The sequence below is a fragment of the Tachypleus tridentatus genome, chromosome 1, assembly GCF_004210375.1.
Source record: "Tachypleus tridentatus isolate NWPU-2018 chromosome 1, ASM421037v1, whole genome shotgun sequence".
NCBI classification, from domain to species: Eukaryota; Metazoa; Arthropoda; class Merostomata; order Xiphosura; family Limulidae; genus Tachypleus; species Tachypleus tridentatus.
Genome location: NC_134825.1, coordinates 123,909,996 through 123,982,084, shown reverse-complemented (window position 1 = coordinate 123,982,084; position 72,089 = coordinate 123,909,996). Strand labels below are relative to the sequence as shown.

Genomic DNA, 72,089 nt, shown 5'->3' with positions numbered 1-72,089 from the left:
TACGATCTTATAGGCATTTCTTTATGATTCTTTCTGACCTTTCAACATTGTATATCTTTATGTTTCTACGTGACTCTAATGTTCACAGTTTTTAGTAAGACTAATAATAATTTTACTGTTTCACATAAATGTTTATTTTAGATATTGGTACTTTATTGGTAGCCATATTTTAGCTTCGTAATACATTTTATTTCGAGTGAATTTATTTTTCACAAAAATGTTATAATACTATTTAAAACTACATTTTGAAGCATTTGAGCATTGCTATAGGTAAAGTGTGAGAACGCTGCGGATTCATAGGTTCGAATTCTCGTCTCACCAAACATGCTATTCCTCTCAGCCGTGAGAGATTTATTACGTCACGAATAATCCTACTATTTGTTGGTAAAAGAGCAGTCCAAGAGGACTAAATTAGGAACTGCTAGCATATATAACCTTCGTGAAACTTCGCATGAAATTCAAAACAAGCTTAACCAAACTTATGTACAATAACAGAGAAGATTAGAAATGTTTCATAACAACTGTTGCCGTCTTAAATTTCCAAGTACATGTTACTTCTCTAATTCTATGTGTTTAGGAATTGTGGTTTTATATCAGGTCATCCCTTAACTAATGCCCGATTTTAGGTTCAGAAAAAGAGAAAGTATTTCAAACGCTTTTAATGTTAGTTAATCAGTAATGCATGTTCCATTATTATTAATTATTTCCTACCAACGATTCTAAGCTTCTCAATGCCACTTCTATAAAATTCTTGGTGTTTGGAGAAAAAAAAATGTAGAGAGGGTAGTTTTGACATCTTTATGTATTCCAAGCTCTTTTCCATCAAGATAGTTCTGCAAACTTAAGAATAAATGATAATCAGATGAGGCAAGATCTGGAGTATATGGAGGATGTGGAAGACTTTACCAGTCTAGCTCTTCAATCTTTGCAGATGTGATCCTTGCTGTATGGGCCATGCATTGTCGTGGTGTAACACAACACCTTTACGATTGATCAAAGAAGGCCTCTTTTCTTTCAGTGCAACATTCAAGCTCTCTAGCTGTTGACAATAAAAGTCTTATGTAATCGTTACTCTGAATGGCAGCAACTCAAAGTGGATTACACCATCAATATCCCACCAAGTACTTAACAAGACTTTCCTAGGGTGGAGGCTCATTTTGGGCTGTGCTTTAGCCAGTTTACCTGCACTAAGCCATTGTCTGCGGCGTTTAACATTTTTATAATATATACATTTTTCATCTCCCGTCACTGACCTGTCCAAAAATGGTGAGTTACGTTTACGAGAGTGCAGAGAAGTGCAAATGTCCACTCTTGCTCTAAAGTTGGCTTCTGTCAAATATTTTTCCAAGTTTTGACGCCTTTCCAAGCTGCTGCAGATGATGATGAACTGTTGAATAGGTTGAATTAAGCAACTGTGCTAGTTCTTCAACTGTTACAACACAATCTTCATCAAGTGCAGTCAGCAGCAAGTCATCATTAAACTCAATACAACGACCTAAATGTGACGCATTATTTAAGCTGTAGTCACCTGATCTGAACTTTGTCATTTTCGTTCATTTAGTGACTCCCCACCACAAACACATTGAATGTTTCGTGTAGTTTCTGCTGCACTATTGCCTTTTCTAAACTTGTAAAGCATTATGTGTCTAATGCGCTCCTCAGACACATCAATCTTTTTGAGAGTTTATTTGATTAATAATCTGAAAAGGTGGAGTTGGATCAGTTTCTTTTACTTGGCTGAACATTTTTATACACGTCCTACTATATACTTTAGTCATTAAAGCCTTCTACAAAGACAGAAATGATGATACACTTTCTGTATTAAATTTTCCAACATTACTTATAGGATGACGTGATATAATATGTACACATAAAGCTCATATAGAACAGCATAATCTATTTAGCAATCATTTTGTTGATTCCATTGAATTACGTTAATAGGTAGATTTTCACATGCATACGATATCCAGCCAATCACAATACAAGATTAATAGACATAGACTAACTTCAGCTGTAGATTACATGTCTTAATTTAAATGCTTCTTCAGTATATCTGTTTCTAAAAGATGAAATGTTGATAATACAAATAGCGACACAAACACGCTAGTGTTCTATAGGAGTTATTAAAATCCAACTTATTAAATGTTGTAAGCAAGTCTGGAAGACGTTTTTTTATCCCAGAAATATGAATAAATAAGAATGTTAAATACTTCTTGGCAAAGATAACACCTAATAAAACATTAGCGTATAAATGAAAACATAAAACTTGTATCACAATGACCCTTCATTTGAGAAATCATTTGAGGAGGTCGTTACTACTGCCAATCAACTGTTTCTAAAGTGAGGAGGGATTAGTTTTAAGTTGTTAAACATTTTAGTGTGTTATTTTGGTCATACATGACCATTGCGAAGTATAAAGCACTTGGTACTATAAACCATCTTGCCGACAAAGTATCGGTTAGTGACCTTATTGTGACGAAAAATTACGAAATATTTCTCTTTCGACCATAAGTAGAATTCACCACTACATTCTATATAAGGTAAACAAACTGCTGTGTTACTTATGACATATGTTGTATACAACTGCATTTAAGAATGTGTTTGTTTGCTTTATAACAAAGCAACATCTGGCCATCTGCTGAGTTTGCGGCGTATAATCCAGCCATGGATGTTGTTCGCGTTACAAATCCCCAGAAGTACTTTTTCCTACTTGGGGGGTTCATGTGTAAAACGTATTGTACTTCTGCCTCAAACAACAGCTAAAACTTTGCGGTAACTTACCTTCAGATTTTGCACTCGTAGGACAGCGGGAGTTTTAAGAACTTACAACGCTAAAATCCATAGTTCAATTCCCTGTGCGCCCTAGTGACACAGTGATATGTCTTCGGACTTACAACACGAAGAAACAGGTTTCGATACCCATGTTGTTTAGAGCATAGGCAACAGCTTGTATAGCTCTGTGCTTGATTACAAACAAACAAGCAAACAAATCATCTAAAATTTCTTACAATTAGAATAAAGTTTGATACAAATAGTGTTTGTCGAGACCCAGCATTTTTACTTCTATATTGTTGAAATAATTATTGATTGCGAAACTGTTACTTAGTGATATTATCTTTAAATTATCGTGAGTCATCTATTTTTAATCTCTACAAAAAAGTACACATGGGAAATATGATTGAATAAGTAAAGATACAAAGAGCTAATAACTAAACATTGTGTAGTGTGACGTGTAACGTTGTGATGTTACAAAGTGAAATTAATCATTTTCACACTCCTTAGTTCAAACTAAATCACTCGGTTTTCTGTTTTTTATTTGTTTAATAACCATAATATTTTGTAGGCGATATAATAGTACCGTGGAGAAAAATACAATTTTAAAATTTTACTTCCTTACTCAAAACTACATCTAAAACCTCTTTTTGGGATAAAAATATCTCAGACAGCAGTTTTTGGGTTTTGTTCCGTTTTCAGATTTCTCAAAAGTTGTTATTTATGAACCTTAAATTAGTAGTATATGAAAAAACATATCTTGCATCCAAATTCTGTCTGTCACAAGTCATTGTTCCAAGAGTCACTTTGTTCAATGTTAAAACTGGTGATGATGAGGAAAGCCGAAATCTATTTGAAACATTATTTGTAAATGTTGTCTGAAATTTTAAAGAAAAATACGAAACATTGGTGTATCAATAATTTGCTATTTTTTGCTTTTCAACACTGTGACAATAAAGTATAATAGACTGTCAAAATTAAATTTCTGATCATGAAGCATTTAAAATTTTCTTAGTAAGTTTGTCCGCTAAACTACTATTGTGACGAAATTTCACATCTGAAACAACGAAGACCTGTTGAAACAAATAAGTGATTTTCTGTTGAGCAATATTTGAATGATTAGTTATTTATTACAAATTTCTGTATTTTTCTTATTCTTTAACAAAACTTAATACTGTCTAGTTCTGAGGTCGACCTGTTGGATAATTTGTAATAGGTTCGAATGTTTACACAAGGGTGGCTGGCTCTTACAACAGTTCTAATGAACGAGCATTTTCTTTTAGGGGGATTCGAACCTGGGATTCGCATATTGTAAATGGAAAAACCTGACTATCAGATAACGCCAAGATAAATAATTTCTTCTTATATTACAAGAAGTTAAAAACCAAAAACTTACGTTGTAATATTTCATATTAAGTGATAAGGTTAAATCATTTATTCGTTGTTAAGTACAAAGCTACATGATAGGCCATATGTGATCTTTCCACCACGGTTATCGAAACCGAATTTTAAGATTATAATTCCTCAGATTTACAGCTGAGGCACTGGATTAAATCAAGTTGATGTGTATGTTTTGAGAGATTAGGACTAAAATTAAATTAACCTTCTTTTTTGAGGGTGTGGGGGTATATTAACCTTATCTTAATAAGGTGAGCCATACGTTCTCATTTAATGATTTTTAATTTGATGTTTGAGAAATACACTCATATAATACGTACAAAGTCGATAACTAAAAAATTAACATTTAATGATTGTTAATCAAATTAAATTAGTCAAGTGTGGAGTCAAACTCGAAAGTTGTCTTTTTTTTACTCAAATGTAAGAGATAATAAAGCAGTCTTACGTATTTCATTGATTATTAAAAGCAATTTCTTCAGAGTGAGAGTAGTACGTTATTTACAGTCTCTTTTTCCATATTATTTCATTCTGTGTTACTGACGCGTGCGATATATCGTCATATCTGATGTGAAATGCAATCACTTGAATGATGAGAACCACAGAAGCGTGTGTAAAGCAATGATGTGTGACATTTTTTGTTTGTTATAAGCAGTTTACGTTCAATAATAATGACCAAAAAGTTTAATAAAACACTGGAATATTTGCTTGTGGATGACAAATAATAAATAAAGCTATATTACTTGAAGGTATGAGAGGTTTTCATCTTCAAATGGAGTAGAAATCAGTAATTGGTTCAAACTTAGAGTGCCTCACGGTAGTGTTTGGCTCAATACTGAAATGCACTATACATTATATCGCACAATCTTATGCTACTTTCAGTTGTTCCTTATTCAACATTGTTAAGTTAAACAACATAAGAAAATCAATTAGAGAATTTTGAGTAAAAAAGTCACTTTTTCACAAATACAAAACCTATGATATATATTATTTCAAGTATTTCTAATCGACAGGCCTAGCATCACGATCTCTTGTAGGTACATCAAAATGTTTGGTACAAAATACCTTTAGCTATACAAAATATAAACGACATAGTAATTTATGGATTTTTGTACAATAATTTTTAATTACAGTATTACAAACGTCTTCTCAAAGACACTAGTGTAAATTATTCTTTGCAAAGTTTTCAACATTGCTGTGCATCTAATTTAGGTGTGTATAATCATGATTCAAATACCTGCTGTTGTTTTTTACGTGTGGTTTACAACCACAGTTGAAAACGATTAGTCTCTACTTCTATTTTCTCTGACTCATGATACTTTCTTTATAAATCCATAGTCGTTGTCTTATATACTTTTTCATCGACTTTTCATTAGATTTACTACCATCTTAGACCTAATCAGTATTTAATTGAAGAAAATCTTCTATGCAGACTGTGTTTTAATATTATTATGACGTTTCAATCTTTGCAAGTGTCTAAAATATACGATCACCAATGCGTTTCTAGGGAGCATGAACTATTGTTGCAGTTTATTCAATGTACACTTAATGCTGTAAATTTCTCTTTCTTATTTGTATAAATAAAACAGAGATACAATTCTATACAGATCTAAAGAAATGAATAATTTCCAGTAGTGTGAAAGTACTACTCGATTACTTTCCAACCTGGATAATAATAATTCTATTAACAAAGTTTCATAATAGAAAAGGACCCCATTATTCTGTACATTCAAAAAACAAAAAAACAATTTCTTCCAAACCTTTGTCAATTCCTGTAAATCCGCTGTGTTTTACTAAACATATTTTCAATAAGTAAACGGCAACGTTTTCATTGTAATTGGATTCTGGGAAACAGTGGCTTCATTTTGGACATGGTTCAATTTTGGATTAAACGAACTGTTCCTATGTTTAAATTATTTTAGTAATACTTGTAACACGAATGCAGTTGAACAGATAAGCTAAATATATTTTATATGTTCAACATGACCTAACGTATAATTAATTTTGAAAATAATATAGCATTTTTGTTTAAGTTGTATTCTTATGTACACAATCTTATGTTTACAAATGAATGTGTAAAGAAAAAAAACACTCATACAAAAATTTAATTATATCGTGTGATAGCCAAACAAGTTATTGTATGAGAAGTGTTTTTTTTAGTACAAGCTCTTATGCGCACTTTTACCGTTTCGTGACGAAAATAACGCATGCTAATAAAGATTCATTCACCAATAATTATATGTGAAATTCAGAACAAAACGCATCTGCAAAGCATTTAAAAACTAATAACAAATACCTGTTTTCTTGAATTTCAATTAAAATTAGATAGATATGTTATTGATATGTTTCTTTATTAGCAATATATGGACAACACGAAAAATAGTGGGAAGCAATTACACCACGAATACGATATCAAAGTATCAAAACAACGTTTCTAGATTGGTTTTGTCTTCAAACCTACAGGTAATTTGTTACCAATACAGTGCAAGTGCTTTTTATTTCGCTATTTAATTTTAGGAAACCAAGACAAGATTTGGACACGAAAGATCAAAACACTGTTTTAGTATCTCTAATGGCTTTTAATTCACGAATAGAAACGAAAAATGGAACTTATAAAGCCGATAAAGTAAAATAAGTTAACTTTGTCTTATTTACTTTGTACTTGTTGGAAATTCTGGCGTACATTAATGAAATTGATAATTTCAAGATTATTGACAATGTGGTTTATCTGTAGAGGCACAACACCTCACTTCTATTAGTTAGATCTTGCTGTGTCAGTGTTTGTATATTAAGACTGAAACTGCTGAAATAACGGGATATTTTTGACATTTATTCAGTTTCATTCTGTACATAAAACGTATGTGGCAAATGTAAAAGAAACTTCCCTTTATTCTTAAATTCTTCACTGACATTCTTATACTTTCAACTATTTGTCTCATATTCAACAGTAAACAAAAATAACACTGAAATGTAAAATAACTTCGTCATCCATACCTCAAATATGTTTGATAGAAAAAAAAATAATTACACAATATTAATAAGGAATGCAAAGATATATTTTATTGTTTTTCAGAATTCGTAATTCGTTCTAGAAGATCTGGAACTTTTAACAATAAAGTTAAATAGATAAAACAAACCTTACCTTCCAGATAATAACAAAATAACTTTTTACCAACAATTAAGAACTGTTTGATATCAGAAACAAAGAAATCAAACAATTATGGCATTACTGGTTCTTATAAAGCCTCAAGGACAAAATGTTCGCTGAAATAAAAATATTATTTATTATTATCTAGAGGAGAAAGATCGTATTGTTTCTTCTAAATCTGTTCACAAAAATGCAAGTATTAAAAGGTGTTATCTAAAATAATACTTTGTTTTTGCATTATCAGAACAGTGACGTAATTCATACAAAGCCCAACTTGTACCAGAAAGTAATGAGAAATCACGAGATGTGTAGAAAGGTAATAAAAATGGTTGTTTGTGCTTGATATCGTTTATATCATAACTAAAACAAAAATAGCCGAAAGGCTCAGTAAAGAAATAGAGCTAAACACTTCACGATCTTTGACTACCTATTTTATTATTTATATATATATATATATACTTTTGTATGCAAAATTTATAAAGTTTAGAAAACACTCTATAACCTAGTAGTCCACGTAAACAAACAAGTATAAGAGGAAAATTATCACTAAATAATGAAAATTTGAAAAGAAAAGAGTCAATCGAAATAGGGACGGAAGTTGACATATCACTGGTTCCAGTTAATGATTACATAGCAGACTGGAGTCTCTCAACCTTACATGGAAAACAAAATTCCCACATTAATGAGAAAACAAATAGAACCAGAATTTTTAATAAATGTTACATTATCGTAAAATAGTCATAAAAGTAGTATTCTAATGTTAACTAAAGGAAAGGTGTAATGATGAAAGTTGAGATTCTAGTCAAACACCAAACTTTCAGTAGGCAGAGTGTGGAAGCCAGTAATTTAGGAATTTTATTATCTATATAAAGCTGAGATAGTTTTGCGTGCTATGTCATCGTTAGTCAGATGATATGTCCATTTCTATCTATACCTTGTTTGGTTCCTTTTTTTTTAAGTTCAGTAACTAGCCCTACATAGTTTTGTTATTTAGCGAAATATTTTCCTAATACTTTTCTAAAATCAGTTGATGAACATGAAATCTTGAAAATTATAGGTACTGTAAAGAAATGAAAAAGCTGCAGGAAAAAATAAACTTGAAGTTTAAATTAATTTTTAAAATTATATTGATAAATTAGGCCTAATAATAATGTGTTTATATAATATGTCATTAATAAAATGCTACCATTTTCCTAAATTTAAAGAATGTTATTAATGTGATATAACCCACATCAATGGCACAGCGGTATGTCTGCGGATTATAATGATAGAAATCAGATTTTAATACCCGTGGTAAGCAAAGCACTTACATACCATTGCATAGCTTTGTACTTAATTTCAAAACAAACTTAGAAACTAATGTGATATAAATAATTACAGACCAATTTCTTTATTATCAATTATATTAAAAAATAGTGAAAAGGTAGACAGAAAAGATTTATATAACGTTTAGGTTCAATATATTTTTCCCCTTTGGGTATAGGAACATTGTAAATACACAGAGTGAGCTACATAAGAAAAGCATTAATAATTCTTTTTATTAACGACAATTTAAAATATACTCTTTTTAAATAAACAACTATATAAATTGCAAAATACGTATTGCTTTAAATTGGTTAAATTCATACAAATTACATATAAAACAAGTAGTTAAAATTAAAGCAATCATAAAATATCACATGGTAATAACTTTTAAAGTATCTAGAACAACTTTAGGCCAATTTATATTTTCATTTTGGAACACCAGAAGCATTGTATATGACCCCAGAAATGCATAAAAACGTTTTTATCGTAATCCATGAGACCGTTCTTCTGGAAACACCCAGTGACACAGTGGAATATTTGCAACCTTTTAACACTAGAAACCCGGTTTCAATACCCTTTCTGGGCAGAGCAGAAATATTCCGTTGTGTAGACTTCTGTTTAACTTCTACACAAAGAAACAATTCTTTTGGTTACAAAAATGTTAGGAGAAAATTCAGCAACAAGCTGGGTAAAACTGCTATATTTTGACTTCGCTTTAGACCATTAGGCGCCAGTTTGCAAAGAGGCACGACACAAAATTACTCCGTTAATTTGCTCAATACGTTTCTGTTAACAAATATTATTCATACTAATTCCTACAGAACCTATCGCTTTGATGTGGATTCCTGTACGTGGTAAGAAGACCTTCCAGAGAAGGTTCTGTTATTTCAGTTTACTATTTCTGCGATCTAAATATCCACCCACGTGTTTGTCGTGCTTAGCGACCCGTGAAGGGGAGGAGAGAAGTGGCTGAATGGTCCATCCTAACACACTACTTTGGCCTTGAATTTCTACAGTGAGACGGTCTTGGAGTAGCCTTCCAGGGTCAATTGGATGGTCAACTTGAGCTAGGATCAGCCAAGTACCAGTTTTGGATGTTCTCAACGGGTGTTGTGGATATTGTGTCTGAGGTTGGTATTTGGGTATAGTGCTCACGAAACCCTGGCGTTGCTGCAATGTCATTGTTTGACATTGGAGTGCATCCCCTCGTACGGCTCCATGGTAGGTGGGGACAGTGAGCACTCAAATGTATTCTATTTATTATGGATACTCCATCCATGAAAAAAATAAGCATAAAAATGCAAAAAAATTGAGAAAAACAGATTTTTGGAAAAGGACCACGCATGGACAACTGCGGCAAATGTCTCCCTTTTTTATTCAAAAGGATTAGAGAGGATTGCTGGGTCCCTCTCCCAAGTCAGCAAGGAAATTATGATTTGGAGACATTTTGGTGGAAACAACTTCACCACAACATAATTAACTCCTCCTGAATTTAAAAAGCATTGGAGACAAACCCATTGAAGTTACACCCCATGCAACATTGATTTTCCCAGAGGAGTTGTAGTTAAGAGGGATTTAAAGAACATTCCTGAGTCGAAGATCCTCAGTGGTTTCTCCAGCCAAGGCGTTTCTGCGGTGCGCCGAATCTCTACTCGCAAAGACAGAATAATGATATCTAAAAATGTCATTATTTTAACGTTCACATCGCCACGTCCACCTGGCACTATCAAAGCAGGATACTTAAATTGTAAGGTTAGGCTAATTATTCCAAATCGTCTCCGATGTTTTCAATGCCAGAGATTCGGACATTTAAATACCTCTTGTCGTGAACCGTGTAGATCATGTGCTCGTTGTGGTGGCAAAGACCACGACGATTATGAATTCAAGCTTGAACCACACTATATCAATTGTAGTGGCTCTTACACCCTCGTACTTTCGTTCTTGCCCTAAGAGGGTGGAAGAGAAAGAGATACAGTGTTTGAAGACTATAAATAATATATCGTATCAAGAGGCCCGGAAATTATTTCCTCCACTCTATTTCAGCCATAAGCCGCTACATTCCATTCCACTGCATAAGTGGGAGCGCAGATAGATCTCTCCGTGCCTTCAATAGAGTCATTTTCAAACACATCAAACATTTTTTGCCTTCCATGATTAAGAGAGTAGACGAGTCAACGTGTACTTCCATTCCTTTTTTCCTCTACTGGCACCCTGGATTCATTTTCGTTGGCTCTGGGTTCTGGCGTTTCATCGGGTCAATATCCTTCTCTGGCCCTGAGATGCCGAACGATTATTCATTCACGCTCTCAGAAGCTGGAATCTTCTTTTAATGACAGAGACTTGTCTACTCAAATCAGAATAGAATTTATGAAAGTCAACAGACCTTCTTCCAAGGAGATTGGGTTAAAAACAGATGAACTCTCCACCCAATTCACCTTCATGTAATTAAAAATGGCCACATTGATGCAGTGAAACTGTCGATATTTCCGTTCTAATTTAGATGATATGAAGACACTGACTGATTTCTATCATCCTGTGTGTCTTTTCTTCCAGTTTTTTTTGTACATAAATGACAGGTTGTGTGATGAATGTTTGCATGTAGGGTTGGCACTGCCGGTCGATCAGCATGTGCCAACCCTGTCTTTGCCACTCGACACGCCCTTGGACGCTGAAGCCATCCGTGTTGCTTTGGGTCGTGCCATCGCTGTTTCTTCTTTCTACCTGACTCCTGGAGAGACTTATGATCAATCAAATCTTGCTGCTGTTGTTGAACAATTGTCGTCTCCCCTTTTAATCTTGAGGGACTTTAATGAACATAATCCTTTCTAGGGAGGTGCTGATATTGATGGGAGGGGTCGCTCAGTATAGAGTGTACTGTCGAATCACAACCTTTCTCTCTTCAATAGTCGTGTTTATATTTTCATACACCTAGTCAGTCTTTTAGTGCTATTAATATATCGGTCTGCTCCCTCACTTTTATTTCACTTTTCATGGAGGGCTGACAGTATATCACTGGAAAGCGATCATTTTTCTATCATTTTGAAAGAGACTGGCCCTGGTCGATGCTACCCGACCTTCGTGGCCCATTTAATGCTGCACCATGCCAAGTAGCCCTCTTTCACTGTTCTCTCGGAAATTGATTCTGCTGTTTTTGTAAGCCATCGATAGATGACTGCATGGCAGCAGTGACTGACTGTAATGTCTAGTTAGCTTTTTAATGTAACCCTAAAACTTCGACACGTTTTCCACAGTATCTTCGTTCATCATGGAATTCTGCTTGCCACATGGCACGGAAGGCTGTAAAACGGGCCTGGGATAGTTTTCGTAAGAATCACACTCTTTCGAACTTCACCGCTTTTCAGTAGGCCCGTGCACATACTGAGCAGGTAAGACGTTAAAGCTAGAAGAAATCTGGAATTAAATTCCAAGCCAACATCTCTTCTACAACTAGTTTCAAAGTGATATGGGACAAGATTCGGAAGGTCAGTCGGCCGTATAATTCTGCCCCCTTTTGATCTTGCTCTCTGATGGCCAAGAAGTTGCTGATGCCCAGAGCATTGCCGATACTCTCGGCAAACGCTTTTGCTGGGTATCCACTACTTCTACTTCATCCTTGTGTTTTTTCCTGATGCATTGCACCAGGCTACTGTTCTATTAGTTTAAAGCCTGGAAAGGATCCCAAGATTCCTTAAAACTACCGCCTAATCTCTTTGACGAGCTGTCTCCGTAGACCTTTCGTCTTGTTTGGTTCCTCAAATCAAACAACCTCTTCTCGCCCACCAAGTGTAGGTCCAACAACAGTGTTACACTATGGACTACCTGCTTCTACCTGAAACGTCGATCAGAGAAGCCTTTCTCAAGTGACAACATTTTGGATCAGAATTCTTTGACCTTCAAAAGGCTTACGATACTACGTTGAAGTATGGCATATTGAGAGACCTCCACGTATATGGATTACATGGCTACTTACCCATTCTTGTTTAAAAAAATTAATGGGCAGGTGATTCCAAGTTCATTGCAGGTTCGACATTTTCCAGTCATATCCAACAGGAACTTGGAGTCTCTCAGGGCTGTGTCTTGAGTGTTACGTATTTCAGTATATAGAATAATGCCACTGGACAACTCCCTTCCGTGGTTGTAAACGGACTCTATGTCGATAACTTTCACACCTCATGTCAGTTGTCAAACATGAGGTTTATTGAGCGGTACCTACAGACTGTCCTCAATCGTTTACTGAAGTGGAACATGTCGAACGGTTTTCTCTGTCTAAACTCGTTTGCATGCATTTTTGTCGCCAACGGGTATTAATCTCCGTGTTGGTGAAGATGTGCTTTCCGTGGTCTTTGAGGCAAAGTTCTTGATGCTTATTTTTGATCATAATCTGACCTTTATACCACACATCAAGCAGCTACAAGGCATTTGTATAAGGGCACTGAGCATTCTCTGTATTTTCTCTTCCACTCTTGGGGAGTGAATCGATGTTCTATGTTAAAGATTTATCGTGGCCTCATTTGATAAAACTGTACTATGGGTCGCTAGTCTATAGCTCTACCAAGATCTCATCCTTGAAGATGCTGGATTCCTTTCATCATCAGGACTTCTGCACTTCACCAGTCCAGAGTTTGTGCACAGAATCTCATGAACACTCTCTACACGTCTACCATTTGCAAATATTTTTACCATATGCTTCAAAACTCCGATCTTTACCACAGCATCCCACTTAGAGTTGTATTTTCCTTCCTCAGTATACCATGCTTTTTGAGAACATATGATCTGCTATTACTTCTTTGGGCCTTCGTATCCAGGTGCAGTTACATGAGTTGGGTCTGTCCTTGGATAACATTGTTTTATCTATTGGGCAACCCATCCCTCCATGGCTCATTACCATCCCCAAGTGTAACTTTTCTTTGAGTCATCTGAGGAAGCTGGATACTTCAAATTGGAAGTACCGTCTTTTATTTGCCAAACATTTTTCGAAACATCTTTTCATTCCCATTTATACAGATTGATCGAAATCATGTGACTCTATGGGCTCTGCATGATTTATTGTTGTTTGGTGGTTGCACATAGAATCCCCTTACAGTGTCTGTGTTCACTGCTAAATTGTACGTCATTTCTCTTGCCCTGGATCACGTAGAACTTAAGCAGCACTTGAATTGCATTATGTATTCCGACTTGATTAACTCTGTACTGTTCCTGTTCTCATCGATGTTCAAAACCAACTGGCTCATTTTTCTTTAACATATACTTTTATCCAGTTATGCTGAATACTAGGCCACGTTAATATTCGTGAGAACAAGTTCGTTCACACTGCAGCTAATTCTGCCTGTTCTGGTGCTATCATTACCATGCTTGTTCTACACATGGAATAACCTCCTGTATTCGAGGCTCAGTTGGCACTTGACTTGGAGTGAAAAATGTGATTAACAAGCTTTTATAGGTGAAACCCTCTATTTGACTTTGGTCATCTTGTTTCCATAAGGATCAGAAGGAGTAAGTTGTTTAAATAGACTATGCATTGGTCACAGTTTTTTAACTCATCATTTACTTTTATCTGGAACTCATGCACTAATGTGTGGTCTATATGTCACCATAGCCCACATTTTACAGTCGTGCCGTCGTTCAGAGTCGTAACAACGGCCCCATTTTACACATGTTTTATCCACAAATTTACCCCTGACGCTGAACAGTGTCATTAGCGATGGTGATACTGACCACCTTTCAAATGTTTTTAGTGTTTTGAGGGTCATTAGCCTTTTTAATGCTATTTATGTTTTTAAATCATGAATAGAACTTTGTTTTTTTTTAACGTAATTCCTTTTTATAAATTTTAATAATTATACTTTATTTTTAAGTTTTCACTGGTTGTATGGCCCAGATGGCATAGTTGCTTTGAGCCATAAAAGAACAACTAACAAACCAACCAGAACATATCCTTAATATTGAAAAAGAAGAATTTCGAAGTTATTTCAACAGATTAGACAAAATATTCTCATAACCTTAATAATTGAATCCAATGATTTTTGTTACAGCTCAACTGGTTACATCAAACAATTGTCACAAGACATGAAACCAGCATCTTTTTAACAAACGTAGCCAGACAGCTTAAAAAGTAAAAACCTAAATACTTTTAGTTATCAGTTTTCTTAAGCATTAGCTTTCCTAACAATAAAATAATGTACTGTGCATACATCGTATTAGTATACAAACATCATTTAATGGATCAGAAAGCAAGAAAGGTTATTAATTTCTAATCGTATGATTGTTCTAGTTAATAATCAGTTAGCCAATACCTATCACAAAGATTGGGAAGTCATCAGAAGTGTTTTGATCGACTGTCAAATAGACTGACAGCTCCTCTAAGGTGGCTTCCTTTCTGAATCTTTATAAAGAACTACTAGCAGTGTCTTCCTACTTACACAACAGCTAATTGTGATCATGCGACATAGTAATCCCGTCATTAGAGTAAAATTACTGATTCTACTCTGATTTCTCAAGTCTTTAAGAGGTTTATCAGTGATGCAGATTTTATAATTCCCCTTACTGAGCTGTCTAACCATAACCAAATTGTTTCCATGCTTGAAACGTATAACACAACAGTGCCTAGTCACGATATTTAAAACTTCCTTCTGCTACTGTTTCTCATAGCAAATCTTTTGATTTATGGTCATTTTACTCCCTGCTGCTCTGCAAACTCATGTGCATCGGTTATTATAAAATGCAATAATTCCCCATACTCCTGTGGAAACCACAGCACCACAGTACTGGGTGGAGGGCCAAACATCTAATCCACCAGGAGAGGTATTTCTCCAACCAACAGGGGAATTGGAGAACAAAGAATCGATTGTTACACAGTTATTAAATACGACATTATGATGTATTGTAAATGTTCGTTCCGATCATGTTGACCAGAATTAACAAACTTAACAAACATACACTTCAACAGAACATTGGTTTATCTTCCTGGTTAAATCATGTGCAACAGTTTCCGGCCGTTTCAAAATGAATGCTTTGCCATAAAAATTAGATTACTATTTAAAAGTTTTAAAACTTTAGAAACAGACAAATTAAGTGAACTAGCAGTGCAGTTTGACAGGTAAATGGCCAAATGCTATTTTCTCTTCTTGCAATAAAACTTTAGTATAAAGATACTTTTGGCAACTTTTTGCTGATATTCAGATTCTTGAAGAAGCTAGATATGCTGATACAATGGTTGATTTTGCATACTTATTTAACTCACAGCAAGACATCAAAATCATTGTTCCGACTACTTTGCTCATAAACACTAATTCTTATCTTATTTTCCACTAATGTAAGGGGGTTCATTTTCAAGTAGCCAGATACCAAAATACACTGCTGGCCAAAATCTTCAGACCAATGAACATAAAGAAAAAATATGAATTTTGCATTGTTAGACTCAACCACTTATTTGAGTAGAGCTTCGAAAGATGACAATAAGAAAGGGGAAAATAAAAACAAAAACCTTTTTAAACATTTAATAGGGAAAATGCAAACACTATGAAATTAGCCTAAATACTAGCTGATCAAAAGTTTAAGACTATGCTGAAACTAAGTGTTAATCGGTAAACACGTAATGAAATTTAGTCATTTGTGTTCAAGCATTAGTGTTGTCAACATCTTCCACTGACATCTTTTGTTTAGGACTTCTTTTTGGTATAGTCTTAAACTTTTGAATCTCTGAATCCAAACTTATCATTGGATTCTACTGCCTTCTTCAAGATCCCGGGGGCGCCATGTTTGAAACCAAACTTAATACACTTTCTCATCTACCCCGGGCAAGTGTCCTAAAGTGTCCTATTTTTGATTCTGACCCACCTTAAAGTAGATACAGAAGTAACTGTAGAGGCTGGTCGGTAGGTACAATGTGACCTTTACAAACCATTAGGTGAACATTGCTGTGGATTGGGGCGATAGAAGTAACGATATAGACTGGTCGGTAGGTACAATAACGCCTTTGTAAACTATTAGATGACCTGTGGACTTTGCTGTAAATCGTGACTATGTTATGATAGTATATATGAAATACATATAACTTTTGCAATGGTCATGAGTATTTATAATATACCTGTACGTAAACATAAGATAATAATGTAATTCAAAGGAAATGAAATTAGCTAGTTAAGGTCCCGAAATAGAGATGAATACATAAAAATACAAATTTCACCGAGTTCGTGTGAAACAATTTAGATAAAATGAAAACCACAGAACACGAGTTTGACTAGTAATAAGCCTTAACTCTATGCACAATGTCGGGGATTTTTTACTTTGTAGGAAAAACTGGATATAGACAAATGTACCAGGGAAGTACATTTTCTTAACTTTTGCTGTTGCTGAAGCTAAGTTTGTTACAAAACTTTCGCTATAGTTAACATCAGGATTCTAAAAAGAATAATCCTGTGTCATATACATTTTAAACTGCTTATGGTATACAATATAATATAATATCATAATGGGCAAGGTCAATGGTAAAGACATCAGAATGGATATTTGTGTTTAGTATTCGTTCGTTCTAATGATGCTTTTTAATGTTTTTAATCGTGGAACTAATCTGATAGATATGTTATTAAATTCTTATACTCGTTAAATTTAAAAGTAAATAACAAGTGTTTAGGGTAAACACTTCTAGATCATTGAAGAAAAAATACAATACAAAAAAACATTTTTCTTACCTAACACATTAAATTTTCACACATAAATAACAGGTGATTAGGAAGAACATTGATATATTCACATTTAGCAAAGCAAAAAAAACACAACAAAACTCATTTCAAAAAAATATTAAGTTTCCTTTTAAAGAAATGCATATCATTTAAGTTCTGTTCACTTTGTCGAGTAGAATAAGTAGCAGTGATAACGAAGAGGAAAAGAAATATAAGTTGTTCACTAGTTAAAACTCAGGTATTGAAACGGTGTTGTTAATGAAAAATGCGAAAGTTTGTTTGTTTGTTTTTTGAATTTCGTGCAAAGCTACTCGAGGGCTATCTGCGCTAGCCGTCCCTAATTTAGCAGTGTAAGACTAGAGGGAAGGCAGCTAGTCATCATCACCCACCGCCAATTCTTGGGTTACTCTTTTACCAGACTGCGACTCGAGCTCCCTAACCACCTTGTCATGCTGAACCAGTGATGCAAAAATACTACAACACTCTGTTGTGACGAATAATCTATTTTCTATTTACCACACCCAATATATAATTTTTAAAATAGGTAGTTCTTAAGAGAAAAAATACTGATTATAAATGGTAATGTTTTAATCACACTTAATGCTCCTTTTATAACGTTTTTCAAAGTCGAATGCTCAGCACTATACTTATTATTATGTTTTTAAGTGTTTTTGCATTTTGAGGTAAAAGAAATTATCATGTTCTTACAACAACACCTAAAAATCATGTTTCAGTGATTTAATATACTATAATGGATGTATGGCAAATGATTTTCAATTACTTCCTAAGGGTCTCAGCCACGTATATATATAAAAAAACAACAGCAACGTAAAAGTAAATTTTGATTTCGTCATGGACTTCCTTTTTGCTTATATTATTTACATTTCTTTATGTGACTTGTTAATATAATTATACAGTCCGAAAAGAACAACAACCAGAAATACATTCTGGCTGTAAAATGTTGTCTTGTGTTTACTCAGATCCTACACCTATTCAACGAAAATTTTATTTCTTCCTACTATTTAAAATGTTTTAGTACCCCGGTGAAACAGCGGTAGGTTGATGGGCTTACAATAATAATATCTGATTTTCGATTACACAGCACATAATCCACACAAACCATTAGGGTACTTAACAATTCTATATCATAACAGAGAGGATACAAATATTGTGGAGGTAATTTTGTTTTCATTGACTGTGATAACTTCTATATTTCTCATTGTTACATCTTGTTTACTTGTAGTAAACTTGGAAGTGCTAGTTACGAAATAATTGTTTTAAATCAAACTTCTAAAATTTTTCTGCGGAGTTAAAACGCTACATAGCCATTGTGTTTAACTACAAACAAACGATAAATACTCAATAATGTTTCACGTCAAACAGCCAAGAATTTCAACATATGAACCAGGCTAAACGTCTGTAATTTGACCATTAAAATTTTTGTATATTTTATAGTTCCAATTTTATCTTGATTTTAATTTAAATTAGTGAGTTAATGTTATATATATATGCATGTAGTTTTCAAGATGAAACAGATTTTTGCATATTAGTTCGTGCTACACTTCAAGTAACTTATTATATTTTAACACAGATTGTGAATAATAGAATAAGAGAGCCTAACTAGATTTCATCTTATAACTGATGATCAGTAACCTCTAGATGGAACATTTTAAAAATAAACCTGTCAAAATAGCCACTCTTAGAAGCAACACTTGGCCGAACTTATAATTCATTTAAATTATACTGTAGAAAAAATTTCCAGAATACATTGAACACTTAGTGTTACGTTAGACATCTACACGAAATTATTAATACTTAATCAATAGAAGTAGTCAATAAAATTTGCATGCAAATGAAAAAAAAACAAAAAACACTGAGGTCATTCAGCCAAAACAATAATCCTGATCTGAAATAGTAAATATTTTTGTCAAAATCGTAAATCATTTATAACTTTTTATAGGGAATATTATCTTTGTATTTTTCAGCACCAATAATTCGTAACAACAACAAAGAAAAAGAGAAAACTATTTAAAACGATTTAATTAATACTTAGTCTTACATAAAATATGCTAAGTGATGAACTAAGAGACCAGCTGTTGTGTTTAATCATTTTGTCTTAGGATCATTTCCTTCCTGTCAGTAACTAAGACGGTCTTCCAACAAACCCTTTTTTTTGTATCTTTAAATTGTTCTTGTTAGATTGATATTTATTTATTTATCATAGTTTTTGCACTTAAAATTTTCTGTGTATAAACTACAGCAAATCAAATTTTGCTCAATAAAACGCATTCCATACACTTTTAATGAAACAAAACTTGTTTTAAAGACCAAATCATCTTACGTCCTGTCAATTTTTTCATAATTTTTTAAAAAGTACTATCCTAATCTACAATGGTTTGTAAATTAAAGAGTGGTGTTATTTTTCAATATACACAGACTTTATGAATAAAGAGTAGGAAACCACAATATAGGTTTGGACGAAGATGAATAAACGAAATTACCATTGTATACTTTTACTTGGTATTTCAGTTTATCTTCTCCGAACAGTGAAAAATATGTAACGTCGTGGTTGTTTCTCAGAATGTAAAAAAAATTATCAAATGAAGCTGGAGTTTGGAATGCGGATGTGTAGAAACAAAAGAAAATATTTTACGTAGTCGCATAAGGAAATCCATGGTATGCATGACTTAGTAATTTACCACTTTGAATTAGTAGAAAATGTGGCTGTATAATCTTTACAAAAATTAGACAGGCCTGTGAATGTAAACTTTAGAAACGTTTTTTTTTGTTTTAATAAGGCTTTTTTTCATAATTCAGACATGCAGATCTCGAAACTAATATTCATTTTTTATATCACATAAAAATTATTTTACAAATCGGGAAAAAAACAGCAACTCTTGCTTAATCAAATTATTGTTTAGTTTTTGTTAAGAAACATAATAAAAATACAACCAAACTGAAGAAGAGGTAAGAATATCGATGTCAAATTAATATGTATCTGAATTCAACCTGAAGTTTATGTCTTATACTCTATAAACCATGTGTTGTGATGTTTTTTTATGTATTGCGTTTGGAGCATCTCGTTTTAACGATCAGTAGTAATCAGCTATGTTCCACCTTTTCTGATACATTCCTCTCATATCTTGGTGAAACCTTTCCTCTTACTATTTGCTGACTGCACCGAAAATGTTTGGGAAATTGTCAACATATGTTTGTTTGTTTTTTTGGAATTTCGCACAAAACTACACGAGAGCTGTCTGCACTAGACGTTCCTAGTTTAGCAGTGTAAGACTAGAGGGAAGGCAGCTGGTCATCACCACCCACCGTCAACTCTTGGGCTACTCTTTTCAACGAATAGTGGAATTGATCGTAACATTATAACGCCCCCACGTTTGAAAGGGCGGGTATGTTTGGTGTGACAGGAATTCGAACTCGCGACCCTCAGATTACGCCACCTGGCCATGCCGGGCCTCAAGTGAACGGAGTGAGCAATATGAACAGATGTATATGTGTTACCATGTGATGAAGAACACCTTTTAGATTTCTTTAGGAGGAATTAATGAACAATCACCACTCACTTGGTTCATCGACTGCAGCTCCTAACATTCGTATTAATTCAGCAGTATTGTTGCAATAAACCAGTGAACCTTCTTGCGAAAAGTATGGTATAAAATCTTTCTCGCGATTTTCATACCAGTAAAACAATGTCCTTGGGTAAAGTAAGTTCTTATCCCGAAGTCTCGACCCCAGAATCTCTGAATAAATCATTGGAATATCTTACCAAATCATTATGTTAACGTGTGTGAAAAGTTGTGGTTCATCAGACTTTTAGATTGAAAACAATCCCTATCATCATTTCCAGTGGCATCTGATTGAGAATCAAACGAAACTGTATCTAATGTCTCCAGTGAGAGTAGGTACAAATACATCAGGTTTATGAGCAACAAACATGTTTTATAGTATATTGAAGATTCGGATAAGAATTACACATTTTATTTAGTGTGTTGTAGCCTAACACGTTACATGAGCAAAAATAGTAGTCATCACCATGGTTACTACGTTCACGACAAACCATTGAAATTCCAAAAAGCAAATATTTTTTTCTTATCTTTGGTCCATTCTCTCAACTTATCGATACAAACTGTGCAAACTTTGTGCGGAGTCCATGATTCTTCTTTGTTCCCATGTTTCATTTCAAAATACACGTAATACGCTTTTTGACAATTTTTTTCATGTTGTTCTGTTGTTTCTTTACAATAAATTTACCGTAACTATAACAGAATAACGGCTTAACCAAAATCTCCACTCTAATTCTCTGTTTAGCATTCATACTTGTCTTTCTGGTTTTTATATCTTCCTCTTAATGCTACCATACCTTATGTAATGTGCTTTGATTTAATTATAGATACGTTACCTGGTAACGAAGTACACTGACTAAACGTAACCCAAATGTTCAGGTAGAGATATATTTAATTTAGAATTACTGATTGAAAGGAGAGCATCGAACAAGCTGCATCCGCCACCAAGCTTATTTCTTAACTAAAACTTTACAACTATAATGCCACCACAGTTGAAGGTGTAAAATGTGGTCAGCTGAATATCGAATATCTACCCTTGATCTTTCCAATATGTAAGCACTTGACGCTGACCTCTAAATCCACCCCATCTCTATTGATATACATTATATTCAGTAATTTACTTGTGTTTTTGTAATAGAAACTGCATCCAAATATTGACATTTTTCTTATATAACATGGTAGCTTAGCCTTCTGCTGTCTGTCTTTTGCTAGATAACAAGGTAAAACTTGTACTATCTGGTAAAAGTACCAAACCATATTACGTAAAATATAAACTGTTCTTTATAAGCAGATACATTTACAAAGATATGTGTACGTACATATACGTCAGGATCAGAAGATAATATTAACGAATGCCAGACAATAATTGCTTTCTGTACATTTTGCACTGCAAGTACAGCCGTTAGCTGATATCAGTGTTAAAGGTACTAAAATCTACATATCCAGAATATAAACAGAAACAAACAACACTTCGAATCTCGTTGCGCTTTGGATATTTACTTGTGTATGTATATATATATAGGTTTGTTTAAAATATTATTGATAACTTTCTTCAAAAACAAATGCCCTTACGTGTAGTTTGGGATTTATGTATACTGATCCCTCTACTCTACCCTTGTATGTTTTCTAGCCGTGATAAACGCGTTATCAGGCAAACGCGGCTAAAAAGAGATGAAGTGGCTATTGTTGTGTATTCTTAATTTCAATATTTTATAATATATGATATTATTATTATTAAATGTGTTAATTATAATACTGGCAATGTAGCTGTATTATACATTTTCACTGAGTGTGGTGAAGGTAAAATTGGTTCGCCTAAGTGATTCTTCAAGGAAAAATCTTCCAATAAATATTTTTTTTATTCAGCAGAAAATATTAAGGAATAACTAATAAACTTAAATACGTTAACTTTACATAATCATATATCTAGCTTCTATAGAAAAATTAAATCTATACTTGATATATTAAAACTTCGATATTTGATGAATTTTCATCATTACAGAACTAAAAGGAAAAGCAATTCTACGTTTCACGAATATTTCATTTATTTCTGCACGTATTTTGTTACTAGGTTTCACTTTAACGCAGTTTTATTACGTCACTGAACAGGTTGTGCAAAAGAATGAAACCTTATTTTTGTGATTATACTTGCTGCCTGCAAAGAGAGACAAACTCGTTGATAACATTTCTTGGTAGAGCAAGGTCGTGTATTTGTTCATGTTGTGATATAAAATATCTTTATATTATACTTTCTAACTTAATTCTTTGGAAGAGTTTCAAAGGACATAGAAAACACATTTTATAATTTAGTTGTGTCTGGGGTTTTGATTTAGTCTTGCTTCTGGAAATGGTTGAGGAACTCGTAAGGAAATAATTTCAATAGTTTCTTTCATATGATTTTATTTAATTGTTGTCTGTGTGTTAGAAATGTATCGTATAGAATATAGCTACGTGACTTGTTGTATAGTGTCTTATCACCACTGCAATCATATAGATATAATATCATCCGAAGAACAGAAAATCGAATATTTAAAATGTGGCAAGTTGTGTAAAATACTGTATTTAACCTCAATGATTAAACTTTACTCAGTGTATTCGTTAAATCACACGTAATCACAAGAAGAATGGGTTAATGTTAAAATCAAAGTATTGAAGACTGCTGAAACACATTTATTGGAGAGAGGTCATTTAGATCTATGTTAACGCAGCTCTCGGGTGAAATTCTATATATTATTTTTGTTTAATTAAATGCAATATAAGGTTCTTACTCAGTTAACCTGGCATATTATTATATTTAGAAGATAGTTACTTTTATGGTAGAATGGTTTTAATAATGTATTTTGTTAATTTCCAATAATGATGTTAGTACGGTTATTCATCTCTAAGTATAAGTGTAATTATATAGACTTTAGTATACAATTGTTGATGATATTTTTCAGTTTATACTTTCAGCTGTAATGTTAAAAACGAAAATAAAACAATTGCATCTTTGGTTTGATCTGAATGACTAGTCCATTACTATCACAAAATCTTTTGTTTTTTTCAGTCATACTAATGAGTTGGTTCACATGTATACTGAACATATGATCTAAATTACATATCCAAGTATATATATCCTTGTACTTATTATAATTAAAAGTTAATTGCCGAATGCTAGTCTAATCTAAGTTACTACTTTATAGGCTAAACTGATGCTTGGGATTTTCTTGAAAGTTATTTGCTTAATGACAATAAAATTTCATCTAGAAACAAAGAAAATAAGTTCAGCAAAAAATTACTTTAAAGTAAATCTTCAAAACGATAAAAATATGAAAGAAAAGGAATGAGGAATGATTAATATGTCATTCAAATCATAGTTGGTTTTCACTCAAGCTATTTACTTTTTTTCTTCTTCAACGCTATTCACAAAAAAATTCATCATCTAAGAAATTTGAAAATAAAGTGATGATATTTTTTTTGTATAGAAGGAAGTAATTCCAATTCAAGCTGCAGATTAACTTGCATTGCAGTATATAGCTTTTAATAACCTCATCAGAGAGCAAAGTCTGCTATTTTCCTAAAAACAAATTCTAGTTCTTATTTTAATTAAGCACAAAGCTACATAATGGGCTATTTGCGTTGTGCCTACCACGGGTATCGAAATACGGATTCTAGAAATGTAAATCCTCAGACTAGGAGGCACAAATTCTAGTAAGTTAAAGTTTTACATAAAAAGTTTTTATAAACCATTTAGAGAAAATAAAATAAGTTGTATAATTTATGAGAAAACATTTTAATCTTACTTTCTGGAGTTTGGAGGACGTGTGTGTCTCAGCCGTTGTCAATCGACAAGTTAAGGGCTCGATACGTGATTCTGCAGAGCACTCGCATTTTCAGCTATAGGAGTTTGTTGTAAAAGTGAACCATTCACTCAAATAGTCAGATAAAAATCTTTGTGGCTGTGGGTGATACTAGCTGACTGTCTTCTCTCAGGTTACAGTAATCAAATTCTACGTATACAAGATGTTGTTTAGAATAAAATTTACGATTAATTCCAAGTTGATTTTTCAAATTTGTTATTTCATAAAGAAGTTTTTTGATATAATGCATTTTCAAGTGTTTCAGAATATATATATATATATATATGTAACATTTGTTAGAATATCCTGTACAGAATGAAATGGGTTCTTAAGCGATAACTGCCTTTCTCGTGATGTTCATCTAAAAGCAAAAAACACTTATACGTCTACTGAGGAGAGATCTTGGCTTAGGACAATTACACGTTTTGTAATCTGAAACCTAATACTGGTATAAGAAAGTGCATTGTCTACACGTTTCATCATTTTAGTCGTAAAAGATATTTTCATAGCTACGATACATACTCATACTGGTTGTAATTCAAAACCCAATATATTATACTGAAATGTATTTTTAGAATTGTTTGGGTTATTATGTAAAAACTAATATGCCTACTCTAAACTGCATCACTTACTCTTTTGTTGCTCTAGCCAAAACTGTTTTTGTTTTCCCAGCAACGATACAATTTTATCATATCTTCTATTTTGAAATATGTATAACTTAATTTTTCGCCAATAATGGTACCTTTTGCAAAATGTAAGCATTTCTAAACTTCATAGCATACTAAAAGGCTAAAAAATCTAGTTCTGGCAGAACGACATGCACGTGGTTTTTTTTTTCTGTAAATAACTCTTTCCTGTGTTTCGCGTTCAAGAATAATATCTGACATCAATGGCGACTAAAAATGTGATTTGACATGAAGAAAAGGAAAGTATTTCGTGACACTGTTATTATCTTTTATAACTTGCTTCCACTGTATTATATACGCTCCCCTAGTGGCACAGAGGTATATACGCTGACTTACAACATTATAATTCGGGTTTCGATACCCGTGGTGTATAGTTTAGTGCTTAATAGCAATAAACAACAAATTTCTTTGTATTCTAATTAATCTGAGATTTACTGCCCTTAATCATAGTCCTGGGTTAAAAGAGACTACTGCGTTTTGACACTCGTTGAATTTGATTATGCATAGAGCATAGAAAAAAATTATACAGTTTCTACAAGCTACAAGTAGACAGTGTTTTGTAATATCGTACAAAATGACAAATCCCATATTTCACATTAAGACCCAATTCAAGAGATATGATATATTATGTATAATTATGAGCTTGCCCAGACAAGATTACGTTTACTATGTTACCTTTCTGTGACAAAAATCGTTACTCAGGTCGGTACTACTAAAAAGCAAGAAGAATGAAATAAATTTAAAGATTATTGCTTTAAAACTAAGCAGCTCTTAGTTGAAACAGCAATACTAATCCTTAATAATTAAGTTTAGTGGAAACTATGAGATGACTTGGTGTTTATATTCTGCTTTATCTCTTCAACATGTATAATGTACTGATTCTAAACACGTATTTAAATGGCGGGCTGAAAGAGAAAACCGGATGTTTCCCTTGTTGTGGCGATCATCGTTGTGTAACTTAGGAATTCTAGTTTCATAAGGATTCTCATCAGTTCATTGCACACTGCTTTAGCTGCTAATGTAGCCCATAACAGGCGAAGCTGTACATACGATACTTTTTTTTACCTCAGGTTACATTGGTTTAACCTTTAATAATGCTAATGTTTGAAGCTAAACACAAAGCTGCACAACGGACTATCTGTGCTCTGCCTACCACGAGTATCGAAGCCCGGTTTCTAGCGTTATAAGTCTGCAGACATACCGCTGTGCCATTGGGATGCATTGACACTTAAATAAATATATTTTACAACTTACTATGCCCAATTATTTTTTGTAAACATATTTTACACAGCTCTTCAATTTTTCGGTATTCCGTTGTGTGTGTGTTTGTGTTTTTCCTTTAGCAAAGATATATCGGGCTATCTTCTATGTCCACCGAGGGGAATCGAACACCTACTTTTTGCGTTGTAAATCCAAAGATTTATCGCTGTCCAAGCGGAGGACTATTCCGTTGCTTTACAAAACAAATTTATAAGGTTTATTTTTTCTATCGTCCCCCGCTAGTACAACGGTATGTCTACGGATTAACAACGCTAAAATCAGGGGTTCGATTACCCTCGGTGGGCTCACAAAATAGCCCGATGTGGCTTTGCTATAAGAAAAACACACACACACTATTTTTTCTATTAATCACATAGTGCAAACCAAAAGCAAAAATGGACAGAAAGACAAATAAATCTGACCAACGAAACGAGGCTTTGTTATACACCTCATATAGTGTAAGTTGTGTCATTACAATTTAAATATAGCTTTAGAAATTATTTCCGATCTCCAGTGGTTCAGTGGTACATTTACAGGCGTATAATGCTAAAATCCAGGTTTCGTATCCAGGTGGTGAACAGACCGCAGACACTTCAATGTGTGGTTTTACATTAAAACAAGCCCTACTTGAACACCGTCATTTACTCTTTCATGGTAAGCCTTAGAGCTCAATTAGGACATAAGTATTAATGTCTGATCGATATAAGTAATATTTTAACCACAGAACATTTCCCGGATAATTAATGTTTCCTAAAGGGTGGAATTTTTTTAAAGGATTAAGTAAAGGGATTTCATTTGGGAAATTAACGTACTGACATGGATATTTTATAAAGGTATTTTATAAACACCGTAACTAGTAAATGAATAATAAAGTTCATAAGATGCGTTTAATACTTTACATAACCTTTTTATAATCTTGAATTTAATGTAATTTGGAAAGTTCAATCCTCTTTTCGAATCACATCATCAAAAATATAGAAATTTGAAAAACAATTTGAAAGACATAGTCTAGATGAAGTTCTACTATGCTGCTGTTCAGATGTTTCTTGTTGGTTTTTTCTTGTGACCTTCTCATAACCTGATAATTTTATCTGCTTCTTCCAACAGGTTCTTTGCATGATTTTCCAGGGAACATGGCGAACTTCATCTAGACTATGTCTTTCAAATGGCCTCTTAAGATTATTAAGGATGAATTATTTTGGTGAACAAAACCTTGCCAGAAAAGTATTTAGTTTTTTACAGCCACATATTTTATTAGTTAGCTAAAACAAGTCCAAGTAGACAAGACTTTGCTATTTACTTCATTAAATAGCAAATAGTTTTAGTATGTTGTATTATACTTTAAGGGTGTATTGATATCATTTGCTACTTAATAACGTACAAAACTACTAACGAGAAATGGAAAACGTCAAAGGATTAATAATTTTTTATTCTACACACAACCATAATAAATTGCTATTTAAAGCTCGCAGACTTCAGTGCCAGTCATATTATCCATTCCAAAGGATTAATATTTTTTTATTCTACACACAATCATAAGAAATTGCTATTTAAAGCTCGCAGACTTCAGTGCTAGTCAAATTATCCATTGCAGGATAACATAAAATTATTATTGAATGTTTATATCGACTATTGTTTGTTTACACACTTCAAAGATAAAGTAATATTCTCGACAGAGTTTCGAATTTTAAGGAAATTGTTGGTGTTATTTACAAAGTAATAACACTTGTGACCATATTATCATACGAATGTACATCCATTTTTCATATATTTAACATGCAATGATTGCGCTGTCCTATAATGTTAATCAAATTTACACAGTTCTTTTAGATTACCATTAATATGGTAAAATTCAACTCTTTATCTTTCATTTACTAATACAGATTGCTTTTGAAGTAAGTTTTGTTTCTATATAGGTATTATCATTGGGCGTGAAGGAGCAATTCTCGAAACATTCTCATTTGGCTTCAATGAACTAATTTGGAAACATTCTTACACTTTTCGTGCTTTACTTAAGTTTGCCTTATTTATTTGTACCAGAACTTCAAGCTTCAAGGAAAAGAAAAAAGACAAGGATATTTTGCAGAATGATATTTTTATTCCAAACATATTTTTTTGCGATATCTTTACGTTCTGGTATTGTACTTGGTATAAGCTAAAACTGTTGCACACTTAATAAGCTACTTTAAAAACCATTGGAGTATCTTTAGCGAGCAACGGTTTTGTGAAATGCATCTGAAAGAAAGCATAAAAAGAACCAGAGCTGACATTCAAATACCACATAATACTGCTTCTCTTGTATGTACGAGTGTTTAAAATTATCACTCTTTTAAATACATGGTAAAAAAGAGTGTAACAGACTGCATACATACTCTCTTCACGAGTGTGCCTCTTGTGAGGTACTAAAATATCCAATAGAACAGCGGTAAGTCTGAAGGATTACATCACTAAAAATGGATGTCGATACTCGTGGCGAGCACAGCACAGATCGTCCATAGTGTGTCGGCTTTGTGCTTAATACCAAACAAAAAGAAACATTCAAAGGTGAGTAACTCCAACATGTAAATATTATATAGCAAATATATTTTTAGTGTTTCATAGAAGACGAAAACAATTGTTGGAATTATTTGTGCAAAAGAGCATTTAGAATTATAAATCTATTTTTCTACGTTATCTTGAACGAGAGAATTTTAAGAAAAGCTATAGAGAAACTCATACGATTCTTAAAAGTAAACGTTTATTTAAATTTTCGGTACTCCACACACGTAAAGTTATCTTGGCAGTCGTCTTGGAAACTCCATTTCAGCATACGTGATGTATAAACCTTTCACGAAAAATATCATTAAACAGAAAAAGTGGTTCTAAGAAATTCAGCGTTGTCTTATACCATTGGTTTTGGTTTTTTATTCGTTTCAATCTTCACTTACAAAATATTTTTAAAACTGCACCTTTAACTTATTTTACAGAATCTATACGGACTTCTAGTGTCCAATATCGTTGGCACATAACTTCAATATCTTGTGCAAATAACGTAGATTGAGAAAATGTGAATAGATTATATGAATAAAAAAAACATTATTTTAATATTTCAGCATCAATATGCGTGTGTATGTAATATCCGTATACCTTACAGTAAAACTTTTACATTTTCACAAGGTTTTGTTTTAAAGTCCTTTTTCCTTTTGCAGGTGTTTTTTTCTCTTAGCCATTCGCTTATATAAATTTTTAGTTGAACATAAAAGCGCTAATAAATCTTTAAACTGTTTCAAAGATATTTTAAGAACTTCGTCCAATGTAAGTCAGCTTCGTTATAAATGTGTTTCGATGCACTAAAATTTAACTTTTTTGACCAAAGAAAGTAGAAATATTTGTTAAAAAAATATATTCTGACCTCAAGTAACTAGCTATTCATTTAAGATACTCCAGGCTGCACTAAATTGATTAAACATTAAAAGTTATAAAAACGCTCTTAATTAGCTTCCACTCTTACTATTTCAGTTAGAAGAAAGTTTACAGTGGGCTTAGCTAAAGGAAGAACAAAAATTGTTTAACATGTAAAAAAACAGACGCACACAAATACGGCAACCGCATTAACTTCACTAAGTCTCATTCAATTCACTTGATAAAATACAAATACAGCAGTGGTTTATTGGGCGTATTAACAATTTTTTAAAATCTGTTTACGTGAGAGACAGAGTTGATAAAAATATAAGGCGTATTTTAGTGTCCTTGAAGAAATTAGTATAAAATTTAAAAAATGCCTGGCCGAAACGATTCTTGGAAAATTTTTACCTTAGCTTAAAAGGCTTGAGTTAAAAATAATTCGTTTTTGTCTTCTTTTTTTTCAGCCTCTGAATAGTGAAAAACTAAGCAGTTCGTTTATTCGTTTTGCTTTCTCTTTAAAACGTAAAAACAAAAAAGAAATATAACAATTAAAACTGAAAAGCAAAACATTATCTAAAATTCAAAGACGTAGAGGCAGTTATTCTATAACTGAAAATTGACAAAACGATTTTATGTGCAAGGTAAAAAATAAAATCGGATCATTTTTTCCGAAATCAAGAAAAGTAGAAAAAAAGTGAACCAAAATAATTTTTGTGTTATTTAAGAGCTTGGAAATGAATAAATAATCAAGTCATCTTCTTTATTTTTTTGAAAGACAGGAAAACAAATAAGGAATCAGATTTGCTTTATTAATATATTTTATACTTTAATAAATAATTAATATTATTTAATTAATATTAATTAATATTAATAATTAATATATTTTATACTATTTAAGAAACAGATTGGTTTGTTTTTAATATCGTGTAAAGCTACACGAGGACTATCTGCTCTAGCCGTTCCTAATTTAACAGTGTAGACTAGAGGGAAGGCAGCTAGTCATCACCACCCGCCGCCAACTGTTGGGCTACTCCTTTACCAACGAATAGTGGGACTGACCGTCACTTTATAACGTTCCCACAGCTGAAAGTACGACCCTCAGATTAGGAGTCGAGAGCTGTAACCATCTGGTCATTCTGGGTCTATGAATCAGAAAGGGAGTAGTAAATAATAAGAAAGCAAATCAAGTTTGTTTCTTATTTTATATATGGCAAACAACTAAACAACAAGGAAAAGTGCACTAATTCATTTATGGTAATCCAAAACTGGAAAGCAAATCAGCTCTTTTTTATTATTCAAAATTCGAAAAACGAGAAAACTAATAAATGAATAGATATTTTTTGTTTAATTTTCTGTTCGTAAAATTCCAAAAGACGAATAACAAATACGAACAAGATATTTTTGTGGATGTTGTTATTCCAAAGCTGGTTCTATATTTCACTAGCGTTGACGGTGGGTGTTGTTGACTATATTCCTTACCTCTAGTGCATTTCTGATAAATTATAAGCGGCTAGCTCAGATAGTCCTTGTGTAGATGTACGCTAAATTCAAAATAAAGCAAGCCACACCTTTTCAAAAGCAATTTCTAGTGTTGCAATTGTACAAATGTATTCGCACTAAAACACTCCTGACAGATTCTTTGGACTGAGTGAAAATGCTACGTCACTTGGTTCTAATCGATAGGCTGATGTCCCCCGCTGAGACAGTGGTGAGCCTATGGATTTAAAACCCTAAAATCAAGGGTTCGATTCCCCTCGGTGGACACGGCAGATAGCCCGATGTGGCTTTACTGTAAGACAATCACATACACGATAGCTTAAAATTTCAAACTATTTATTATGTTGGTTATCACCACCTAAAAAGTCATTACATTTAAATAGCCATTAAATTATATTATTGTTCAATATTTCCAATGCACAATTAAAAATTACTTTTGACAAATAAATACATTTTCAGAACACATGAAGCGAGAATAAGCATCTTAACTTAAACTATTTAAATACATTTTTTTCACAAATAATGAAGATTTTGGGTTTATCGTTGGTTTGAAGTAAGATATGATGCGGCACTCTTATACACTTCAATTGCTTTTTTATGCTTTGTTTTTCAAGAGTAACGGAGATGAATTGTTTACCTGAAAAGCAAAAGAATATCGGTTTGAAGTAAATGAAAGTCATTGTTTTATATTTATTTAGAATGATAAATAAAAATGATTCTCTAAGAGTATATAACATCAACAAAATCTATCATTCAGAACCTGGGTGCTTCTCTAGTTTTATCCTGATAAATTAAACCTGTGAGGAAATTTTCATTTGTTTTTTTTTATTATTTTTATAATTTTAAATCTGATATTTGATAACTGTGCTTGGAAATGTTTAAAAATGTATAAATGTTTGATAAATAATAAAGGAAGTTATTTCTACGAAACAAACCTTACTGATTACAACTTTCGACCTATCCTATATATTTATATATATTGCAAACCTTCGTGTCTGTGTAAGCGTTCGTCTGTCTCGCGTTTACGGTGGCCGCTTCCCGCGCTACGTTTGAGAAGCTGCGCACGTAGTCAGAACTGAGATTTCATTTTTGAAGTGACGGGAGAACAGGAATGAATGTTGTTGACAAATTTATTTTATGAGCAGGATATTCTACACTAAATTGTCAGGAACTAATCACACCATCATTTACATTTCAAAATGTGGCGTAACTTAAATAATAAAAGTGTAGATTTTTCGTATTTTGTTGTTGAATGGCTCTTACCATGAATAAAATGCTCAATAATCACTTTCCGTGGTAGACGACACAAGTACCTCAAAGATTTGGTTCTGTATGAAGCAAAGAATGCAAGACAATTAACTTTTTAAAGCCCATGAAATAATTTAAATTGATAAATTAACTTTTTTAACATTTCATTAAATTTGTAAGAGATATATTTCGCCTTTGTTTGTTATTAATTGAATATCTACACAGTGGTTTTTCTTTGTTGTGCCCATTATGGGTATCAAATCCCGGGTTTTAGCTTTGTAGGTCTCCATACGTTCCGTTAAGCTACTAGGAGTGCATATTTTGTCAACCCGTAGAAAAGTAGTTAATAGAAATCTTAACGACATGTCAGTCTCATTGGTTAAAAGCATTTCTTTGTAACGTAAGTACTGAAGTAAATAAGTCTGACAAGAGATATTTTGTGTCATAAAACGTTTCCATTTCAGTCCACAAATGTTTTATCTGCTAGTATAATAAAAGTTTTCTAATAAATTGCAGAATAATATTTTTCTATGTATACATTTACTGCTGTTTTATAATGATACTTGTTTGTTTGAAGTTAAGCACAAAGCTACACAATGTGCTTTTTGTGCTCTGCCCAACACGGTTATCGAAATACGGATTCTATTGTTGTAAGGATGCGGGCATAATGCTGTGCCACTAGGAATGTGAGGCGGCAAATGGTGCAGGATAGACTACTTTTTAAAATACAACTGATTTTTACGTCTTATTAACCTAATGAGATAGTGCAAGACAGAACAAATCCTCGGAAATTTAAATTAGTAAAATAAATCATAAGTGATGAAGGTATGAAAATTAAATAATATTTTATAAAGTATTTTATACAATACTAAAAATATTATCAGTTAATGGAGTTTGTTTAAATTTGTATATTTTTAAGTTATCACTTATTTTTAAATATAGCATTCTTACTGTAGGAGATAAAACAAATCTTGTCTGGAACTTGCAAACTTTTACACTAATGATTACTTAAGTAATAGTTACCTAAAAAAGACAGCTAAATGTTCTGTCAAAATAAGTAGTAAGTTCCCCAAACAATAAATTATTTTATTATGCTTATAAATCGTTGTTTACCAACATATTGCTATGCTAGCATAGTGTTTTCCATTAATCAAACATGTATCGATCTTTATGAGAAAGGACACAAGTTTTGCAAAATAAATGGCAAGTTTTGATTCATTAGGAAAGTTATTTACTGCTGAGGTAATTTTAGGTTTATGGATTTTTTTTGCTAGTACTGACTTGAAAAGAGTGCATAAACTGCTAAAAAAACATTTGCCTGAAAATGATATTAAGAGAGCCGTCACAATGCTACAAGAAAACCGCACCCAGACTGAAGTGGCACAGGTCGTGAGGGGGTAACAATGAGAAATAAATAAACGGTGGCGCATATATTAGGCCATGTAATAATACACCAGAAGAACAGGTCATGGTTGCAGAAGGGCTAAAGTTGCAGTAGATAATTAATTTTTATGGAATCTGGCCTGACTTGTAGCACTAACAACGCTAGGGACTTCAGAAACTAGTTTCAATAAGCCACTGGAGTACGTGTGTTGTATCAACCGATTAGGAACAGGCATCATGGGCCAGACTTTCAAGATACCCTTTACTTATTCCAAAGCACCAAGCAGCCCAAATGACACATTTTTAAGAACATGTCTTCTGGACCCCTCAGCCATGGACCACTTTGCTGTTAATAGGTAAGTATAGATTATATATATCCTTAAGTAATCGACGAGTAGGAATCTGAAGTCGTGAATGTGGCCTGTAGTGTTGTCCACTATGGTTTACTTTGGAGTGACTCAATCATCTTCTGGGATGGCATCTGCATATAAGGGAGTATAAACGTCTATGTAGTGGAAGGAGGATCTCTGACAGCAAGACGTTGCGTAGATGAGTTCTTGTTATCTCCTCTTGCTGGTGCTAGAAGTGAATTTGTGTATCCTTACACTGTCAGGATCAAGCGGTATGTTTTTCAGGATGTAAGAATAGAAGAACTGGACTAGCATCCTAAATCACCCGATTTGAGCATGTGTGAGACTTTCTAGAGACAGTCTCTTGGAGATAAACAACTTGCTCCTACGAATGTCCAGGAGATCAGAGCTACTTCCATCCAGTAGTGAAAGGTATTGCCCCAGTACTTTGTTTAAAATGTCATCAATATTATGGCGAACAGGTGCAGAGAAGTCAGAAACAATAGAAGAAGACCTACCAGCTACCAAAGACTCATTTGTTAAGTTTACTCATCTTAATAACTTGGCCCGTCACGACCAGGTGATTAAGGCACTCGACTCATAATCCCAGAGTCACGGGTTCACATATCCGTCACACCAAATATGCTAACCATTTCAGCCGTGGGGGCTTTATACTGTGATGGTCAATCCCACTATTCTTTGGTAAAAGAGTAGACCAAGAGTTAGCTGTGAGTGATGATGACTAGCTGCCTTCCTTCTAGTCTTACACTGCTATGTTAGGGACAACCAGTGCAAATAACACTCGTATGGCTTTGCGCGAAATTAAAAAACAAACAAAGTTTAATAACTTACTTGTTTTTTGGTGTTACTGCAGCTATATGTTGACATTTTTATTAATTTTGTTTTTCTGCTTTTATAAGTGAAATTTACCTGTGATATTTTCAATGAACAAGTTTCGTCAATACTGAAAGTTTCTCTGTGTTTTTCAACTAATTTCGAAACACATCAAAGCTTTATTATCATTTAATTTTTTTAAGTAGTGTATATTTTATTTCGATAAAATGAAACTTCAAACAAGCGCTCTAGATCAGTTCATAAAGCGTAATAAAAAGCGAATATACAAAACTTGAAAATTACGTGCATTTTAAGTGTTAATTAACCAAATTTTTGTACAAAATTGCATATTTTACATAAATGTTTAACAAATAATGAAAAATTAAAAGAATACAGATCAAGATAATAAAATATGGATTATAATTAAAACTGAAATATATTATGGAAGAATGGAAAGAAGGAAAAACGATAATTTAAACCACGTGGTTGCAGGGATCTCAGATTTCAGATTAATTTCCCTTCTAGACCTCATCTTTTGTGGATATTTATTGGAGCACTTACAGGTTCCATAATCGAAAAGTTCTCAAATGTATGGTTAATGTTAGTGTAACGTTAGACTGTAAGCATACGTGGTTGTGCAGTTGAATGTGATTTAGTTATTCACGTACTCTACCAACAAGTGGGCAGCCTGTTTGTCTAGTGTAAAAACCACCATGTTTTTTGGTTTTTTTTACAAACTAAATAATAACTGCTACATTCGTTTGAACATATTTCTTTCTTTTTAAATGTTGTTAATGAATAATTTAAAACCTAATTGGCCAGATACGAATGGGGGAAGAACTCTAAAATATGTTGCTGTTAGTTTACTACTGTACAGATTATGGTAGAATATGCTCAATTGGCTAACTAATTTCTACATTGACCTCTTTCTCGTGTAATGAACCTCACAAAGGTCGTGCAAATTTTTCTCTATTTGTTACACATCAAATTTTCTCTTTCAAACGCAGCTACAGGTATGATTTTAAACATTAAATCTTGGTATTTCATTAATATCTCTACAGTCTTCTACCCATCATATTATAGACAACAAACGCGAATATTCTTATTATTATTGTCATTCAATGTTGACCTTGCCTTTAACCGAAGGGCCCAGATCTTGAGATTCATTTTGTAATTATTATGAGCAGACAGTCTTTCTATTGTTTGTTTCTGTCTCCTGTCGAACCTTGCATACATATCCATCCGCCATGAATTAACATATCTATACTTTGCTAAAAAAAAAAAAAAAAACACTATAAACATTGTACAGAAACTGAATACTTGATGATTTAGGCTTTGATTTTCCAGATGATGTTAACACCAGAAGGCCTTGCCGCTATCCTGATAAATTAGTTTTAAAAAATCCCTGATATACATCCCATTTTACACACACAGTAAATCTGACATTCAAAATTCCGACCATTCAGTGCTATTGAAACACAACCTTCTTAAACTTGAACAGTTATTCAATATCTTGGATGATCATATTGCAATATATTCTTTAAGTGTTTTTCACGGAAGTAGTTCTCTGAAAATGTGATTGTTTATCGGTTTGTTTTTATTTCTGTTATTCTCTTTCACTTGCTTCGTTCTTCTTACATTTTATATTGTTTAATTCTGCCTCTTATTGCTGCCTGATTTCTAGCAGCCATTCAGTTTTGTATATATCCTCCTTCCTTCAAGGTTTTTCATCTAGACTAGCGAAAGAAAACTAAAGCATTTTTCTTTTGTGAATAGTGGATCTGCGGAAGTAAAGTACTTAGTCAATGTTACTTAGGTATGTTGGTAAAGCATATCAACCATCAGCGTAAGATAAATCTAATGTTGCAATATAAAAGTGTGATGTTACTTTTAAATCATGGTATAACTCTAAACTCTACATTGTATCTTGGAGAAATAACACAAAAATATGCTGTTACAGTTTCCACTTTCGTTCTATTGATAAATCTATTAGCATTTGTAAAACAAACAGTAATAGTGGATTCATGGTTTTATGTTATCATACATCAATGTAACATAAGGCTGAACAAGGATCTATAAGTTTTATAAACTAGGGTGCGCCTAAGGTATTCCTTAAGTACAGTCCTGAAAAACCCTAATAGGGAGAAGAGGTTTTAAGATTAGTACATTTCAACGGTACTTTTGTTTCCAATTATTTTCGGACTATATATGGATATATAGCTCTAAAATGGGTAGATTTCCGTTATCAATTTTTGGATAAGCTTTTGTTTTGTGCACCTACCGTATTATGCAGTGTTTATTTATTTTATATGGTTTAATCAACAAATACCACCTTAAACCTTTGTTTTATCTTTTTTAACGTTTATTGCTCTTTAAAATGTATTATTGTTATATTACCGAGCAACACTTTGTCTCTCCATGATTTAATGAACATAGTTTGTTTCTATTGAACTGTTCTAAAAACGAAATTTCATGTAAAGGTGGGTAAGCAACCCCATAACCTGTAATGTAGACTAAATTACGGATAATTCTTCCATACAGTAGACGAATTATACGAGAAACCAAGTATCACTTTATTTCTACATGCAACAACAACATTCGCGACGACAACAATTTCCCAATAGTTAATATAAATTCATCATTCTGAGATTTAACCTTTTAACTCCCTCCTTTTTTTTCAGCATTCCTGATATGTCATTAGGATATTTTCTCATACTGAAAATGTTGTTTCGGTGTTCTATTGTTTGCACAGAGTTTTGTCATTGGATATACTTTTATTTTTGTTTGTTTGTGTATACAGTGATCTCAGGTTTTTCTCAAATTTTACTTACCTGAGAAGATGTCAGAGAAACCTGCTAAGCTAATAAAAGTATGTTGATGTGCTAAACTTTTATCAACAGCAGAAAATAATTTATTTCTTCAACCAATATGGATATGCACATTGGAACAAAGATTAAATGTTGCTTAACCACTGCATATTATGATTTCCAGCTTTACATTGCGTTATATATAAACTCGAAATGTCAAATCGTATGGCTAGTATATCAGATTGGCGTCTCTCACGCCGATATTTAACGCTAATGAAGTATCATGTATAACATTTCAGCCAGATTACACATTACACTACGAAGTCTCCCATGATTCTACAGTTACAGATTGTTAAATTTATTTCACCGTGATAGATAAATTTAGTTATTTTATTAGAATGTACTTTTAGTATGCTTGTTTTGTATTATATCTACTAGAGAGTTACTAATAATACCAAACTAACAGCATCGACGGTGCGTTCTGTAACGTTATATGAGATGAAGTGGCGTGTTATTTGCTTATTCAATATCATGTTTCTCATCCGTATTGAAATATTATATTTTAGATTTGTCTTTTGCGAAAAGAGAAGAAATCTGCAATGTAATTATTAAAAAGTAACTAAAAACTTGTAAAATGTGTTTACATCTTTCTGTACTGTACGGCTCCGATATCAATGTGAATTTAGCTGTCACATGTTAAATCACAGGTTCTTTGGACAATGTGAAATGTTATTTAATTTCTGTAGAGCATAGTGGTGTATAGAAAACATATTAGTGCTAGAAATAAGTGACATTTTAACCCCAAAATGTTCTTTTTATTTAATTAACCACTCAACGTTTCGCTTTAAGGCTTTTAGAGGAGCGTTCATTAAAACACAAACCGCAGGTTCGAGCATTGTACTTAGAAACTACATATTTCGTACACAGTAATTACTCGATTATTCTAAAGTGTAATACCATTCTTTTTGAAAACGATTTTAATTTTATTAATTTTGAAATTATTAATGGCAGGTTGCCAACGAACTATCTGAGCTAGTCTTCCCTAATTTAGCAGTGACAGAGTAGAGGGAAGACGGCTAGTCATCATCACCAACTGCCATCTCTTTGAGCTACTCTTTTACAAATGAATAGAGGAATTGGCCGTCACACTATCAGACTCTCACGGTTGGGAGGACGAGCATGTTTTATGGGGCGAGAATTCGACCTTGCGACCCTCAGATTGCGGGTCAAACTCCTAACTACCAGGCCATGTCAGGACACTTTGAAGTAAAAGCAATAGTTTCAAGAATATATTGCCGTTTACTTTCTGTTATGAAGGTTGTTGTTGTTGTTAAGCGCACAAAGCTACACAGGCTATTTGCTCTCTGCCCACTACGGGTATCAAAACTAGGTTTCTAGCGGTATAAGTCTACAGATATTCCGCTGTGTCACTGGGGGGAAAGCTGAAGGTAACTGATATTTTTCTTATGATGTAGGTTACCAAATACTTGTTTAAATCGCTGTTCTTCTGTATTACATCTTTAAATAATCCCAGCCTGTTTCCAATTTCACAAGCCTTTTTCCACAATATATATAGGCTCGATAAAGGCAATATTTCATATTCCTTCTGCCTGTACAATCAGTTTCAGCCTGCTATCAAGGAAGAAGTCTTCAACATTGTATTTTATATTTCCTTCCTTGGAGATAATGATGACATTAATGTAAGCATTACATGTATGTACTTATTAGCGCTTGGTGAAGGGTGCAGTCTTTACGAGATTCAGATTACATGTATTTAAAAGAGATTGGGCTAGGAGAAGGAGAATGTTAGTATGCTTGGATTGTATCTGTTGCCATAAAAAATGCACACCTAAAACTGGAATCGTGGCTGCTGTATAGGAGTAATGGTCTAATCCAACTATTCTGTGAGATAAGAATAACTTATGAATTATGTATCTAATTATTAATTCATAATTAGTGACAACTATGCGCAGACAAACATTTGAGTAGCTTGGCACAAACAAAAGGTAAAAACCAAATAAATGTGTCATGGGTGCTAACATCTAGTTCAGTGTATCTTAATTGTATAAACAGATACTTATAAAACATCCGTCGAAATATAATTTATATTGTAAAATATTTAAGAAAATATTCTATTGGAAAAGGTAATTTATGAGTTCGTTTGTAATTAAGCACAATGCTACACAATGTGCTATCTATGCTTTCCTCACCCAGAGTATCTAAACCTGGTTTTTAGTTTTGTAAGTCTGCATACATTGACATAAGTCAATAGAGGCAGGCAAAGAAAAAAAAATCTTAATGTGAAGGGAAAATTATTTTGCTATTATGAGAAATTCACCAAAAACGATAAATACATAATAACATCTAGTTAATTATCTTTCAAAATCACTTATTGTGATACCTATACATTTTGAACGAGATATTGGAAAAATCTTATTAAGATGGATTCTCATGATAATAAAGCTAAATGTAGACTTTATATTCCATATGTCTGTAGAAATATTTTCATACAGAAATGTGAGGACTGAGTTTGGTCTGTTAAAGCTGCGAATACACAACAATACATTTATATATTATTATTACACTTCTTGTCTTTAGAGATGCGATGAAAAATCATCTAAAGAATTACATGATTATATTTTATTTTATTAAAGCATTACAAACTTAAGTGCACTGTCAACTTAGCTACAAGCAACAGTTTAGTAGTTATAAAAAAATCAATAAGTTTCCAACACGCATTTTACTATTCTTGATAAAAACAAACACACTAACTAAAAATTCTATCTCATGCAATGTAATACCGTATGAAAGCTTTTCAAAAGAAAACATATTTTCCTTGTTCATTTTTACCGGATTATCGTTTCTTGGTGGATTGCTAATGAAAATTATCTGCCAGTGATCCAGTAACCACGGTAACTGTTCACTAAAATGAATAGACACATGCGTATGAGAATTGTCAGTGACTGTTTTCTATTCATTTTTAATGACGAATAGCTTTCCTATAATCAGCGATACAACAATTTCAAATATCAAAATAGCGTTTTAATGAGTTTCTACGTAGCATATCATCATCAAGTCTTCTTAAACGATCTTTGGCGGGCCTGGCATGGCCAAGCGCGTAAGGCGTGCGACTCGTAATCCGAGGTTCGCGGGTTCGCGCCCGCGTCGCGCTAAACATGCTCGCCCTCCCAGCCGTGGGGGCGTATAATGCGCGGTCAATCCCACTATTCGTTGGTAAAAGAGTAGCCCAAGAGTTGGCGGTGGGTGGTGATGACTAGCTGCCTTCCCTCTAGTCTTACACTGCTAAATTAGGGACGGCTAGCACAGATAGCCCTCGAGGAGCTTTGTGCGAAATTCCAAAACAAACAAACAAACGATCTTTGGAGGTGTAAAAATATCTAACCGGATGGTCTTGACATGAAAGTGTTTTCGTGTTTATGTTTTCGCTCCCCGCTAGTACAGAGGTATGTCTACGGATGTACAATGCTACAATCAGGAGTTCGATTCCTCTTGGTTGGCTGGACAGATAACCCCATGTGGCTTTGCTATAAGAAAACACGCAAAAATAAACACAGTTTAAGTTTTCTGTTTTTTGCTTCATTAGCTTTCAAGGTTTCTTCAGCTTAATGTGAAAACTCTCTCTTGGCAACACGAAACATTGTGTGCATGCTTTATTGTTTCTAGGTTATGGTTGGGGGTTTAAAACGTTTTTTTTTTTAATCACAACATTAGCTATTTGATAACATTTTACGTTTTAGCCAGTTAATATTAGAATAAATTTTAACATCGTTTTGGGTCATTGAACGGTAATGTTGGAAAATACGTTAAGATAAAAGTTTCCAAGAATTTTGTCCGAGAAAGACAATTGAAACACTTTGGGCTTTCGATAGTAAGCAATTTGGATTGCATTACGAGCCCCCAATGGCACAGTAGCATGTCAGTGGAATTTATGAATCAGATTACGATACCCGTTGTGGACAGAGCACAGATAATCCATGTAGCCGTGTGTCAACTTCAAAACACATACATTAAGGATTTAACTAATTGTAATACTTTTGTGCTTTTTAATCACACCCAGATTTTGTTTTCATACATCAAAACAGTTTCTAATAGTGTCTTTAATAGTTACAAAATCAATATAAATTATACTTTCTCTAATAATTGAAAACGTACGTGCGTGCGTTTGGATGTTCATCAATAGAAATGAAGTGATTAAATGTAAGTAATTGTAAAAAAAAATATCATAGTCTCCTTAAGATAAGATAACTCACAAATATTTGTCTAATATTCATAAATGTTTTAGTTGCTTCATACAATCACATGTTGATTGATACGAAAAGTCAAACGGCCATAAGCTGATACCTATACATATCTAACCTATTTTACAAGAATTAGACAGAATGTTGAGGCGATAGACAAAATGAAACATGTACGGGTTGAAACTGTGACGTAGAAACTCTCGTGCCAGCCAGTTTGGGCCCGTACTTATCAAGTTTCATCCTCCCAAGGTGACTTTTGTTGATATGAGACACCATGCGTATAGAGACACTGGCGAGATTCTGTAAGTGAATTAGAACAGTACCGGTTACCATAGAAATCAATAATCTGTTAGTACATGTTACAGCCAGTCTCGGTACTGGTAACGACTTTCCAGGCTAGACGGTTTCGATTTATTTGAAACACAAAATAAATGTAAAAATTATAATAGTCTATACTTGTTATTATGCGCTTAATGCTAAAAAACAACAACAACAGCATCAACAGCAGCACACACACAAAAGACTCGTAACTAGTTTCAACTGTAATAATTTGCATCAGTAACTTTCGATTTTTTCTTATTCTGTGAATAACACGTTCGACGTGTATGAGTAATTACATACTTTGTATGATTCTTAAGAATACATCTTGACGAAAGGTTTGACGAGCACAATTACCACAAAATTAATTTAAATAGTTTTTAAAAATAAAAAATATCTAAATTTTCTCATAAATGATATGTTGAAACTTTAATAAACTTTCTATAAGGTTTAGCCAAGTTTGTTCTGTTTGTAATCTTTATCAAGAAATTGAAATTTGTATTTAGTATATTACTAAGATTAATACCAAATGACATTATATAAACAGACCACATGTCTACTCTGATTCAGGCCAGGCAAATATATTCATTTTAAAAGCTTAGCAACGTTTGACCCAGTTAAAGCATCTTAACTGGTTGCTGATAAGGTATAAACGAGATAATCATACATTTTGTAGTAGTCAGGAGTGGTAAACATTAATATCTGTATTTTACTACCGATCTCCAAATACACAAATCGGCTTTCCTTACACATACATTTAGGTTTCTTATACATATTAATATATAATATAATTATAGTTGCACTCCTCTCGAGTAGCTGTAGGTCTTCACCTACATTGAATGGTTGTAGTTAACATTCAATATTGCACAGTTCGTTATACAGTGATAAAGACAAACATGAGTACGATCGTACTACTTGATGTACAACCACTTTCAAGACTACAAATCATAATTCAAATATTAATTCAGAAGTTAAAGCGACATTTTGAGAAAGAACTAAGTGATTTATTTCAGGAAAACATTGCTAGAAATAATGTATCATCGTACACAACACACAATGAAACAAATACTGCTCGGCGTTTGAGTTTAAAAACAATCTAAACACTTGTTACATTCAAGGGTCTTTTTGAAAATGTATCCTTCGGAATTTTTCAAATATAAGAATTGAAAAGATTCGCGTTTGATATTCGTATAGTTTTTATGGTATGAGTCTGAAAGAGATGAGAAAGAGACTTGAGGGTTGTGGTTTTGTTGGTCATATGAAAACCTTGAAATCCATTAGTCAAACGAAATGGGTTTGTGAAAACAAGACATTTTCTCAATGTAGTAAACACTACAATAAATTCACTCCAAAAATAAATTTTATGCCATAAGTATTAATATATATAGTTTTCAATGAAAACGAAGCAATAACTAATAGATACAAATATATCTCACAAATATGCATTTAAAACTGCAACAACTTTTCACAATACATAGTTTAATAACTGTGATTTCAAATGCAAAGGAAATAAAAAGTGTGGTATATAATATAAACTCCCCAAGCACAGTGGTATGTTTGCAGGATTATAACATTGAAAATTAGGTTTTTAACACCTGTAATGATCAGAGCACAGATAGCTCAATCTGTATCTTTGTGCTAAATTTCAAACAAACAGAATAAAAAATTAGCCGCACCCGTATGGACTTGTTTTGTTTCAATGACATCGGTCATATCTCGTTGGAAACTAGCAACAAAACATTTAGTTATATTCAATTCTTGTATAAGATATAAATACTAATTATTAATTTCATTAGAACTGACAGCACGAGACTTCTACAAAGAAATGTTTGACAAAAATAGCAAAGGCATTGAGTTTATTTTTAATAACAGGTGGTTTTTCCACTTATAAAAGTACCTGGCCCCGCATGGCCAGGTGGCTAATGCACTCGACTAGTAATCCGTGGGTGACGGGTTCGAACCCCCTTCACACCAAACATGATCGCCCTTTCAGCCGTAGGTACGTTATAATGTTACGGTCAATCCCACTATTCGTTGCTGAAACAGTACTCCAAGAGTTGGCGGTGGGTGGTGAAGACTAGCTGCCTTCCCTCTAGTCTTACACTGCCAAATTAGGGACGGCTAGCTCTCGTGTAGCTTTGCGCAAAAATAATAAAGACAAACCAATAAACAATTTCTTTCTTGCAATGGTAGAATGGTAAATTTGTTTGTATTTCTAGAAAACCCGAATTTATAGCTTTTATACCTGAATTTTTATAAGTTCTTGATCTTCCAAAATATTTAAAGAACGTCAATGAGACTGTTATTATAATAATAACATTGCAAACGAACAGTCAGAAAAATTTTTAAGTATTTACAAAAGAGATATATTATAAATTAAACGATAAATCAATACATTATACTTATAAATCAATGTTGGGTAGAAGTTTTTGACAGATAAATAATTATAATAATACTCTGATGAACTAAGGACGATAAAGACGTGATTTAGTATTTAGTGCTTGAAATCAGTTACCGTGTAGAAGTTTTCATTCGTCTGTGTATTATGTATAGCAGAAGTAGCAAGTCAAAATCAAGTCTATAATCAATTCTATAAGATCAATAATAAAAGTTTTCAAATGTGTGTGTGTGTGTTATTGAAATTAAAAAGGAGTATCTAGTTGGATAAGACTTTTATCTCAGTAACAGTTAGAATAAAAAAAGACACAAGAGGAAGTGATTTTATTGAAAAAACAAAGATTTGTCTGAAGTTTTACAAAACTCGTTCAAATCAAACCATGCTTGTTTTCTTTTAATATTTGTTCCCCCTTACTTGTTTACTCTTGCGTAAAGAAGTAACAAGAAGACGGTAAATGCAGTTCGATTTAATAAGGAAGCAATGCTGATTTTGAAATCTTGATTAAAATCGTATGGATAAGGAATCATATGTTTTGTAATATAAATTATACTATTCTTTCAGTTAATGTATTAAAGTTATTAACGTAGTATATAAGAAATAGTACGTGGAAACGATTAGTTTCGGTTTTGTTTGTTTGTTTTTGAATTTCGCACAAAGCTACTCGAGGGCTATCTGTGCTAGCAGTCCCTAATTTAGCAGTGTACGACTAGAGGGAAGGCAGCTAGTCATCACCACTCACCGCCAACTCTTGGGCTACTCTTTTACCAACGAATAGTGGGATTGACCGTCACATTATAACGACCCCACGGCTGAAAGAGCAAGCATGTTTGGTGCGACCGGGATTCGAACCCACTACCCTCGGATTACGAGTCGAACGCCTTAACACATTTGGCCATGCCGGGTTCAATCACATTTTTGATATGTAGTAGACTGAATGGTTTTATATATATACACATACTACCTATCGAAACTGAAAGCATCTACTATATACAGAGGGCCCCAAAAGTAAGTATACAGTATATTGGACAGGACTGATATTATCCCCTCTAATACATCACCCAAAATATCTGGATTATGTTCTGAGTCTAGTGTTCGGCCCATTCTTTCTTGGCACTTACCATCCCCGCAAGAATACTTAGAATGATGGATCCTATTCACCATCAGGGGCCCCGACTCTGCACCGAATCAATCGACATGCAAAACACAGGTCAGTCGTCAAAGGCAGCATCTCTAGTTCCATCATCTCCGAAGTTCTGTGAGACAAGATTCGTAAGGTTGGTGGGAAGTACACCTGCCACCCCTTGAGGAAAGGTTTTCGTTCGTATCTTCCTAGCTTTTCTGCCTTCTCCCCAGCCTTCTTGGTTACCATGACTCAAGCCTAAAAATAGCCACTTTCTTTTCAGAAGATGGGTTTCTCTGATTACAATTGCTCATTCATCATGGTAGAGCTAAATATTGCTCTTCATCGATCTGGCAGAATATTAATCAGACCCGCCGATATTCATCAAGAGATGATGCACCTTTTATCTCCTGCATCTCTTTCGTTCTTCTGGCTGTTTTCAACTGGACTTAGCAAGAGAACGCCTTTCCTGATACTTGATGCCAGACTATTATACTACCTTTTTCTAAGCCTGGGAAAAATCCCAAGATTCCAAACAACTGTAGACCTATTGCTTTGATGAGCTGTCTGTGTAAAGCCTTGGAGAAGGATGGTCAGTGTTCGTGTTTTCGGTTCTTGAAATCAAACGACCTCTTCCCCGCCCACCCATTGTGGGTTAAGATGACTGTGCTTTACCATGGGCTACCTGATTCGACTTGAAACATTGATCAGGGAAGACTTTATTTGGGAAATAAATATATATTCGCTCTTATTCAATCTTGAAAAAAGCTTATGTCACTATGTGTAGGAACGGACATCTACGTGACCTTTACTGATTGCATGGAAATTTGCCCGTTTTTATTCAAAACTTTTTATTCGAAAGACGATTCCAGTCGTTTGTTCCCACAGGAATTTTAAGTCCATCAGGGCTGTATCTTGGATGTCACATTTTTCAGTATTAAGATCAACTCTATCACTCGTCAACTTTCTCCAACTGTTGCAAACGACCTATATGTTGATAACTTCCACGTTTAGTGTCCGTCATTGAACATGAGGTTAATAGAGCAGCAGAGTTTCAGACTACCCTCTATCGTCTTATGCATTGAACCATCTCCAATGGTTTTAGTTTCTCTTATTCGTGCACTTTTGCCAGCGACATGTTATTTCTATGGTGCCAGAGACGAAGTTCTTAGTGCTTGTTTTTGACCACAAGCTGAGTTTTACCCTACGCATTAAGCAACTTTATGTCAGATGTGCCAGAGAACTGAACATCCTCCACATCTTCTTTTCCACTTCTTGGGGAAAGGACTGATGTTGTATGCTGAAGATCTATTGTGCCCTCAATTATGGTCGGCCAGGACCTCTGAATTCCATTCACTATCAGGGTCTCCAGCTTTGCATGGAGTCATTCCAAATATTGCCATTCTAGACTTCTTATACCGACGTTTGCAACATTCCCTGCAATACGCTGCTAAACTGCGATTTTTGCCAAACACCCCACCTGGGATAGTGTTTTCCTACCTAAGTAGGCTGTTCTATTCAGTCAGTTATTCCACCTTTTGGCTTCCGTATCTGAACACACATGACTGAATTAGACCTGGCACTGAATGACGTTTACATGTCTGGTATTTAGCCTGTTCTTTCGTGGCAGCAAACCATCCCCACATATAATCTTTCTTTGAGTCGCCTCACAAAGTCGGATACTCCAGACTGGAAATACACCCTTGTATTTATCGAAAAACTCTCGAACCAGACTGACGGTCAAATCCCAGTATTCGATTAGAATAGCTCCAGGCTATCACTTCAGGTAAGTGATACCTAACGCAGGTATCCATCATGAAGCTTTTCAAAATTCAACAAACAAATAAATAGGAGTAACAAATGTAAAACTGCTGCCAGTCCATTATACATACGATGTCTAAAACACAAAAAAACATTTTATACTAAATTTATCTTACCTAAAAACAAAGCATTATCTCTAATTCAATGGAAATATTTGCTTATTTTGTATCTAAAAAACATATAAAAATAATAGCATTGTTTGTTAAATATCACACAAAGCTACCCCACTTCCATGTGCTCTAGCGTTCCCTAATTTAGAGATGATAGACTAATCAACAATCACTGCTAGCTGTAGGACTATCAAAATCGAATAATAGGATAATCCGTCAAATTATAAAGCTTTTAAGAGTGAAAAAAATGTCTGGTGATGAGAGTACAGCGACCGACTCTTAGGTTACATTTCGAACGCTCTAACCAGCAGGTCATGCCAAGTCCCAAAAACAATGGTAAAGTGATAATTGTTTAACTTTCTGACACGTGTTTTTTATTGTTGTTTTCTAGTTTGTATAACTGACAAATGATGAAAAAGTAGGCTTTTCTTTTTTATTTCTAGATTTTTAGACGTATTTTAAGACTATATTTATAAACGTATATTTTATGTTTTTTTGTTAATTTTATTTGTAAGCAAATGTATCGTAAGTTTGGATGTGAGTAAGCCCAACTTATGTGTGAACTGATTTGCAATCTCTTTTTGAAATTAGAAGTCAAATATTTATTCAAGCAAATTATCTTAGTTGTAGGAATTTGCTTTTGCTTTATGTCTGAGTTGCAGTGAATATACGTACACATTCAATAAAGCCAAGTGTCACTGGTACACCAAGACGTACGAGAAATACAAGCTATACTAAAGATACAGCTATGTGCTTATTAAAGTTTCGTGTAAAAAAATGATATGCTATAAAATCACACGTTGGTATTGGTGGGTTTTATTATATAAAAGCTACAGAATTTGCTATCCGTTTTCTGTCCACTGCGGAAAGTCGAACCTCAGATTTTATCATCATAAGTCCAAAATCTCACCGCTGGCTCTCAAAATACTGAGAAATTATAAACACGTTGCAGGAATTTAAAGTAAATTTCAAATTAAATTTTATGATTTGTGTCCAAGAAAAAGGAATTTCTACTAAATTCATCAAAGCTTAAAATTAGTTTATATTTATAACATATTCCAGGAATGGCCTAGTCGTTAACGTGACAAGATTATGAATATTCACTGTCTCGTGTCCTGTTATTATGCGCGAATAGTATAATAACTGCAATGTTTATAGAGAGAGATATTTATATTCCAATGAAGCGAAAATTGTAACTAGTTCACCATGAAAATATAATTTGTTTAAACAAATAGACCGAAAACTTTAGCGTAGTATTTCTAAAAAGCCTCTATTTGACTTTGTCGTTTTTAAATGTTTTGAAACACCTTAAATATTAGATTTCGCATTAAATTTCAAAGTTAGGACAACAGTTATTCATTTTCTTAATGAAATTCCGTAACAAATTAATTTCTCTAATGAAGTTTAAATATTTTAACTGATTAAAATGGAGGGTCTCGGGTTCAAATCTCTGTCACAACAAACATGCTCACCCTTTCAGTCTTGAGGCGTTATAATGTTACGGTCAATACCACTATTCAATGGTAAAAGAGTAGCCCAAGAGCTGGCGGTTGGTGGTGATGACAAGCTGCCTTACACTGCTAAATTAGGGACGGCTAACACAGATAGCCCTCGTGTAGCTTTGCGCGAAACTCTGAACAAAAGAAACAAAAAAATGAAATATTATAAACGAAGTGTTACTTTTTACTCAAGAATTTGGAATATAATATCAAATAGATAGGCATAGGTTTATTTAACTAATTAGAAGATGGGTGTAAGAAATGTTTCGTTTTCTGTGTGTGTGTGTGTGTTTTTCGTATAGCAAAGCCACAAAGGGCTATTTGCTCAGCCCACCGAGAAGAATCGAACCCCTGATTTTAGCGTTGAAAATCCGGAGACATACCGCTGTACTAGCGGGGGGCTTTTCGTTTTCTCTGAAAACAGGTTATTTTTACCTTTTATGTTTAAACTGCCTGAAGGTTAGCGTACACACAGACATATATGCCTCGAAGAAGTTCTACCTTTCGAAAGTTCGGGTTATAAAGTATCGTATTTTTGCATATATAAATGTCAGTATGGGGGGAATAAGTGGTTATATTCATGATAACAATCTATTCACAGCATGAGAACATACGCCAATTTGCAATATTCATGATAACAATCTATTCACAGCATGAAAATCTACGCCAATTTGCAATAATCATGATAACAATCTATTCACAGCGAATTGCATGAGAGCCAATTTGCAGTTGCCCCCATTGACTCAGCGATAAGATAAGGGTTTTTACGCAAGAAATTGAGGTTTGATACTCTTAATGTAACCAGTTGTGTAGGATTTCGCTTAATCACAAACAAAAATCGTTTGCAACCTGCACTCCAAATATTTTTGCTATCATCTCTCTCTTCCTGCTCCCGATGGCTCAGCGGAGGCAAGTCTCAGGACTCGTAAAGCTGAAAGTTATTTTTGAATGTCCACCATGGTCAGATAATGGAGAGCGTGATGTTTTGTATAAAAAATAGGATAATGTTTTAGTTTCAGGATGTTAGACGTTACACATTTGAGACATCGTTATTCAAGTGACAATTATGCTATTGCCTCTTTCAATCATAGACTTACACATTAGGTTCACTAATGTCGTTTTTAAAATCTGGTGTTAATACTCTCACCATGATTAACTTCTTGCCATTAGCTTATTTGACTAAGATTTCTCAGTACAGCCTATTGTTATACCACAGTGAAATAATTAATTATTTTTTCTATAAATATACATTTGTTATTAAATAATACATACGTTCTGGTGTGTTTGTATCGTTTCCTCAATCGTACTCATATCTGGTTTATTTTTTGTTGTCCAGTGAAACTTTCATAAAGCCTAGTGATGACGATTTCTCGCTGTATAACTTTCCAACAGGGATGGTTCTGGAAATTTATAGCAAGTGAAGATCTTTTATGACACTCAGATGTTGATTATTGTATTGGACCATATAAACAAAACTCCTGACGTTGTTACTCATAGACTTAAATCACGTTACGTATCACTGTTTTAGAGGTGCAGTCTTTTTAGTGTTCTGCTAGGGCATTGTTTCACAGTGTTGAAAATAATGGAATAAAATATAAAGTTGTATAGAACTGATCATAAAGATGGCTGGGAATTGATGAAAAATATGTTATATCGTGAAACAATTGTAGCTTTTTGAAAGCAATATTGAAAATAGTTGTAACGATAATTCAATTGACCTGTCTTCAAAGAAAGATTCATGACTCGCACCTCGTTGCTGCAAAAACGCGCTTTGCAATTTGAGAGTCTGACTACGCTATCTGATTAAACAAGAGTAGCTCAAAAGTTGGCGGTAAACTTTGCTCACTCATTGCCTTCCTTCTTCCTTCGTTATTTAAAAAAATTAAAAAAGGTTCTGCCAGGATAGCCTTAGTGTAACGTCGCGCAAAGTATGAAACAGACAAATGAAACTGGATAAAAGCTGCAAAAAAATTGATGTTTTTAATAAAATGCTTTCCAAATTTGTCTACGTAATGAGAAGCACGAAGTGTGATGAGTTGTACGATTAGTTCATGAGATGTTTTCATGATGTAGAATCTTCATATACATAATTTTCAAAAAAATATTTCTTTCATTGACATTGCACCCAGTGTTACTGCGTTACATTACATTCGATCCTGTTTGTTATAATATTTTCTATACAAATACTACGTGACTAATTTTACAAAGTCAGGAACATTTTGACAAAAAAAGACATGGTTCGTGCACCTTATTTACACACACTAAACGCTAAAAGCAAATATATAGTTATAATAAATCGTACAAACTTCGGTCAAAAAACTCTGGTTAACAATTCCTTAATAGTAGAAGAGGAAAGTGCTCGATAGTGATCTTATTATATGACGTTTCGCGCCCCAAATGTTCTGAGGGATCTTATACCATAGATTAAATATTGATGACATTATTCCTTTGATACATAAGAAATTATAACTACATGTCACTAGAACATATCTTTTTCTTGACTACTAATATGCTTAAAAGTTTTGAATACTAACATACTCCCTCGATTGTTGTAATTCGATAACCATTCAAAGACGGAAAATCTTTGACATCGATTATTTTTTTATAAAATTAGACCTCTCACATTAGCAGACAAATTATTAACTTAGATGAAACATTAGGACTTTATCATCAAACCTATATATCTAATTGACTGAGGAAGGCTTTTTAACAATATGAAGACATAATGAAACTTATGTGAATGGACGACATCTGGACCTGAAGACGAAAGGCAGAAGGCTTTCGAAGTGCTGTCGTCTACACTTGTGTGAAAAAATTTAATGAGGCTATTACAGTCTTCGCAACAATGACACTTATTTTTGTTTTATACAAACTAATTTTAAATGTTTTCATGTTTGTGGCAAAAACATCAAGATCTGCTTTATAAACCTTTTAAAAACGTTTTTATGTTTGTAGTAAAAATATGAGCGGTGTTAATTAGCGCTTTGATGTGTGGGTTCCTGACCAATGAGACACCGACAATGTCGACAAGTTTTCAGCGTGAACAGTAGTATTCAACATTAAGTACAATTTTTTTTATTTTTTTTCCCGAAGGTAACCAGGAAATGTTTTGTTTGCTGAAAGACAACAACAATGTTTTCTATCGCTGTCTTAAACCTAAAGTTGGCATGAATTTTTTTCATTTTTTATCCCATTTACATTTCATCAACTATATTTGTACACTCACATATTTGACTTTTTATTAATTGAGCTAACATTGCAGGAACTGATAATTTTCTTTTTCAGATTAGGTAATATTCAACATTAAACAACTGAGCTTTATCAGATATCACAGTACAAAAATTAAAGTAGGTTCGCTTGCTTTAATCTATGATAAAGCACAGTAAGAAAGGTAAGCGCATAGCAACAAACAATAAAACATTCGAAATCTAATTGTTTTTCAACAACTGTAAGTGCTGTTGCTAAGCCCAAATATTTACAAACGCTGAGAGTTCGCATTTATGAAGTCTGTTCGGGTATAAGTTTTCAATTGAAGGCCGCATGGTAAAACAGGCTCTATTTTAACTGGTAGTTTTTTATTTATTTTCATGTTAACATAACACTTAGGTCTATTCATTGGCTTAGGATTTTTCTCACCACGCATGTAAAACAGAATACTTTTGTTTATAATGTGGAATGACTTAAGAAATGTATAAAGAATTAACAACTGTTTACTGGATATTCTAAGATTTCGCGAACTCATCGAATCTTAAGAATACAAAAAAGGGTGTGGGTGGTGTCAGATTTCGTCACTTCGTCATCTGTATTAACTCCATAAAGACAGACCCTACAAAGCTGACATTAAAGGTTCCACCTTTAAGATCGATTAGCCATGACATCCAACTTCGTAATAAAAAGTTGGCATGATAAAATGTTAGTGCGTATGAATACTAGTAAGTACTTTTACTCACTTAATAAAGATTACCAAGTGATTATTCTAGGTTTAAAGTTGAAAATGTTTATGTATATTTTTATATATCTGTTAATCAAAACGTCTGTTCTGCAGTGCCTAAAACAGAGGTAGTTATTTAAAACCAGGAATAACTACACGAAAATATAAAGTATAACAATCTTAAGAAATGGGATTTATTCTTTATTTGCTAATTATTCTAATGTTACTGAATAAATTATTGAAAATGTTTCTTGTTTGTAGCAAAAACAACAAGTTTTGTGTTACACATATTTAATCAAAGTTTCATGTTTGAAATAACATCTTAGAGCTTTGTGTTATACATATTTTGAAACAAGATTTCATGTCTCAAATAAACACATCCAACCATGCGTTACGCAAATCTAAAGACATTTTTCTGTACTACAAACAAAAGACGAAAACATTGTCTGTCTTTGAAATGCTGAATACGTCTTATATTGTATGTCTCAAGAGCTTTTAAATATTCCGAATAGAAAATCCCTAATAGTTGTATCGAAAAATGCTCAAGAAACCGTAAAAAGTATGAGACAAAAGAGTCTGTTTTACTCATTAAAAATAACCGATAATCGATAAAAACATTATGTCACAAACTGATGTAGTATGTTTTTTATAAAATAAATATTTCAATAAATAAAGAAATATTGTGAAATATGTATTTTATCTAAAGTAGGAATCAACATATATTTCCAAGAGTAAAGACGAGAAATAAACGACGACTTACATTTATTCTTCAATGGGATGGTTATTTATTGCTTGTCCGTGAAATTGGAAAATTTGATTGTTTGTTTGTTTTGAATTTCGCGCAAACCTATTCAAGGGCTATCTGCGCTAGCCGTCCCTAATTTAGCCAACTCTGGTGCTACTCTTTTACCAACGAATAGTGGGATTGACTGTGACATTATGACGATCCCCCGGGTGAAAGGGTCAGCATATTTGGTGCAAGGGAGATTCGAACCGGACCTTGGAAAATCTGAATTCCTCCTCTCTGTAAACAACTTTCATACATCTGATATTGCTTCAGTACGAACGTACGATTAGCCAGAGTGCACAATCTAAACTTTTTAATGTATAATTATTTTTTCTTTTAACTTTAAGGAAGTGTGGTTAGTTTACAAATAGTAATGAAATGAAAATAACGTCAGACAGTTTTTCAACTTTGACCTCAGTGGCCCAGTGGTAAGTCTAGGTTTTGATACTCGTGACGGGCAGAGCACAAATAGCCCATTGTGTAGCTTTACGCTTAACAATAACAAAACAAAGCAAAGCAAAGCAGATATACTCTTCAAGGTAGTAGTTAGGAAATAAAACTGTGTCGCGAAGTTGGAAGTGTCTTTTTAATCAATAACCGATTTAAAAAAATATTTTTTTATTGAAATCTTAAAAATATTTTCAACAGACAATAATATATTGTACTTCAAATGTGTTTCATTGCTCAATATATCATTCACCACTATTAATACGAAAGATTAAGTAACACTGAACAGTAATGCTTTCTCTAATGATTTAATATTACTTTGTGGCCGACCCCATTCCGAAATTGTAATTTTCTATCTGAGCATTTTTGTTTATAACTAAGCACAAAGCTACAAAATGGGCTGTCTAACTGTGCCTTGCCAATAACGGTATTGAAACTCATTTCTAGTGTTTTATGTTTGCAGACATACCACCTGAACAGCAAGTGGGCTAAAGAGCTACGTGTAGCCATCAAACTAAATAGAAGAAGAGAGTCATCCAGAAGTACCTGTAGATACAAGAGCCTTGTTAGACTCTTTGAATATCATTTTTATAATGTTTCTAAATGTGATAGAGCAGAAGGTTTGAAACAGCAACTTGTATGATACCTCGGACCTTCTAATACGCAGCCCGAAACACCAATGATTAGATTATGCCTCGTCTAGCTTCATATCGTACCATAATTCGCAATGATTAAAATATATTACAAAACCTTTTTACATGACAAACTTACTTAGAAACATAATTAAAGCATTTGTTATTTCTGCGAGTTTTAACAAACGTATATTTTATATATAACCACACTTTGAAGTGTTACTTAAAAGCATTTTTCTTGCTGAACCTACTTTGTTAATTTCCTGTCTCTCTTTGTGATCGAACAATGTAGTTTATATATTTTCGTGTCTCTTCTTCCAGCAAATCTGTATTGGGCTCACTAAAGCAAAATTGCTAAGTTATATGAAAGAACATGCAAATTTTCGATTCCTCACTAAGTCGAGTGCACTTAAACACGTTTAAATGAAAGTGACATTGACCTCTATTTAAATTACTTTAAGATCTTATGAAGAACCAATCGTAAACAGGGTCTTCAGCTCAACACATAGGTACTTCTGCTATTAAAATATAATTGGTTATTTACAAAAGGCTATTTTTAATTTTATCCTGACATTAATAAGCGTTATGTATAATGTTTTCAAGTCTAAATACAATCTGTCTGTGCTGTCTGCTTACGTTTCAATCTGTCATATCTGTATAATAATACATTTAAGACACAAACGTAATATAGTTTGATAATTTTCAAACCAAACTTCAGTCTTAAAAAGTTTAAACTGGTTTAATTAATACTCAAACCTCGTTAGCATAGAAGCTTTGTTCTTAGACAACTTATTATGTTTAAATAAAAAATGTATATAATTTGTTGACAATATGAAAATCAATTAATTTTAAATATATTTACGTACATAGTTTGTATTTCTAATTTGTTTCCTGCAAAATGGAATGTTAAGTTATAGATAATAAATTAATTATAAATTATACAATGTTCAACGTTGAATTATGTAAGTCAGAGAAACTTCATTATCAAATCATTGTGTTTAGTTGTGTGTGGTGAATAATTTTACTCCACCTTCTTGTCTTATAGAAATACATTTTACTGAAAAAGTGATCTATTTTATAATTACAATTGGGTATAAAGCTACTTAAGAAGCTGTACCCACCACGGGTATTGAAACCCGATTTTTAGCGTTGTAAGTCCACATGCTGCTGAGCCACTTGGAGCTAGTGGACTATTATTACAAGAACACAAGAGCTAATAAGAAAAGCTAAACAGGGGCTATGACCTCAGCCTTTTTATTTGTAAAGTTTGTTAAAAAAACCTACAATTAGGAACGTGGTACTCGAATCCAAAAATTTTAGATTATTTCGAGGTATTCTCATGATTTGTCATGATGTAGTTTTGCACACTGACATTGGCTTTGAGACAACCCATCTCAGATATCTGCTAATTACTATTGAGATGAAATAAAGCTATAAAACTATTCAAATGCAACTGTGTACAGTTATACTTCGATTGATGTATAACATGAACATGGCAATTTCAACGCTAACAACAACCGTATAATGCAGCCTAGAAATAGAAAATTTCATATAATACGTCAAAATATATTCTGCTAAATTTTAACACATTCTGTTTGTTAAACATTCAAACAACTTTTAAAAGCACTTACTATCACCACTTACAAAGTCAGTTCAAGTGATACAACACCGTTATGCTGCTCAGTGCTTATACTTTATGAGTTCATATGCTCTTAATATTTCAGACATGCCAGTATGACAGTTTAATCCTGTTGAAACTATTTAGCAAAAAAGAACAACTAAAAATGACCTTATTAGGTTTGCCATGAGACGTTTTAGGTCCAAAACAGACATATATATATATCTGTAAAATCGCATGCATGCTCACACGCATAAACAAATATATTTATGTGTATTTGAAAAAAAAAAGTAAACGGTTGCAATGAAACAAGACACCTAAAGGCATAAAAAATACAGACAATACAAAACTTAATAATTACCACAGCATACAAAGTCCTTTGCAGCACTTCATCAAAATTCATACACAAATACGCAAATATTCAAACCATAGCTGATAGACTCTTGCATAAAATTCTCAAAATTACTTTCAGAAAAATTGGTAAAAAATTATTTACTATGTGGGCTTGATTGCTACTAAATACATGATGAAAATAGACCTAACTACCTCTCTCCCGTTAATATCTATTTTAAGAATAGGAATGTGGTAAGGCCACCTATTACTAGACTATAAGACCCACACTAGGTTAGCGTTGAGGTTTCAACACTTAAAAAAGGTTTTTTTAATGACGAATGTTATTGAGTAAAGTACTGGTACATATATGGACATTTGACCTGAAAGGGGTTAGAGCAAGTGCTATTTACTTTAACCCACATGTAACTTCACCATCAACATCCAACAGTACAAAACTTTAAGAGAAAAAACAGGAGGAAGAGGCCAAAGTGAACCTGACCCTCCCTAGTCTATAAAACCAAAAACCCGACAAGCAGCAGCAATGAAACAGGAGCAAACCTAATAACCTTTATTATTCAGCACATACAGGTTTCAGCTGTGAAAACGTCTTAAAACAAAATTATTGTATACCGGCTGTTTTCGTCGGATTTGAATACATTCATATAATTATAACTTTTCTGGTTACTTATAATATTTTGCATTTTTAAAATTAGTGTAAGAAATAGAAAACTGGGTATTTATTATCAGAAATTTGATGTTTTACTCTTAGAATTTCGTTTTACTTATGTCAGTATGCTATGTTTTAAATCAAATAACCTTCAGATAGAAAAAAAAACAAACTTACTATAGAACATCATCGATTTGAATGTAAGATCTGAGTTAACCAAACAGCTCCTTTGTATTTTATACGCATAGACTTTCATTTATTTCCGTGTAGTCGACACATTGACTTATTCGTTGTAACTGATTTCTTCAGAAATTATGCACTTAAGTAAACTTACTCAAGTGGTAAAAAATGCGATTCAAACTTATAGCTCAACTTTACTTTAGAGCTAAACTCAGCAGTACCGAAATACGTTTATTACTTATTTCTTTAGGAACTGTGGCGTAGTTAACTGCCTAATTGTTTTTATTGTTATATGTAACTAAGCATAAAGCTACATAGGGCTATCTGCACTCTGCCTTACCGGTATCGAAACACGGTTTTTACCGTATTAAGTTCATAGACCTACAGCTGTGCCACTGGGAGGCAACTGCCCAATTTCTTTAGAGTTTCTTAGTGTTAAATACCTTACTTAGAAGGATTTGAATGGTAATATAAGATTTAGAACATGTAATGATAACCACATAAAACTGAAGAAAGCTCCAGTGCAGTCAAACGAAGGTCACTAGTTTTATAAAATAAACTGCCCTGCTGACTAGGACGCTTGTCTCACAATGTGCAAGTCACACGATCACATCACAACACCCTTTGAACCGTGAGAACGTTATAACATAATAATCTATCACTCTAATCGATTAGCGTACCCTATGTGGACAGTTTTAACTAGCTACATTCTCTCTAATTTATTACTTCTAAATTAGGAACAAATAATCCTCGGTTAGTTTTGTGGAAAATCAAACAAATAAACAAAAATCTTAATAATCTAATATAATAAACGAATAAAAAAAATTTTCTGTATAATGCAATACATTTCTTTTTTTTTACAGATCTGCTTCCTAAAACTACAAAAAATGTTTTCTTTCGGATAGTAATGTTTACTGAGATATTCTGAGCCATAAGATAGAAAGTGTGCCAAAATTTTTTAAATAAGCTGTTTTATGGTTGTTGTTATTAACAGAGAAGGTTGAGTGAGTCCTATAAAAACGATGTAAACAAAGAAAAATGTACGAAGCGTGTTGTCAAAATTAGTTTCTAATTACCTACTTTTGTCTGAATATTTAATTATTAGTATATCTTGACCAAAAGAGATATAGACTAGAGCTTAAAATAATGTAGATAATTTTATATACTGGTCAACAGATATACAACTGAATACTACGGAATGTTATAACCCAATAACATAATGAACCTTTAAGAAGCACTGTTTACTTTTATCAGAAAAACAGAAGAATAACAAACACGCGTATCTATACTGAAGGAAGTAATTGTGTTATAAATCGTAGTTCTCTTAAAACTCACACAAATGGTACATGCAAGAAAAGCCTGGTAACTACAATATCTTACAACAGTTAAAGTGTATTTTCGAAACTTCGTGATTTTATCTCTGTGATTTGTAAAATAAACAACCAAAAATTGTACAAGATATGTATATCTTGTGTGTGTGCTTTTAAAAAAGTAACACTCTGTTTTTTTTATACTTAATATAGCAGATCCATGCATTACTTATCATTCCTTTATAATTTGTGTACACGTAAAAGTACTAACACACGCTTACACTTGATTCATAGTAATTCCCAGTTATATTAGGTTTGGTATGGCTAGGTGATAGAGCACTTAAATTTCAGTCTAAGGATCCCGGGCTCGACTCCATATTCCAACAAACATGCTCGCTCTTTCACTAGTGGAGGTGTTATAGCGTGACAGTGAATCCCTCTATTCGTAAAAAATGTAGCCCAAGCGTTGGCGGTGAGTGGTGAAGACTAGTTGCCTTCCATCTAGTCTCTAACTGCTAAGTGGCGGACGACTAAAGCAGATAGTCTTCACGTACCTTTGGTGAAATTAGAAAAAAAAAATTACAAATTCATAGTAATGACCTACAAGATTATGATTAGTTTATATTCATTATTATATGTTTGAATATCATTCGATTCGTATTACGCGTCATCAGACTAGTTTTCACAAGCATTTATATCGGTTTTAGTTTCAACCTGAAAAATACCATGATAAACACTTCTTGATTTACTATATAATTAATTTCCACACAGAGAAATGATAGCCAAGGAGATAAATAACTGCTTGGCAAACTAGACGTAAACATAACCAACGAAACTTTCGTTACACAACCTTAAGAACAGTTCCCGTTGCCCAGTTGTGCCAATCGAATCAATTAGAATTATACAGTTGTGCTAATTAAACTTCAGAACAACGCTCTTTGCGAGTATAGAACAAAGCAAAGAAGATATAAAAGTGGAACGAAAAATATTTAGAATCTTGGCAAACATCGTAAGTTAAAAAATAACCTGTTTAAGTTCAACCTACGTTTCATTTACAGTGTTTCTTGTTTGTTTCATAATGGAGTCCTTTAACATAATAAAAACCTGATAACTAGAACAGAGTGAACTTAGTTATTATATTTTAAAAGTTTTGTCTGTGATGTACTGATAATGTCGATTTTTCCTACAGTTTAAACTAGTTAGTGTTTGACTTTTCTTGTTATGAATCTAAATGTCCAAGGTTAGAACCCGTGATTTGCCAGTAAAAATGCTCTACGATTTCAGTCTGAAGATTCATAAACGTTTATACGGCAGTCAATCCTGCCGTTTGGCTAAACTTTTCTAGGCTTGAAAAGCTAGAAATCCTAATCTGGATATTTAATCGATTTCTCCGGTGTGACAGCGGTAAGTCTACAGACTTACAACGTTAAAATCCAGGGTCCTATTCCCCTTTGTAGAAAGTGAAGACAGCCCTGTATTGCTTTGTTATAAAAAATGTCTAGTATTTTCCCATTCTACATAGGTACTTGACAAACAAATTAATACCCTTTTTGGGCTTGGCTAAAGACATCGTTTGTATAATATTATAAATTGATGTTTTGGTTTTTAACATTCGGTTTAATTAAAGTAGAGTCGATAAAATAATTTTTGAATATACTTTTGTTTGATATGTATATGTACATGAAGATATTTATATATAACATATATATGTACATATGTTTATAAGTAAAGCAAAAAAGGTAGTTTATTGCTGAGACTTTTTTCAGTTGGAAATTTGGTTCTATACCGCCTTGTTTTAAAAATGGTAAAATTTTTTGGATTAGCTTTCTAATTTGTTTTAATATGTCTTATTACGTTATTTGCCATTCTTTTCTGATAATCTCATCTGTACGTCTGTTTATGTGGTAGCGATTAGTGTTTCTAATGTATACCTATATTTGCGTGCAAACCATTAATTAACATTGAGAAGTTGGAAAGCAGTCTCTGTTTCGAAAAAAAAGAATAAAATGTGGCATATGTTTAAAAATAACCCTAAAGTCACCTTTAAGTTGGAATATATTTGTCTCTTAAGTGTGTTTTGAATTGTTTGCTAAGGTACGGTATGTTTTAAATTACTGAAAATTTAGGCGCTGTTGGTAAAGCCTATTTTCTAGGATTTTAACAAAATTATCTGATTATAGAGTAAAGGTAAAATTTGTTTTACGTGTGAGTAAATTTGGACGCAAAGATATAAAAAAGTATCATGAGGTGAAAAGCAAATACGTAAATTACTTTCATAGCAAAATGGATTAAAATCGTAAAAAATAAAGGCTACAAAATCTAATTTAATATTCAGCTTTCCTGGGTTGCGGAGAAAAGTAATTGATTTTTAAAGATCACCTTTGAAAAAGTATAAATTTCCTATTTGTGCAAAAGAAAACACTCATAAAATAAACATACTCAAACATGACACATTTATCAGCAGACTATGTTAACAAGAAAAACTAATGACTGAGATATAAGTAAATCAATTGAGGGCTAATGGGTGATGGAGAAAAACTATAGGGATTTTTTTTTAATTTTAGACTTCAAAATATTAAAATTAGTTATTTGTGCAAAAGAAAATAATCACAAAATACAAACACTCAAACATTTCGCATTCGTCAAACAGTATAATCTGATGGCTATTTCATGGCATGTCGTTTAGGGTTATTTTTTGCTTCGAGTTTATGGTCACGTTGGTTCCTGTTATCTTATTTCAAATTAGACAAACACTGGCGAAAAATGAATCAACCTATTGCTGGGTTATATAGTAATCTCTTTTAGTACGAAATTTTAGTAAAACAATATCATTGAAACTGATAATTAAAAAGTGTGAAAACATTATTAACTGAACGCAACATAGAAATACACATATAACTTTTCAACAACATAAAATAGAATGATGTTACCCCTCACTGTTGAGAAAATATCTTGCTAGTGTATTTGTTGAAATGTTAATAATCTATATAAACCAATATACAGCTAAATAAAACTCGCCAAGACTGTGATGAAATCTATTTTAGAATTTTCACGCAAAGCTATATAGTGTTTGTTATCTACTCATAATTGTCCTTAATTTTGAATTAATGAGCTAGCGGGAAAGTAGTTAGTCAATGCTGCCCACTGCCCATTCTTGGACCACTCAAATAATGGGTTTCACCGTCACTCTTATGATGCATCCATGGCCTCATGATTCAAACAACTTTTAGTGGTAATGTTTTTGTTTTAATTTCATGTCCACGTATGAAAACAGTCAAGTGCATAATGATAAATTAAACTTCAAATAACTCTTTAAACATAGTTAATCCCTTGGGATTTCCATACTATTTAACTTAACGCTTGAATTAATATTCTTCACCGAACTCCAAACAGCCACTGTTTATTATCTTATAGCTATGAATCAAAGCTAGTTCCTCTAATCATAACCTAAGTCAAACTTCTACAAAATTAAAATAAATTCCACTTTCTGCCTTCCAGAGAAAAGACAATATACAAGTACCTTTATATTGCTTCGTTCAAGAAAATCGTCCTCAAGAGAAACTTTGCTAAGTATATATTACTTTTTCCAACATTTAAGTGAAAACACAAGAGTGGATGTACAAATGCAGCCTCATATATATGCAAAAACGGCTCGTTTGGGTTGAGAAAATATTTTACATAGAAGAGCGAACAACGTTTCGACCTTCTTCGGTCATCGTCAGGTTCACAAAGAAAGAGGTAACTGACCGGAAGCTGACCACATGTTTGAAAGGGGTTGTGTAACTGAGTGTCGGAATGTAGAGGGCGGTGTTAGATGTTTGAATATATAATTTTATTTATTTTATTATATTAATATAGGTATAAAGGCGTTCCTTTATATTGGTTTATTTTGGGTTTAAGTTGTTGTATAAGTAAGGCTTCTTTAATTTTGCGTTTGTTTATGTTTGTTATTTAGTATTTGAGTGTTTTCTATGGTTATGTTGTGTTTATTTGACTTGCAGTGTTCGAAAACGTGTGAAGGTGACTTTTTATGTTCTTTGAATCTGGTTTCCATTTTTCTACTTGTTTCTCCAATATAGAATTCGTGGCAGTTATCACATTGTATTTTATAAATAATGTAGGTGTGGCGTTTGTCAGTGTAGTTTTTACATAGTATAGACCTCAGTTTTGTGCCTGGTTTTTGAATAAATTTGGTATTAACTGGAATGTCATATTTTGTTACCAATTTTTGCCAAATGTTGGTTATTTGTTTGCTGATGTCAGGAATATATGGTATACAGCAGTATATGGTTTCGTGATTTTTTGATTCGTGAGATATATTTACTTTAGTTGGTTGATTTTGCTTTATGTCTAGGTGTGTGCGTATAATGTTTTCTACGGTTTCCTCCACTAACTGTTTCAAATATTTCATTTTCCGAGTGCAATGTCTATGAAGACTTAACCACCAAACACACTTTTTCTTTTTTTACCTTTCATTAACGAGTAAGTTACTTTAGTTCCATTTCCAGGGTAAACATTGTATATATTATTTTATCTCTACATGTTGTTCAAGCTCCATTTTCATGGGAAAGTCACCTTCATGTAACTTTCTCTATCTACTATGATCCAAGTTTTACTTCCACTGGCAAAAGAAAAATTTTATGTACTTCGTTTTACTCATTATCTAAGTTTTGTTTTAAAATAATAAGGCATAGAATATATTGTGACAATCTGGAAAAATAGAAAGTACTTTAAATTTATAATTCCTTCACGTGTATGGATTTGTTGACCTAACATGGGCTAATGGTTATGGCGCTCTACTCGAAATATACGAGTTGTGAGTTTCAATAGCTTTCACCGAACATACTCGTCCTTTTAGCTGTGGAGACGTTATTATGTTATGGTCAATCCCAGTGTTAATAGGTAAAAGAGTAACCCAATAATTAGTGGTGGGTGATGTTGACAAGCAAACTTCCTTCTATTCTGTCACGCGAAATTCAACAGAAACCAAACAAAATGAATTTGTTGCTTTGTTAGTAAAATACCTCAGATAAATGAGCATTTCAAAAATAATTGAAATAACACTGGTTGAAAAAAACGGTATGGTAATTTTTACGAAGTGTGACTACACGCAATAAACAATAAATGTTCACAAAGGTTGATAAAAATATTAATAAATTAGGAGTAGTAAAGAGAAAAGTCAAATAATTTTATTTAAGACGCGAATGTTTTAACAGAATGCACTTTCTTGAAATCCTAAATACACTTATACTAGAATCAAGTTTTATGTTAAGCGTATTTTACGTTTTTATACGGAATTATAAGAATAAATAATAATGGACATTGCAAATACACCATTTATAAATAATAATATTCGGGTTAAAATACACCTCTAAAACGCGATATCTTTATTTTGGTCGAGTTTAACTTTTATGATAATTTACAGTTTAGAAGTAGAAAGTTATTAAGAATGCTGTTATAATGAATATTATGACCTTTTATCAGTCCAGATAGATCGATGGTAAAGGAAGTTGCCTCTTTGTAACTTTGTACATATCTTTAGGAATGCAAGCAACTTGAAATACTTTTTCAAATATGTATACGGGTGTCATCACCTTCAAAACAGAACCTATCTAGTTATTGATTTATAAGTTGGATTTTATTTATATTCTGGAGGTTTGAAAGGTAATATGAATCATATTCCTTATACTAAATGACAAGTGGAATCAGTACGATCAAACTAAATTAATGGGCCTCCTTACCTTGTAGTTCAACACACTCTTCTCTAACTTGATTGTTATTAATTGAATTTGCTTGAGGAATCTAGAACGTCAAACTAGAAGTGAAAGAACTGGAAGACACTTCAAGTCTTCCACATCTCCTACTTTGCATTATAAAGTTCATTCGAATGTTGCTTTAAACGCACTGAGGTACACAGTACTTCCTGGGTGTGGCATTGTGGTTAATCTGTGGTCCCAGGCTCGAATCTCGTCACCGAACATGCTCGCTCTTTCATCCATAAAGGCGATAAAGTGGCTGTCAATCCTACTTTTCGTTGGTAAATAAGTAACCCAAAAGTTAGCGGTGGATAGTGTTTGCTAGTTGCCTTTCCTCTTGTCTGTCACTTCTAAATCAAAGGCGATTATAGCAAATAATCCTTTAATAGATTTGCGCAAAATTCAACAAACAAACCTCTCAGGTGAACTTGAACTACTCAAAAATATATTTTGATCAAAAGCATTTAGTATATTTGTTTCAAAATCAGTAACAAGTATTTATAGATTTCTCTCTATTGACTCGGTTGATTCACTTGCAACATGTTCTGATTTTAACAGTTTAACTTTTGTTAAACGAACACTGTTTTTAATTACATCTACTAACTAAATATCCAATACTTACTTAAGAATTTTTGTGAAAGGTTAATCACAACCAATCAAAAGCTGCTAACAAAAAAATATATTGAAAATTCCCTAAATATAAATAGTTCATTCAATAGTTTTGAGTCAAATAAACATCTAATCATATTATTTTATGATATGTTACACTGGGGAACACTCATTTTGTTGCATTTAAAAAAAGACCTTTCTATAGTCAATTTGAGTGTTTTGATTTCAAATCTGAAGTCGGTTTTTGTCTGCAAGCTACAGATTTTATGCAATTTTACATTTTTATTTAGTTTTTAATTTTTCGTTATTATAGGAAATTATAGAAATAGCTTATCAATTTGCGTTTGTAACTTTTGAGTTTGTACACTTCATCTGGACAATCTCGTTTAATGCTCCAGCAGTAATCAGCCATCATACTTTTGTCCCAGCGCCCTTGGTAGCGTTCTTCCATGACCTTTAAGTCTTGGTGGAATCGTTCTCCTTGTTCGTCACTCACAGCCTTCAGGTTGTCAGGGAACTTATCAAGGTGGCTGTTTAAAAAATGAAGCTTGATGCTCATGTTGCACCCAAGATCACGAAAAGCGAGGAGCATTCTGTTCACAAGTTCACTGTAGTTCTCCGCCTTATTGTTTCCAAGGAAGTTCTGAATGACTGCCACAAAGGATAACCATGCTGCCTTTTCTAAAGCGGTCATCTTAGCAACAAACTGATCATCACGAATTAGGGTTCGAATCTGTGGGCCATCAAACACGCCTGGTTTGATCTTCTCAAATGATAACCCTGGTAAAGCTGTGATGATGTGTTGGAAACATTCACCTTCGGTTTCCAGTGCCTTGACAAATTGCTTTATCAAACCTAATTTGATGTGAAGAGGAGGAAAGATGATCTTATCTCTGCTTACAATTGGGTCTTATATGATATTTGGCATGCCTGCTTCAAGGGTTTCACGAATAGGCCAGTCCTTCTGGACCCAATGTCTGTCTCGTGCTCGGCTGTCCCACATACAGAGGAAACATGGAAACTTGGTGAAACCTTTCTGTTGTCCAAGAAGAAAGTTGACCATCTTTAAGTCTACACAAATGATCCAATTGTGCTCATGATATTTTAATAAGTCCATGACCATTCTCATATCATCATAGTCTTCCCGCAAATGCACTGAGTGACCGACAGGTACTGCTCCATAAACATTCCCATTATGTAAAAGAACACACTTTAGACTGTGTTTTGAACTGTCTAAAAAGAGTCTCCATTTAGCAGGACTATAGTTAGGTACACCCAGTTCTTTGAGAAGCCCTTGGATGTCATGGCAATAAACAAACTGTCTGTCTTCTGAAAAGAAGGTCACTAAAAACTGGTCACGCTTTCTGAAATATGATACTTTAACAGAGTGATCAACAAGATTTCTGCCTTGGAATCTTGATGCCAAAAGCTCTGCTGCTTTCTTTGAAATACCTAAATCCCGCACTAAATCATTCAGTTCAGCCTGGGGAAGAGGCTTGGGAACGGGGAAAGGTTCAGTGTCTGAAGAACAGTTCTCCGATTGTGTACACTTTTCTGACAATTCACTGTCACAACTGTCTTGTTCGCTTGTATCATGACAATGTCTTTATCGTCCAATGAAGGCAAGCCTTTGAAAACTGGAACAGGAACTTCTTCAGAGTGCGGAGCAGGCCGAATAGCTGAGGGAATGTTCGGATACGTAATCTTATGTCGGTTTTTCTTCCCAACACCCGTTGTGTTTACCATGCAGAAATAACAGTCAGTTACATGGTTGGTGGGTTCGCGCCAAATCATTGGAACACCAAAAGGCAGACCATTGCGTTTTCCTTTGGTCCAGTCTCGAAGCATTTCCTCACAATTGTGGCACACAACATGAGGAGCCCATTGCTTGTCTTGATCACCAAAATGAACTTCAAAATATGCCTTGTAGGCACGCTTGACGAACGAGGATATGTTACGTCTCTGACGATTGAGTGTGTAGCATCCACATATGTAGCAGAAGGCATCAGGCTTGTTTCTGCAATGATATATATTTTTGGAAGCCATGTTTGATCTGAAACAAAAGAAGAATGATCAAAATATTAGAAGCTATCTATATATATGGACGTGAAAATGCTTATACATGGTTTACGCAAGTTCACATTTGTACAATTTCATTAACCTCAAATTGCATACAAACTAGAGCTTGTAGAGAAAAACTAATTTCAGATTTGAAATCAGCGCCTAAAACTCCTTCAGAATCAGTTAAAATATCCAATGCAACTCAAAGTTACTGAAAAAGTGTTCCCCAGTGTTATCATCGACTTGATTTTGGTATACAAAATTTTAAAGATATTTCTTAACTTTATTTGGTCCTTCTTGCGTTTAAATTGCAACAAAAACAGCTCAAATTCTAATGCTTCGAAAACATCGTATTTTTATTTAATAGCCTCTTTTAATGCTATTTTAGAGTATTTTTCAACTCACTTCACAGTGACTTTTATCCATGTATAATAAATAATAAATAATACAAATTCAAATGGTTTAAAAAACGGAACTCAAACGTAATGTTAACTTACAAGTTTCCTGAAATATTCCGAAGTCGTTTTCAAGGAATTGTGTAGAAATTTGAAAATGAGTCACTATAAACAAGTTTTGTTTAAAACAGTTTTCAGATTCTCTGTTACCTTTTCTTCTGCTAAGATAACATGGAGTAGTATTTCACTACACACATCACAATAATGTATAGTTTCTATATAACTGGTTTTCAAACTTTCATTTAATTACAAACGGAGACCTAATTTTGAAAGAAAAGGATTAAAACCTAGTAACAAATATTTATATTTTAAACACTTACCCTTTAATGCGAAGAATGCGACTGTTTATTTTTGTTTTTGTTTTTTTTGGCACGATTGTATATGTTGTACAATTTTTATCTATTCTAAAGAAAATATACTGGCAAGTCTATCTATATAAGTAGAAGGTAAGTCTATATGATATAGTTAATCCTTATAATAATATAGTTTATCTAGCCATTTAAACATTTTTGGAATCTTACAAAGAACTTCAATTTTATTTGAGTGTTTAATTTTGTATTGAAAGTTAAACACAGTAATCATAATATGATGTAAGGGATTCAGAAAACTACCCTCTTTTGTATTAAAGAAAAAATAGAGCTGTTTTCATTGAAGTCAGTGTAAATAACATAACTTTTAAACATTTTTATGTATAATGTGTTTGTAGAGTAAGTGAGGAAGTCCAGTCTGCGATTTTTATAGGGTTGGTTTTAGTCCACCAATGACAAAAGAAAAATACGAGTAAAATGTATAAAATTAACTACAAAACCAAAGAACGTTTGAAGAGTTTTCCAGTCTAGACAGTTCGTTATATGAGATTTTTTTTAAATAAAGGATGATAACATATAAATTTAATTGAAAGATAAAAGATTATCAACATTATGTTTAAACCACTTTTCTAAATGAAACGTAGGGAATGTTTTTAACCATATTAGTGCATTTAGAAAAATAAATTAAAAGATGTTCACAAAACTCAAGCTAAAACTCTTCAAGGCAAATCTAATGATTCAATGTGAAACTATTCAAGTCAAACCTAATGATATATCAGAAAGTATAACACAAACATTTTGTTTTTGCATGTTTATGTTTTTTTTTTTTCTAGTACAAAGTTGGAAGTGATAGTAGCCTTGGCCAAATTAGACATAACGAATAAGACAAAATATTTATTTCTATATAATTTCGGGAAGAAGGTAGTCTATATGAAACAATTCTTGACAATCTCTGGTCATTGCAGATGAGAACTTCATGTCATAGCTGCTGTTGGTCCTTTATAAGATTAGGAAGAGGGGGATCTGCATGAAAACAAATTGTAACAAGTTTTGATCATTGCAAATGTAAAGTTTGTGTCATCACCATCATAGTTACTGATTTCTTCTTATCCGGATGAAAACTCAGATGTAACAATTAAAATATATATATATTTATACTCACTTGAAATAGAACTGTAGTAACTTTTGAATCCTGTCCATGACTTTTACACAAACTGTACGAGACAGTAATTGGATCTTAATAAAACATAATTAACCAATAAGTTAAAATTTTTAGACACTTTTCAGTTCGAACAAAACGTTGGAAAAAAAACTTAATCGTATAACAAATCTAAAGAAAATTTTTCTTAATGCTTCATTTCCATTATTAAAATTTATGTAAAACCATGCAAGAAATTTTAATGAGAAAAAATTACAGTAATACCAATTTCTACTAAGGTTATCAGAAGCTCCAACCTAGTTGCGCTGGTTAGAAACAATCTTAAATAAACTATAAATTTGACAAGTGTAACGCAATTTTTGTAGGTTTTAGTTTTCTTATGTATTGGTGTATGACATTATGTTCTTCTAGTGAGTTTCTTATATAAGATTAGGTTTTGTCAAACTTATTTATATTACTTTTTTAAAGTATGTTCTATAGAATTAACTCACTTTTGATCAGAAGTTTCTGATAATGGCATTACCATGTAATACAACATGAAACTGGAAAATTCTATAACGAACCTATTTGTAATTATAAAGATATTTTTATTTCAATTTTAATTTAAACTGAAGTAAATGGTTTTTATACATCTCATTATTTAAAACTGAAAGCTCAGGTTACGTTCACTGGCTGCATGTTGTAAATGTTATCTAATCACAATGTCGCAAAGCATCATGCATTATTTATTTCCTGCATTATAGTTGTTTTCACACTCTATTTAACTGTCCTATGTTCATATTTTATTAAACTCTAACAGTTCTGTTAATTGAGCTTTATTACGGGCTACTTCTACATAAATATATATATATATAAAATCTAAATAGACTTGACTTTATCTCTATGTTGCTGTACTTTTCTTTAAGGTTGTCATTCTCAAGAGAAGAATTACAAAGTTTTCTTTCGTTTAATATCAGTTTCAAAAAACCACCAGATAAATATAACGGATAACAAACTTGAAACAGTACAGTTGCATTCCCAGATGGTTTGGTTGCCTTTCAAATGACCTTCGAAAAACAAAATCATTAAGTTACGTACTCCATACTGTAGAAGGTACAAAATAAAAATAGTTTAAACAAGGCATGTTTAGAGTTCACTGACACCGGGTTATTAGCATGTCCTCAATTTTCGAGCTCTGTCGTAAGTGTTTTCACATAGACTAGGTAATCCAGGAGTCTATGTTACTTAAAAAAGAAGAAATTATGTATTTAGAAATACATCTTTATTCCTGTATGTTAGCAGAAAAAACAACAAACTTGATCAATCTAGGCCACGAAGTTTCAAAGTATTTGCATTTAAATCAATTTATATAAATTGCATTTATATTTAGGCGTTTGGAGGGTAAAAACAATGAATGGTTGATTTGTTTTATAATCAAGCACAAAGCTATACAATGGGCTATCTGTGCTCTGCCCACCACGCGTATCAAAAGCCGCTTTTTAGCGTTGTAAGTCCGCAGACATACGGCTGTGCCACTGAAAAATAGAAAGACAAATAATCAATTTCTTTGGAGTACAGTTGTGTGTGTTGTACTTATATATATTTGCTGTTCAGAAGGCTACTTGTGTTATGCCCACCACAGGTATTGAACCACATATTATACCTATATCACAGGTATTGAACCATATATTATACCTATAGTATTATAGGCAACTTAGACTTCGATCGATGGGATGGAAACAAGTGAGAAATACAGCGTATGGATTATGAAAAAGCATTAATTATTTTATTCATTGTCTTTACAATAACTGTAGTATTTACGTGTTATATCATGTCGGAGCATGGACGAGTGGTTAGTGTGCTTTAACTCTGAAATCATGGGTGTAAGTTTCGCGTCTCGTTGTCGCACAAACGCTCTCTGCATTTTGGGACTATGGTTACGCTAAAAGAGTAATGATCGAATTCCACTATTGCTCAAACAAGACTTATCGATGAGTCAGTCAGTTCGTATTTATATTAGTATGTAATTGCACCTGCTATTAGTATAGCTTTGTCTGAAAATTATTTTAAAAAGAGCAGAAGAGAGAGAAAAGTACTTGTTAAATCCAGAAAATAAGTAAAGTTATTTAATAAATGGAAAAACGGTGTAAAGAGATTGATGATGT

The 72,089-nt window shown here is 33.1% G+C and overlaps 1 long non-coding RNA gene across 1 annotated transcript; it reads right to left on the bottom strand.

The window, feature by feature from the left end:
- Positions 1 to 30,836: 30,836 nt before the first annotated feature.
- LOC143254223 (uncharacterized) lies at positions 30,837 to 60,568 on the bottom strand. The gene is made up of 3 exons (XR_013030111.1): positions 60,448 to 60,568; positions 59,879 to 60,151; positions 30,837 to 31,190 (listed from the first exon to the last, which is right to left on the bottom strand). It is a non-coding gene; the product is annotated as an uncharacterized LOC143254223 (long non-coding RNA).
- Positions 60,569 to 72,089: the final 11,521 nt, after the last annotated feature.